The sequence below is a fragment of the Diadema setosum genome, chromosome 9, assembly GCF_964275005.1.
Source record: "Diadema setosum chromosome 9, eeDiaSeto1, whole genome shotgun sequence".
NCBI lineage: Eukaryota > Metazoa > Echinodermata > Echinoidea > Diadematoida > Diadematidae > Diadema > Diadema setosum.
The window spans coordinates 9,646,830-9,718,918 of NC_092693.1; the positions used below are offsets into that span (position 1 = coordinate 9,646,830).

The window sequence follows — 72,089 nt, forward strand, 5'->3', positions numbered from 1 at the left end:
ATTGTGGAGACAAAATTACCGCTCCTTCATTCTGCCTTGAAAAGAGGCAAGTGCATGAAGAATGATGCTGATTTGATATTAAATGGATTCTCGGGCCAACTCTATAAAAAAAAAAAAAATAAGAAAGGAAAGAGTAAAAACAAAATAGATGCAAGCACCAGTGTTTTGGCAGAATAATTCCTCGTGTAATAGTTGATCCGCTTACTCTATCGTTGCTGACTGACTTCTCTGGTCTGCCTTTCATCACAGAGCAAACGGGAATCTTTCTTCTACTTCTTCACCGAGGCAAACCCCAAGTACGGTGTCTACGCAATCAGATACAGGCAGTACAAAGCCCACTACTACACGCAGGGACAGATCAATTCGGACGACAAGAACCACGATGAAGACTGCAGGCCCTCCCACAAACGGACCTTCCACGACCCTCCGCTGCTCTTCGACCTGGACCAGGACCCCAGCGAGAACTACAACCTCTCGTCGACGGACTACGAGGACGTCCTTGCGCAGATACAGGAGATCAAGACAGAGTACGAGCGCACCCTGGTGTGGGGTGAGTCTCAAACCAACAGAGCGGAGAGCACGTCGGTGGAGCCGTGCTGCAAGCAGGGTTGCTCTCCCTTTCCCGACTGCTGCCAGTGTCACAGACTTCTTTTCTGGGAGAAGGCCCTCCCCAGATCTCACTGGACCAGGAACTCTAGTCTCCCATAGAGCCAGGTATATCCCACTCATGTGTAGACTACTTTTTTTAGGGGGTCTCAGGCGGAAATACGCTCAACAAAGTTTCTAATACTTCATCATCGCCTTTAAATACAGCCAAGATAAGGAATATGTAATTTGTAGACCTTTTATGATGTCACTATCAGGATTGTTGTTGGTTTTTTTTTTTCTCTCTCATTCATGTGACACAACAAGTTTGCCAGCATTCTAAGGGAATATATGCAACATTAGAAAGCACTCTATTGTCCCCCTTGCCTGATTTAAAAATCAGTATTGGTCTACACTCTTGCAGCTGTTGCTTTGTTGGTACCCTTTTAGGAATTCCTGGAGATCCAAGCTTGTGGGAGGGCGGCAGTCGTACAAGGGAGAGGCTTAAACAGGAGGTATATTCATGGCATTCCATCCCACATCACATGCCACACACTTATCTATGTTTTATCCACTCAGGATCACTGTGTTGATATGCTATTGCCATTCTTTTTAATACACACAAATATTGCTGTTAGCAGTGGTGAAGTTAAGTAAAACTTGAAGTAAAACTTGATGGACTATTAAAAAGGAATAGCTAAAAGTGGTAATGGTCTTCCAGAGAATGTGCAATAATTCTGTGTTCCAGCATGAACTTGCAAAAGTGTGTTTTGTAAGTGCATGTGATGTCAGCGTCTATACAATCTCCTTGGTGTTATTATATAAAGTTATAATGGTGGAGTGTACCAAAAACAAGTGTTTTTTTTTTTCAAAGTAGTGAAAATTATATGAAATGTGTGCCATGCGTGGAATGTCGTATTTGTGAATACAGTAGATAATCTGTATCATTTTCACATATGTCATTAACTCTCTCTTCATCGATCACTTTCTCTAACTGCTGCATAGATAGATCCAAACTATCTTAGTTTGATTTTTATATGCCTACGCATTTTATGTTAACTTGCCAAGCTTTTTCATCAGCATTCAGTAACCCATCCAAACCTGAAATAGTTGGAAAGTTAGCAAGCACACTCAGGAGCAGCGATGTGCCTAAGCTCAGTCCAACAGGAAGGCCGTGGTGACACAATAGGGATTAGGGGGATTAGATAATCTCTATTTATTGACAGTTAGTTTCCAGACATCTGTGCCAATCTGCAGAGAAAGGACTCCAGTTCGCTCGCTGATCAGTGCCCAAAGCACTGTTTACAAGTAGTGAATGGTCAGGAGTGCGATGTTACAAGATTTCGCGCGAGGTGAAATATAGAGGCACTCTATTCAACGAGACGAAGACGAGTTGAATAATGTGCCTCATCTTTCACCGAGTGCGAAATCTTGTTCCATTGCATGAGTATAAGACCAGACACTATTTGTTTTATACACCACCTCGGATGTCAACTGATGTAGTTTTCTTTAAATATTGCCCAGATTTCCAGGGACTTCCAAAATAAGAAAACTGTGAAATGCTGTCAGGGGGATGATGGTCAGCACACACCAACAGCAAACAGAGTATAGCCGTGCTGTTACCAGTGTTGATTAACTATTTGTAAACTCTACTTTATTCACTTGATTGTACGAATCAATTGTATACCTGGCATGGAAAAGGCTGAAATCGTTTGCAGCCCTTCACAGTGCAGTGCATGTAGATTTGACCTGTAGGATTAGAGAAAACATGTTTGGTTTTACAGTGAAAATGAGACTATGCAAAAGCCACTGTTTTTGTTTTTGTTTTTTTCCTTTTTTTTGTGTGTGTCCTGCTCCTTCACAAATGTGTACATCCCCATAAAGCAATGAAACAAAACAAAACAAGGCATTGTTCAACAGAAGGCAAAGATAGTCCCATCCCAAAGTTATTTGATTTCCCATGAATTTTATAGAGACAACAGGAATTATTATTATATTCTTTTAAAGATTTGAATAAATTTCCTGTACAGTAGAATAGCATGTGCTCATTATTGGAATTCCTATGACATACTCAGTTGTCTGAAAACAAGGTTTATGTACATACCACAAGAAAGCATTGTAGCCTGAGAATTCTCTATGTAGATTTCAAGTGTTTACTCCATGCAATGTTTTACTCGCCTTTAAGCATTAGATATGATTCTTTTCATTAACAGTACTAATGAAGTGTAAGTGTGTGAGTGTTACTTGTAGCCATTTCTAAGTTCTAACTCATTACTTCAAAACACATACTAACCAGAGCACCAGACAGATCAAACGAGCATTTACCAGGATCATCGAATGACTCCATCAATCCTAGGGCTACCTGAAACATCATTTTAGAATACTGTGTATGATTCAGCTAGAAATATAAATAAGAACAGATATTCTACTGAATACTGATAAAAACAAAATACAAAAACCAGAACCAAGAATCAGCGTGTGATTGTCCTATCACACCAAAAGGCATGACCAAAAACAAACAAACAAACAACATATAAAAATAAAGGAAAGGGAAAAAGGCACAAACTATTTAAATACTACCTCACTTGAATGTTCTTACAATGAGAGATGTTTGAAGTTTTAATATGCATATACAGTATGTGTATGTGTGTGCATCTATCAAGGAGTCATAGAGAGCAATTGTCAGTTTTGCTGTATTTTTTTTTTCTGAAACCTTACATTGGCCATTTTGTAAGACTTCTGATTGCTTTAACTTGTAGCATGATATATTTGAAACTTTTAGGGAAAAGCGTGTGTACACTGTGTATTAGTGAGCATTGACCAACCAGCTTGAGTGGCTTACTTGCGCTGGCCTGGTCAGTCATTAATCACTAATATGGCATTATTGGTTTTTTTTTTTTTTTTTTTTGTATAACATTTCCAGTATTTTGAACAAGTCAAGCAATGAAGTCAACGACTGTGAATATGTCAGATCAAAACTCTCTCTCATATCATGTGATCCTTCAGATTTTTGTCTGTAAGTTAATAAGCTTCTGTCTCAGTTGCATTACATGAAGCATTATATATATCTAATAAAAAATAATGTGTTTGTCTGCATATTATAATTCTGCATGATCATCAACTCACCATTAAATAATTTATGTTAACTTACAACAGATCAACTCCAGAGATTTCCATTTCGTTGCTCATGGTACAACATGATTTTTTTTTTTTTTTTTTTTTTAAGATATAGCAGTAGGCAGTGGAGGAAGGGGGATGTATACCAAAACTTTCTGATATCTTGGGAGAATAAAAACCTCACAGTTGATGCTAACTTGTGAATGCTGGGCTCAGTCATATTCTTGTCATATTCTTGATTTTTAAGGCAATGATTCATCCAAGAAAGAGTTTCCTGTGCCTATTGATCTCCAAACTTTCTGTGATCTTTATTTTTTTTTTTCAAGAAAACTTGTAGAAACATGAAAAAAAAAAAAAGGTGAAGGTCATTGTATAGATCATTTTAAAATCTAACGTTGCAACGTTCAAGAACTGAGTCTTGTGTGCAGTGAAAGTGAAGCAGAAAATGTACTCGAGGTGTATTCTGTAGATTGTATGTGTGAAGAATTATTTTGGGAAATTTGTGTGATATTGTCGTGTTGTGATGGATACTAAAATATGTTTTGTAAAGGCCATGGAGCATTTGATCTGTGTGTGCAGGCAATGTTACTGTGCAGTGGTGAACATGTACAGAAAAAAGTTTATTATATTTTGAAAATTATATATTCATTCTCTTCATGCTTTCATATGTAAATTGAAATCATTTTCATGAAACAGTCACTCATAGAAACTAATCATACAGATTCTGTGGTGTCATATTACTGTATCTTTATACTACATGTAGATTTTTTAGGATGTATAATATGAGTAAAATCACTACCGTACACTACTACAGTGGACTCCCATTATAACGAAGTCCTCGATACCGGTGAAATTCTTTCGTTATATCGAAATTTTGTTATAACCGAACAAATAAACAATAGAAATACATAAAGTAGATGAACTTGCGGCCTGAATTTTTACTTCGTTGTAAGCGGAATTTTGTTATAACCGTGTTCGTTATAATGGGAGTGCACTGTACTGCTATATCGTTGTTCTGCTTCAGTACAGAAATCACCCCAGGTTTGTTTTCTTTTGTTGATACATGTATTTGTTTTAATCTCTATTGAATTAATTCCTATCTCCATATTGATGCTAAAAACTCATATTTCCCTGGAAACCTGCAATTCCTGTAAGCTTTACCTTTTTGTAGGTTTGCATATATTTCACTCTCTCTCTCTCTCTCTCTCTCTCTCTCTCTCTCTCTCTGGTCTTTTACATCTGCTATACATGTATCACTGTAATGACAATTATGTAAAATTCATACAGTATATTTTTTGTGAGACTTGGAAAGAGGTCCTTTTGTGCATGTATCATGTACGTATTTGTGATAACGCAATGTACTGTTTATTTTTTGAGAAAAATATACAAAAATAAAACTAAACTGAAATGGTATTTGTTACTTCTCTCATAATATGGTGTATGGTACAAGTGTATATAGATATTGCCACTTGTAAGTTAACACTTGACATTCCTGGGGAGTTATATCTTTCCAAAGAGATTATATTTTCCCAAACTTTACAGTACAAAGTGAAGAGGGAAAATAGTCTCGAGGGAAAAATTAGCTCCAAAAGAGACTGTCAAGTATTATACTACAGTGATAGAGGGGGCAATATTTGCTTTATTACATGATCAATATGAATACACATCATTTTGTTCTAGCCCCGTTTGGAGCCAATGAAATTCTAGAATTATATCACCTGACATGACATCACCACTCACTTGCAATATAACTACTTCTATCCTCACTGCATCAGTCACGTGATTGCATCATGACCAATCACTGACCAGTATCTATGATCATGTAGTTATTGTAGACTACAGGAAATTTGGTGGATCCTATAAAAAGTCATGGGTTTCAGAATCTTGAAATGAATGGGTCAGATGCAAAATGTTGTGAAATCAATCAATAAAAAAATTATTCATATAATGTTTAGCATTTTCCAAAATATAATGTGGATAATAGAACCTATACATGGATGATCCCCGATAAAAAAAAAAAAAAAATATATATATATATATATTTTTTTTTTTTTTTTTTTTTTTTGGGGGGGGAGGGGTCATTCATGTATATATACAACTGTAGTTGTATCAATGAACTAGAAATGTCGCTATGGTGACTGATGCCTCCGCCATAATGCATGATTCTCCCAATAGGTGTATGGTACAATGTCTTCACAATGTGTTATGACAGTTTCACAAAACTGACAAAATATTGAAATGACAGGTTTGTCAGAAATATCTTGAATGTTCACTTTCCTTGAACTAGGTTTGCTATAATTGTCTAAGAGTGCAGGTACCTGTATTTGGGGAATTGAGAATTTTTACTTGATTTCTGACCTACCCTTTTATAAGTTTATGCATTGAGTAATTTTCAAGGTATGAAGAAAGAGTGTAATTACAGTATAATATATATATATATATATATATATATATATATATATATTTGCATTTAAACCTGACCTTTGACCCTTAACCTTTGACCTTCTGGCTGGAAATTTCTCAGAGAATCTCCATTAGGGAATACATGTATATATCAAGTTTTAGTTTTAAAAACAATAATGTAAGCATTGCATATAATAGTATATGAGGGAAATAGTAAAATTTTGAGGAGTTGACCTTGACCTTTGACCCCCTGACTAGTGACCCATGACCCTACATTCCCTAGAAAATCCCTGCCAGTCAGTACATGTGTATGTACCAAGTTCCATGAAGATACATTGAACCATTTGCAAGAAAAGTGAAATTGTAACATATTCATCTAACCTTTGACCTTTTAACCTTTAACCTTATGACATGAAACTCTCTCTGGAGAATCTTTATGCAGGTAGTACATGTCTACACTAAGTTTCAAGATAATACCTTCGGGCATTGCATGGATATGGGGGAAATAGCAATGTTTTTAGCATTTGACCTTGACCTTATGACCTCTGACCTCTTGCCAATGTCACTAAAATCTACTCAACTAATTGCCCCATCATACATCATCCTTGGACCAAGTTTGGTGAAAGCTGCTTCATCCAGTTTTGAGTTATCACGTAAACAGATAAATTTTAGGATATTAATTTGACCTTGATCTTTGACCTTTGTCCAATTTCACTCAAAAACTAATCAAGTAATTGTCCCATCATACATCATCCTCAGACAAATTTTGGTGAAATTTGCTGAATCCAGTCTTGAGTTATCGCGTAAACAGATACAATTTAATGATTTGACCTTGATCTTTGGCCGATTTCACCCAAAATCTAATCAATGAATTGCCCCATCATACTTTATACTTGGACCAAGTTTGGTAAAATTCCAGTCAATATTACTCGAGTTATCGCGTAAACGAATGCGGACGAACGTACGGACAGACAACCCGAAACATGCTGCCTCCCGCACCACTTCGTGGCGGAGGCATATAAATCCTGAAAGCAGTCATACTGAAAATTGTTTGCAGACTTGTATTTTTCCACCTTATGGCAGTACATAGTGTATATACCTATGTATTCTCTGTTCAAAGTATACAAAGCACTGAAAGACTTTTTTTTCTACTTAATGATATCATGACTCTTACTGTACATTACGGAATACTGAGAAATTAAGCAGGACACATAGATTACATTTAGTGATTCTCTTTTTTTTTTTCTTGCATTTGATGCACCGATTTTAATCAAAGCTTTTCCGTAAAAATAGTATTTATACATAAATAGCAAAATCCTTGATATCAAACGTGCATACAACCGCTGAGAGTCAACATAAAAATACATGTGGGACTAAGGGCAGATTGCAAACTCGGGTGCACTAGGGGATGGTCAGAACATGCCTGTTATGTTTCCATCGGCAAAAAAAAAAAATGTGATAAAATGGTGGGAAAAAGACTCCCCTACACCGTGATGTGTGGTGTGTGCAACATTATTTGCAGTGAAATCTGGCTGAAAAGAAGCTAAACTCTCCACACAAAAATAACCCATCAAATTTGCTGCTGTGTAGGACTACGAAGTGCTTATTTCTTGTGCTTATTTTATTATATGACAATACATGCATGACTACAACTATTTTACCTAGCTCCCCTATGAAAACAAACTTCTTTTCTTCTTGAAGCCCGCTGAGAGAAAATTTCATGTTAACTTCCAGCTCCTGTGACAGTTTACATTTAGAACCATTATACAATTTGTATGTGTACAGATTGTCTCATTCCCAAACTAAAAGGAAAATGATGTAAAAATCAAGTAATATGAATGAGTCAAGAGAGTTGTACCTCCATGATACCTGTACCTCCTGAAACATTTGATTGATTGACAGCTTTAACGAGTCTTGCTGGCAGTTACAATGTTGGTGTACACATCTCTACACTCTGATGCGATGGATGGTCACCTTGAAAAGCGGGACGGCTCGTACAGACAGAAAATGTACTGTAAGCCATGGGTCTCGGCCATCCTCACAAAAATGATACTAAATTTCAGATTTTTCTAATACGTTGTTTCCCTTCCTTAGCCTAGCACATGAGTTGATTCCACACTTTTATCCCAGTTGTGGAATGATGTCCTATCCAAAATTATGGAAGTTTGGCACATACTGCATAATGGCTCAGGGAAGAACAATAAAACATTCCATGCATCAGGACTTTGGACTATTAATACAATGTAACTGCTATTAGTCATTTGAGAAGTTCCTGATGCCAGGACTACAACATGGAAATTATCACATTTCAAAACAATTACGCTCATAGTAAAAGAAGGCATGTAGGGAACTAGTACAGGTAATAAAACAAGAAGGTACACAACACATGACATTCTGCACAACGCAGTATGCATTTTTACAATTAAATTAACCAAACTGTACATTTTCATTTTCCCAACAATTTATTAATTCATTGACTTTTGGGAATGAATTTGAAAACAATATTCATATATCTGTACTTTTTCCCACATTCTATTTTCCCTCTGCATCAATTTGAGTACTAGTATTCCACACTTGATTCATCCTCAGTTTTCATGATGTAAAAAAAAAAAAAACACAAGAAAATAAATCTAAAGCTAACTGTCATAATTCATCAGAGATATCATTCACAAATCTGTCCAGCCCCTCTGCAGAATAGGTCCAAAGGAGCCAAGTTCAATGAGAGCTAAACCAGGCATGAAATCCACAATTAATCTCTCTGTAAAGACACATCAATAAACCTTCTTATGATAAGATAATTGTTCACATATCTGCCAACATTCTGACACTCTACTATCTACCTCTAATAGTAAAAGTGCACCATGAAAGACCATAGATGTTTTGAATGCCCTAGTAGAGTATTTCATAATTTACTTGCCGATAGATGGCCATGAAAATAATCAAAAACCTAGAAGATCTCATTACATTTGATATGTTACGTGACCTTTAACACCAGCAGTCACTGGTTTATGTTGCTTTTGACAGCATCAAGATCAATTTGAATGCAAGGACTTTTATTCAATTTGTAGCCAACACTTTGTATGTTCGATAGAACATGGGCACAGTACGTAGTAGAAATGTGTTAGTACCCTGCACAATGACTAAATGTCTCAAGAATAGGCCAACAGAGTTTATCATTAACCACTACGCATCACATACACATAGGCCTACTGGTAATGCATAATTCCTTCGCTTATCAAGATGCGGCTTTACAAGCAATGCACATAAGCTGACCTGTATAGCATAAACTTCAATTTCAACTAAAAACGTTGATCTTCATCACAAAGATTGAAAACAGCTGTTAGGGAACACAAGAATCCTTTTTTGTCTACATTCCTACATGACAATCTTACTTTCTTAAATCTTTGTATCTCGCTCTCTAAACAAGTCCAGAGACAACCATCCCACTGCAAAATGCTATACCTGTCCCAAGAAAGCTTTCATTAATGATGATTGCCAGTTTCTACTCAGAGGACTTTCACATTTCTGCCCTTCAAAGTATTTTTCACATCACTGCAATTGTTCCTTTTCAATCATGTTTTGTGTTCAGACTCCTTATACACCAGACAATCTGGCAATCAGTGAGAGTTGCATGTATAATAAACTCACGCAAAATTCCTTCTGTGCTTAAAAAACTTATTACTCAGCATAATGACATTTCATCGACAATGCATGTCACGCCACAATGGCAAACATAGAAACCAAATCAACAACCCATGGCAGTGAAAGGCTTTGATTACTAATTGACAATGAGCTTGTAATAAACAGGAAGGGGTTGCACAGTACACCTACAGTGCTGCTCTATGGATGCAGGTATTGAGAGACCCTGCTCATGCCATCGAGTTGCCTTAGAAGTGATTGAGGTCAGCGGGTGCTCTTCCTTCAAGAATGTATTCTCAATAAAACACAGTGTTGAGTTAGCCACTAAACCCTCCCTGCTTATTACAAGCCACATTAATGATTGTGGGTGACATCACATATGACATACAATTGTGCCATTAATAAAGGAAAAGCAAAGAGATAACATCAACGACATAAATCAACAGTATACAACTCCAAGCCATGAAGAGACATTCAGTCCAACGCTGATGGCAGTGCCTGGGCCACAAAATACGTGGGAAATTAAAGACGTGCATATAACAAATACGATGGGAATAGCCGTTTCAGCATTAAGATCAGAAAATAATCAAATAACCTCATTTGACAAATTTGTTCTGTCAGTCCCACAGAACCTTGTCATTTGTTTTGGCTCCTGATATAACAAAACTTCTGGCCCTGAGCACTAAATCATTACCTTATTTCATAAGTGAACATCTGGCCTCGTCTCTGTAACCAAGGACAGCAGCCAATGCAAACATGATGTGACTCAGAGTACTTAATTTTCAATGTTCCCACATGAGACTAGCCTGAGGCTGTTCTGTCTGTCTGTGGACTGTGTTGTCACACCAACATTTTCTCAAATTCAAGACAGCGTGAGGTCCACTGCACTGTTACTCGTCAAGTTTGTGGCTGAAAGCCAATTTACTGACTAGGGGATACAACATGCCTGTACATCAGCTGGAAATGAGTAGGCGGAACACGACTCTTGCCATTTTGAGTTCCACTCCAGTCCATTTTCAGAAACGACATCCATGACTTTAAAACAAGACAATAAATGTGACTTAGACACACATACAAACTGTCCTCGCCTTCATCATGTAATAACTGGATGACCAAAGTGAACACAAGTTTACCAGTTATAAAGTGAACCTCTGTAAGTGGTTGAATAATTTTGCAATACAGTACATATATTAAGAAGAAAAACAAACAAAGGGGAAATCAGAGTCTGACATAGAATGACAGACTTCCCAGTGCAATAGTGTAAAATGGAATATGTCAGGGAAAGGGATAAAACCATTTGATTCTGAATCAAAGCATAAAGCATTAGAAGAGTTGGAGTAACATTTCATTGTCAACATGCGAGTCAAGCATCAAATATGATTGTCAATGCTAAATTCATGCCACAGTTCCATAACATGTTGAAATTAACAAGATGAGATGCATGAAAGTTTGGAACAATAATATCAACAGAAAATATGTGACAATAATCATACACTTCCAACTAAAGGTACAAACAGTTCTCTCGAAAAGTTTAATGCATGAAATCATGAGAATAAGGGTTAATTACACTGCCCATTCCTCCCCCCCCCCAAAAAAAAAATACAACAAAAAAATGATAAAAAAAAAACTGTGAAAGAAAATAAACATCCTGTTTTGGTTTGTTCTTATGGGGGGAGCTGAATATCACATACAGAGCAATTTGACAAACAATTTAAATGCACCACTGTCACAAGGCATCAACTACACACATTAAACTACAACATTCACAAAGAAATCCAATATAGAGCTGTTCTTTGCAAAAGGCCACATCATCCTGTACGCCTAGACCGCAGCCTAGATCAGGCAGAGAAAAAGTTGTCAGCAAGAACATGTTATCAGAGACAAATACACATGTATCGTTGGATATTTCAAACAGTTCCTCATTTCATTTTCTTTCTAACCATACAACACAAGACAGACAAAAACCTTCAAGATGTTATCTCACAGAAAAAAAAATAGCAAAAACTGATGAAATATATATCTCTAAATTTTTTTCATCTTACATTTATCAATTTTGATACAATCTATTCAGCATATATGATCCCTGCTTATAAACAAAATATATCCGGTATTTCTTTTGGCTCGATTTTTAATAGCTACAAATTACCAATGGACACACTCACTTTCTGCTGCCTGTTTTCGATATGCTTTTAAATTGAGTCACAACAACGAACAAGCAGACAATACTTCCAGCATAGTGTAGCAAAAATAAATTTAAGTACAAAGTATGAAACCATGCAGCCACCCGTAATGAACCTCACACAGGATACTCCAGTTATACGCCAGACTCTGTGAGTGTGACTGTGTGCATTTGCAACCAAGCAAATTTGGCAACTTGTAACGCTCATCAGAGGATCGCTAATAAATTGTGTTCACATGCAACTGCACAAGGAGGCGCTACAGAAATCTCTTGTTGGGGATTGGCTGGTTGGCTAGAGGTCAAATGATGTCATTTCTCCTGTTGCAGCATCTACCTCTGCAGGACTGTACCTCTGCATCTGTACACACTAGCCGAGATGTAAACTTGACCACCTCGACGCAAATTGCTAAATTTTAGTTGACACAAAATGTTTTAGACACCCTTTTATTTCATCTACCATTTCTGGTTATACAAGGATAACTTCACTTAATAACTGCTCCTTCATATTTTGCTTGTTTGTTTGTTTGTCAGAGAGGGTTGCACTTCACTAACAAGCGACAGAGGGCCCAAGTTGTCATCACAACAAATAAGATTATAGCGCCCCCAGTGGTGGTATATGTACAGCTACTTGCAATCCCCTACATTAACGATAGAGCTGACTCAATGAAATTTCCCCTTCTCCCTCATTGCTGCTGTACAGTGTTACTATGATTCAAAATAATCAACACTTTGAGAGGAGGTAATCAACTCCAAATAACTCAAGTTGAGAGTAATTCCCAGGACAGATAGTAATGAAGCCAGTGTAACGATGCACACTTTGTGTTTTTGTTCTTGTTTTTCTTCTTTTTTTTTTTTGTGGGAGGAGGTGCTTGTTTTTTTTTTTTTTTTTTTTTTTTTTGGGGGGGGGGGGGGGTTATTGTTGTTGTTTTTTTAACAGAGAACACACACATCATTCTGAATCTGCTTCTCCTCTTGCACAATTTCAGATAAGAGGGACAGAATTAATACATGTCTTTCTTATTTCAACATTACACATAACATAACGACTTCCACAAATGGGTTTTTATTTCTTTTTTCCAGATATCTGGAATAATGAACTGCTCTTAGCATATCATCTCTCAAAGTACAGGCTTTTTTTCTGAAACAACAGAAACATCAGTGTATCTTCCATTATTTTCGCATTTTTATCTGTACAAGAACAATCCATTTCTATTATGTACATATTTACATATATATTGCATCTAAATCAACATCTGCCATACACTATACAAAAAAAAAAAAACCCAAACAAACAATAAATTGGCACACATGCAACCTTACGTGAAATTCTGCTTTCACCCACAGCTGTCCATGAATATCTTCCATCCACATCTCTTTGCTCGGAGCAGCTATTTCCTCAAGTGACATGAAATGACTTGCTTTTTTATAATTTCATTGTGGCAGGACTTTACAACCAATCCCTGAATGAAAATTCTGAGGAAAAAAAAAATTAGGTATATATATATATATATATATATATATATATATATATATATATACATATATATATATATATATATATATATATATATATATATATATATATATATATATATATATATATATATAATACCACCTGATATTGATATCATTGTATGATTAATGTAAAGTTTCATGATTACAATTTTTTGAAAACAGAATTGTTGCTTAAGCTTTGATGAGATTTCTGTTCTCTTTCCTATCTTTCCTAAAAGAAACTACCCCCCCCCCCAAAAAAAAAAGAATAAAGAAGCAAACCAAAGAAACAGACATTTTCCAATCATTACCATGCTGCTGCACCCTTCACACATTCAAACTCATGCATCATTTTGTACTGTAAAATATACCTACTGCTCTACACGCTACATTTCATGCTACGGCTGGACAAAATTAGAATAATAATGATGATGACAACACAGCTTTTTCGGTCTTTCGGTTGTGGTACACTTATCAAATCTCACCTTCTCATAACATACCCATCCCTACCAAAAAAAAAAAAAGAACAAACAAAACACACAACCTTGTTGCTGTGTAAGTTTTTTGTTTTGTTTTTTGTTGTCCCATGCAAATCTTCCCCTCCCCTAACTCAACCACAACTTTCAAACCATGTGACGATAACTCAAAACATTTTCTTGACAATTGTTATGGAGGAATGGCGCACTGTCAAACCATGTGACCTCAACTTCATAACAAATTCTTAAACGCTATTACAGAGCAATAATCCAAAAATGGGCCCTGCTGATTGTAGAAAAAAAAAAGAAGAAGAAAGAAAAACAAAAGAATATGTAGTGCTAATGACTCCCAATGAACACAACTACCATGGTGGCCACTTGTAGGATTTACAAATTTTTGCCATGGTAACTACAAGTAATGGACGTATATTTCATAAGTTTTTTTGTTTGTTTTTTTCCTAAGTAACTGGCTAAAATCTGTAACCTTGCAGACAGTTTCTTAATGCCCGTTTTAAGACCTATCCTCCTTGGAGTCTCTACAGCCAAAATGGGCAAAAGACCCAGGAAAATATCAGGCGTATCGGGTAAGTACTTCGTGCCTGTTCATCTGAACAATACTGCATCAAATGAAAAAAACAGGATGACTGCTATTCATTCTAGCTTCCTGGTTACTGCTGTGTTTGAGTGCAGATGACATCAGTCCCATTTTCAACACCACGCCAGTTACAGGAACATGTTTCCACAAGAACATGCACTACAGTCAATTTCCGTTGTCAATTACAAAATATAATTCCTGTATTGCTTTTGGCATCATATTGCATTCCCCCCTTAGATGTAATTTTTACCAGAAAATCAATTATATTTGATTTCCTAATAATAGGGGAACAGTGCATTTGTCCTATCTTATGGGCAAACAGGGAAGTAAACATGTTGAACAATTCCGAAACTTTACTTTATAAAAGGTGGTTGAAATTTTGTCCCCAGTTTACATGATTTCTGAGTGTGCTTGAATGCCTGGACATAAATTAGGACCTTCTTGTCTTGCTAATGTTTTGTATTGATTTTGTTGCAGGATGCTGCACCATTACCATCATTTCACATCATTTCACCATTTGCAAATAAATTGCACCAAGATGTCTTTTCTAGCACACTGATTGAAGCAACGATGTAGTAGCAAACTATCACTATCATTATCTCAGTTATGTTCAGCCAACATTACAGAAATGTTTTCTGCTGTAGCATGTGAAATGCTTCCCAAATACCTTTTATGAACTATGATAGATTTATGTAATTACACTTAGCTCCTTCAAACTTTATATCCTAACTATATTGTCAGATTTTCAGTTAAGAATAGATTTATGTCATTTGTTTATTAATCTGTTTGTTTTTCTTTTATTTGATTAGATATTATAATGTTAAGCGCAGTTGAGTGCCTATTCTTATAGAAACTGTGCAATATAAACCACAATTCACAATTATCATTAGCATTATTTCATGAGAAAGGACACTATCTCCAAAGAGATGCATTTAAGATTAGACAAAGCTAGACATGATATTCAGTGATTATTTGCACAAACACCTATGTCATTATATGGCTTCATCTAGGTCTGATGAAAAGTATTGGTGGTTTCACCTTACCTGTGGACTGCCATGGATAGACCAACTGGCAAAGTCATGGGATCAGAAAGTTTGTTTGTTTGTTGTTGTTTTTTTTTTGGAGATTGTGTGTGCTTGTTATCAAAGAGTGAGTCTAGAGAATTTTGTCCCCACAGTCATCAGTAAAATATCAGAGTACGGTCCGACCTTGGTTATCTGGGGACATCACTTTTACGGATCTCTCTATCATATGGACATGGATGGGCACAAGATTGTCTTTGCGTCTTCAGTGCAAAATATTGTTGCTAGAAGAAGCAAAGCCAAGAGGAATGTGTATCATTTTCCATTCACATTTCATTTCCACATTTTTTTAATTACGAAGCAAGCAAATATCATGTAAATCACCTTAGTAATCAACAATGCATTACGTAAGCAAGCATATGTATACCCCAACATAACTTGCGTAATAGTGGTTGTGCTTGCGCATATCTCGCTTATCTGGCAATATCACTTGTAAAATGTAATATTGCATGGGCTCCCGTCCCGACATAGCTGGATAACTGATGAGGTTGGACTATGTCAGTATGCATTCGTGAAGGCAATGCATAAATTTCCCTATGATGGTGGAGAAACATTCTCAGTAACACTGCCAAAAAAATTCATTCACTGTTTCCAGAAAACAAGCTTCTGGTATTCCAGTATCAGTCCATATATATTCACTAGTTTTAAAGCTCTGACATGTAAGCAATTTCATTACACCAAAATAAGTTAGTTTCGCATGACTACATTCAGCCAATCAGGAACATTATTTCAGACTAGCCCTGCCTTATTTCTGAAAGCATGTATCTAGGCCAATAATGAAGAAGTCTACATGAATGACATCACTGAGCAAATGAATATTGAATGACTCTTCAAAAATTCTTTTCAAAAAAGACAGTAAACCCAGTATGATTTGTATGAAGGTAAGTGCACAGAAATCATACACAATAAACTACTAGTATATTCAGAAAAAAAAGAGAAGATTTCTAAGGTCATAGGATATTGAAAACCCATGGTCTTTTGCTTCATCATCATTTGTAATGTAATTACTTTTTTTTTTTTCTTTTTAAGGCAAGCAGCCTTAAAAATCTGTGTATGGGTCAGCAGTTTCAGCTATTCCTTTAATCACTTGACTGAAAATGGTTACCTTGCCAGGCCTGGCACAATCACACAAATACCCTGGTACCGTAAAACATATTTTCTCAGCATGAAGTTTTCCACGAACTGGAGCTGACAGTCTTTTTCACAGCACGACATTTTCGCAAAGTGCCTCTGGCATTCAATACATATAGAGTACAAAAGAACTTCCGTGCAAATTTCAATTTTGCGATTTCTTGGCTCTCGCAAATTCGCAAAATTAAAATGCATGCGAAGATTCCTTGTTTTCCATTAGTTTACTCACACATCAAGTCTAGGTAAGTCATTACATCTACCATAATTTAAATCATATCTATTTTGTCCCTTAACCCACACCCCCCACTCTCTCTCTCTCTCTCTCCTCTTCTATCCATCTATCTGTCTCTTCTTTTTCTTAACATAACACTTACATAACAAGCATAACACTGACCTTGATTCAAATAAAGACTTGACCCGCAGAGAAAAAAGAAAAGAAAAGAAAAGAACACAGACGATGTCAAAAGCACAGAAAATGACGAAGCCCACACGTTCATCAGTCTTGCTGGTCAAAGTATACCATTTCAGTCTCTGCTTCCTGCCTGGTCTCGCCCTCCTCCTTCTTGCTCATGTCTCCCCCCTGGCTCTGGGAGTCCCCCTGCTGGGCCGCCCGCTCCCTCTCCTCCTGCTCCTTGCGCAGTCGGATGTTGTAGGCGTTGCGGGGCAGCGGGTAGATGAAGCCCTCGTGCGGGTCCTGGTTTTCCTTGCGGTATTTCTCCAGGAGCTCCTGCATCTTCTGGCTGTCCTCCTCCGGCGAGTATTCGGGATACTTGAGTTTTATCTCTTGCTTGAACTGATGGTTGAAAGCATGAAGGGGATGAATCACAGTAAGCTCAGAAATTCATCAGCTATAAAAGATTATTGGATAAAAGGATTTTGATCCAATATATCCACTTTAGATTTTACTTTTAAGTTGGCTATTCTGTATGAAATCGGTGAGTGCAAACTTGGAGATAAAGAGTATGTAATGATTAGTGTATAAACAGTAACATTTGTTGTTGCACATATTGCCTTTGCACAGCATTATGGTGCCAAAAACAGTTCTCAATATACATTTACTCTGATTAATCGGAATCAAAGCCACACCTGCAACGCACTCAGTCCATTCTCTGGAGCTAAGTACAGCGAGGTAGTCACTTCATGGTGCAGACACACTAAATCTGACCACATCAATGCCCTACTTCCCACCAGGGTGGTGCCCATTTATGTATACTACGCAGCGAGGAGCATTGTTGATAAAATGTCTTGACCAAGTATGCAAGTGTCATAGCAGGGCTCAATCTACAAACTACCTCTTGGACATGCAATGTGCAATGAACATCTGCCCACTTTAATTGTCATCATATAGATTAGTTTATCAGTAGATATAGTGTCAAAGAGGATTTGGGGAGCCATTCTGATATTCACACCAGAGTTTTGATTTTACATGCTCCACGAGCAGAAATGGTGGAAACACTATTACCATTTGTCACGCAAGCCTTACTAAAATCTCACTGACTTATCGCTGACTTATCTAAAATGACTGAACTCCTTCACATTAAATCACCTGAGACTTTGAAACTGATTAAATTGCTCGTTTGCAGGTGAGACAAAATGATTCCTTGTCTGTTGCCTATCAGTCACGATTTGTGTCGCATCAGCAATGAAGTACTGGAAATCCAATCAGACTCACCTCTGCTAACCTAGAATACTCGTACTCTTGCAGCTGTCGCTGAAAGCCAAAGTTGGGGTGGGCCACTGAACGCGAGATCTTGACCGCTCTGAGACAGTCTTCCCACTTGTAGTCGGTGACGGTCATCATGTAAGCCACGGTCAGCGTCACGCTCCTGGACACTCCTGCAAGGCTAGTGTGTGAAATGACCAGAAATAAGTCCCTAAAAGACATCATATGTCTTACACGATACCACATTAAAAAAAACCCCATGACATACAGTATGTGTATAATATGTAACACACAACCCTACTGACTTCATTTGGAACAATGCGTTTGTTAAAGTCCACAACAACCAAGATGAACTATGGTAGGATTGAATCAAAGAAAAATCAGGAGAATGGCTACAATCAATTATAATAATGAGATGCCTAAATTCAATGACTTTTAAGAAATCTCTGTTTTGTAACAAGTGACTAGCCTTGGAATTTTCTTGAATCCAAAATGCTAAAAAAACACAACTGGGGCTCAAAAGTGATGTGCAAAAATAATGCAGTCACTCCTGAACTTCAACTTTGTGACTGGCTATGTCTGTCTATGACCAAAATGATGAAAATTTGTGATAACTCTGTAATTCACTCAAGTTCTCCCTCTTCCTCACAGCAATGTGCTTAGTACTGAGATTTCTCAATCTTTGTTGGTGCTAGAAACAATGCTTACCAGTGTATGAGGACCCTTCCTCCGCTCAGTCTACATTCATGAATGAACTGGTTGCTCTCGGCAAAGAATTGGATTCTGAAATACAAAGGCAGAAACTATCAATTACCAACAGCATAATTACTGTTGAAAATAGTCATACTACTTTTATCCTGTACAATGTTAATGGAATTGCAGAGAATTGATTGTACTTGTGAAGAAAGTGGCATACTGAGAATAAATCAAATCAAATCAAATCAAATCAAATCAAATCAAATCAAATCAAATCAAATCAAATTTAAAGCACACCATCTGATATTGTCTCGCAAATGAAGGGATTGTCTTCTCCATATCACAAACACAAGCATACTGAATATGATGCTCATGACACTGATATACTCCAATGCCAATGACATTTTAAGAGACATGCATATATTCGGCTAATCATGTTTTCTTTATCTGCATTTATGACAAAACATGGCCATCTTTTCACAATATATGATACATTTGACAAGAATGTTCACTTACAAATTTTGTCCTGGTGCATCATCAGCACAAAAGCACAGATATTTCTTGTCCTGTGAAATGAAGAAAGATGACTGTCAGAGATTGCCCTTTTCATGATTGTTGCCTTAATTGCTAATTTCCAAATTCTCTTCAGTCAATCAAGGATGTGAGATTTAATAGGTTTACTTCCTGCACCTGCTGTCACAACAACATGTCTGAAATACACTGATTGTCAGTAAGTCAATATTGCATAATAATGATTGCTTCTTTTGGGCTTCTTGTTATAGATGAGTGCCCACCCAAACTTGTACCAACATCTCTCTCAGATGTTTCATAGACATGGAACAAGTTTATTCACAATCTAAACATAAATATGCACTGATACCATTGCTGGTAATGTCATTTACCAACTTAACATTATTCATTCTTCTTCTTCATGATAACATCACAGTGAAATAATGCTCCATATTAAAATATTTACAGGTACTAGTAGTCTAACAGTGTTTCCTTTAATATTAACCCACTGAGGACGAGTCCCGAGTATACTGGGGCAGGTGTCTATGGGAAATGTGTGTTATAGCAATATCAGTCTGTCCTCAGTGGGTTAAGAGAGAACTACTGATGTGATTTGTAGTGTAATGTACAAAAGTTACCATCCTTTCTTTCTTTCTTCAGTGCAGAAAATACATGAGACTGAAAAGGGCCATTGTACCAGGTATTCAAGTTGATTACTTTATCATTACCAAAATTATTCACTTGCTCTATTCAAATTTCCACAACATGATTTTTTTTTTTCACTGTAGATGTAATTTAGACATTCATATTAAAAACATCACATTAAATTGATAAAATAAATTAAATCGATAAGCATTAGAACAGCTCATACATATTGAATTACAAAAAACTTTCTCAATATGATGGACATAGCCTCTGAAACATTATCCAGTAGTAAATAATTTCTGAAAGTATTCCTTATCTTGTAGCTAATGAGGGCAAAGGACATAAGTACAGACAGGTATTTGTTCAATAATAAACAAACAAGTGAAAAAGCTTTATTTGTATACTCACAGGCCTGAGTGGCTTGGCATTGTCATGAATAGAAATAATATGAGTGATTTTGTTGTTATCCAGCTGGGTGTCATCTTTAGAATCTGGCAAACAAGAAAACACACACAAAAAGGAGTCACAATGTGCAATGTAATTACACACTTTACTGATATGCCTTCACATACACATTCACAGAAACAATCATTGTATTAGCTATGGCTAAACTGAGCTGTACCATTTTGGCTTAAGTGAGCGTTTCTTGGTATGGGCTCAACATGACTTAAAAAAAAAAAAAGTTACGAGCCAATTTGATGTTTTATATACATGTGGATGAGAGAAAATCTTTTTTTTTTTTTTTTTTTGCACTGATTTCATTTTAGAATTTCATAAGCATTTCTTTTTAGACACCACATTATCCTTGTACATGCATCTCACCTCACTGAATTTGTTATATAGTCATTCTGGAGCCAACTCACTGAGATTTTAGTATTTTTTTTTTTATGATTGACAATTATGAAAGCAAATTGATTCATTGTAAAAAAAAAAACTGTATACTGTTCGCCTAAGTATAACTATGTGATCTTTGACCTTTGGTAGTATGAATCAAGATCTAATCAGTATACCTGCCTGCAGTAATAAGCCAGAAATCTGCATTTTAAATATTGCCAAAACAAGAACCTTATACATGTATGCAATGTCTCACCTCTAAAGTTTCCAACAAAGATACCACTCAACACCTGTATGAAAAAAACATAAATAACAATGAAAACAGCTTATCACTATAAGTAATATTTTCTCTAAGTATACAATGTCTGCAGCATGGAATCCGAAGCTGTCAAAATAGAGGATATGACAACTGATAATAAAGAAGAGTGTCACAACATCCAACTGATGCACAACCAAAAGCAGACCCTCTATTATGGGAGATTAAAGTGACTATTACTTGCTGGGTCAACAAAACAGAGAAAGAGCAGAACATAATGTTGAAGTAATTCATGTCAAATTTTCTCATCTATACATCAGCTTCATGAATAATAACATACACATCTTACAAAAAGAAACTAAAAATGTCGCTATGGCTACTGGCAGATATGGCTCCATTATATCACATTTATTCCTCCAAAATAGGTCTACTTTATATAGAGTACACCTTGCAAACTTGAGATGACAGTTTCTTATGATTGTCAAATAATGACCTGTTAAATACATGAGTACTGATTTATAGACCCTACATTCAGCAATATTCAATACAGTACTAGAGTAGTGAACCCAGTTTGCAGCAGGTTAAGGCTTTTTCAATGGTATTTTGCAGTATTCTGGTAAAACGGGCAACAGAAATCATTCTTTTTTTTTTTTATTGGAAGAGGTACCAAAGGCCTCTTGACACTGCATCACAATTTTGTATGGTGGACAATTACCCTAGTCGTAATAATCAATTTTTATGCAGAAAATTTGCAACCACTAAGAGGACCCGGTTTGCGGCAGGGGGGTCCAATTTGCGGCACCCCAAACAAAAATGTCCCCTGATATCTTCAAACATTAAAATTTTGCAAAAACTAAATATTTTTTGTTAGTCCAACTAGTTTTCAGCTTGTTAGAACACTATATGTGGATTCATTATCTTGATCATTCATGATTTTATAGTTTTTCAAGACTGTATGAATTTCATCAATTTTCACCCATTGTGACATGTTAAATAGCGCTATAATGTGTAAATCCCATAGGGGTGCTGCAAACTGGACCCATCCCTGACATTTTGGTCACTGTTGCAATCCTCAAAACTGACAAAGGAAATGAATTTAACACAGTCACAGAAGGAATCCTTACCATGCAAGGCCTCTTTTGATAAGATTTTATATGAAGATGAAAACATGGGATGATGGTGGTTACCTAGCAACAGAACAAAATCTTCATGTTTCGTTAAGAAAGTCATACTTTTTTAAAAACAGAGCGGCACAGACGGTTTAAATTAGAATCATGAAGGCCATCATCTGAGTTATTTCACAATTTCGGTATCAAAAGAAAGCTCCTCAATTGCTGTTGAAATAAAACAATTTAGAAAAAAAATACCCTTCTACTTTTGAAGATATGGTGAGATATTTCTAGGGGTGCCGCAAACTGGAGCCCTGCAGCAAATTGGTGCCCCTTCTCTATATGAGCCAATTTCAAAATATGGAAAATATAGGCCCTATTACAATTTTAGCATTTTACTTCTAGATCTATACAGTTTATGACCCAATGGCCCAAATCTTTGTCTACTGTTCAAATCACTGTGTGGTAAGACATGTATTGTATTCTGTAACAGCTACATTGTAACTACAACATTCATTCCAGTCACTACACTTTTACTCAATTAAATCCCATAATTTTAATACACTCAAATGCAGAAGCAATTTATATCATTTTATATATTAATTATTATCAACCAGTAGGACTCCTTTTCTTGAATCTTACATATTAAACAAGGAGACCCTTTAGAGCTAGGCTGGATAAACGGTAAATAACATCATACGCCATTCATTTCAACACATCTGTGTTTTACATTATTCACGTGCACTATGTTTATGATACAAGTGACAACCCGTGCATAAAGATCCTCTCGCTCGGTCTCTGTTCTCCAATTCACTCGCAAAGCAAGCACGATATTCCGCTGCACACACATTATAACGAGTGGGACTGCGCTGCGAATGACAGAATGTTGACGACAATATACTTGGACAGGAGGTTATAAATTGACAGTGACTCATTCTGCAAAGTGGACACAAAATTCCACGCTGATTTCATCGCACATAATTGTATGAATTTCATGCCAGAACAATACATGAACATATCATTACCTCGCTCATTCCATTCCCCATGTCGGATCTACAGCCTTCAGGCTAGGCCTCGGTTGACAAGATCTGTCGAAAGGCTATGCTAGAGGGTACAGGCGCAGCTAGCTGTTGTTAGTGTTTTTGCTCGGTTGCGTCTGCAGTGTACTTCGGTTCGGATACGATCGTGCGACGCGACGCGACGTAATCAAAACCAGAGAGGTTTAGTGCGCTCTTTGATCAAAATGGAGTATATTGGTGATCCGGCATCACAAAACCAGCAAAAGTCGCCAGATATGGATTTTTCGCTAAGAACAGATTCGGAAAGAGCAGATATAAGCTTTAAAATGATGTAGGCCTATAAATAAATTCAGATGGACTCCCTTAAAAATTTAAAGAAAACAAGGCTAAACGTTATACTCTATAATAGCTGGAAAACTAGTGTTTACTATAGAATTATACAAGAGGATCTATTAAAAGTATAAGGTCTATATTCAAGCCGTGCTAACTGTACAATGAAAGGAACAATACAAAAGCAAAGCAAAATAAAAAAACCCCAAAAGACCCCCCCCCCCCGGAAAAACACACACAAAAAAAAAAACAAAAAAAAAAAAACAGGATGTGATATAGACAATAAAGTAGCAGAAACAACGAAGAGATTATCAGATATAGCTGAAATTGATCACGGTTTATTAACACATTCAATCTATGGCCAATACCAACTTTCAAAGCATTTGCATCATCCTTTCAAAAGGATGATGCTACAATCAATGTGTGCTACTGGCTTCTACTGTTGGTTTTGTGATGCACGTTCACACTGTCCTATTATGTTTCTACTTCACTTTGATCTCAAATTAACTTTAATTGCCTCTTGATGCTCAAAAATTATTAGAGCTGAAATTGAAGAGTGTTTTAATCGTTTTAAGAAATGAAAAGGGGACTCTACCACACACGGGCCTAATCAGTAATCACACTATAACGGAGCTCCAGAAAGGTGTTAGAAAAACTGCTAAAAACACAATTTCCAATTTGTTGTTGTGATGCCAAAATCTTACCATCTATGTAGAGGAAGGCTTATTTTCAGAAATACGAAAAAGAAAAACTTAACTTGACCGTTATTAGGTTGCTCCATCTCACCTATTTTGAGTCCTGACACAAAATCAGTGTGTGCGACTTTTTGTTGGTTTTGTGATGCACGGTCTCACTATCCTATTTGTGTCTATATACTTCTCTTGATCGCAAAATAAGATTTCAATATTGCCTCGATTTAAACGATCTGCGCTGCATAATTCTTGATCCCTCATTACATCGGGGGGGGGGGGGGTAGGCCTATATAGATCAAGTTATTTCTTGTTAGTCCTTTCACAAAGTGATTCTTGTGCATGAACGTACAGAGACAGAGATGAGACAGGGGCCGGGAGGGGGGGGGGGGGGGGAAGGGTTGTTTGGGGGAGGTAGATGATACGAGAATGGAAAATCTTCAAAACGTTGTTATCACGGTCTGTAAGATATCGACCATGTATTTCCAGCTCAGCAGACGTTTCCAAAGGGTCACATTTTAGGAAACAGGATGCAGTTCTATTGACTGAAATTAAACTTTGCAGACGGATAAACATTCAAGGCAGCAAACATTCTTGCAGATCACTCTATATCTCATCACAGCCCCCTCACTCAGACGTTCCTACAGCATGCGTTCCCCGATCGTTCGGGAAAATAGATATTTAAGTTCTGAGGGGCTCGATTCGGGGGAAAATCCCGAAAATCGGTGAAATAGGGAATCTTTTTCGTATTTTACCCCTAAATATTCTTATGAGGTGGTTTTCAAATCTTTCCCGAGTAATCCTGTAATAATAAGGTCCCCACGAAGTTAGTTCCAGGGGGTTAGTTTCAAAGTGGGGGAAGTACGTGTCGTTTCTTGATGTCAATATTGTCCCGATTCTTCCGAATATGTTTATTGGATGTTTTGTTGCAAAACTTGCCGGGCTGGCCTTCTTTTCGCAAGATATTTCGCCACACTGGACGTAGCCTAGGCCTATTTATCACGTCACGCTGCTTTAAAGGTTTAAATCCGTGATGGGGGGGGGGGGGCAATTTTGCTGGCTTCCACGTCTTCCAAACGTCCGTGATGGGAGAGTAATTTTAATTGCGTCCCTTCCAGAAGTTTGTGATAGCGGGTCAAAATCCTAATTACCAATTTTCATCCTTGAAGGGGGTATCTCTAAGAATCTTGAACAAGCATGATACATGGTTGACCACGTGGGGGGGGGGGGGGAAGGGTCCGGGGTACCATTCATGTGAAGGATTTTGCTGAAATTGTCAGAGACAACTGCATGACAACTTGTCAGCGCTGACTAAATTGATGAAACACCCCGGGTATATGACTTGCCCCGTTTTCAAGAGTCTCGAACCCTGGGAGACGACATCACTGATCGACTTTCTGTATTATGTGCGTCATGGGGTCCCCTGTTTGACATGATTGAGTTCTTAGCCATTATGATCACAATATCACGGCGCTCCTCAATTCCAATGGGTGAACATCGTCTCATCAACTCATATAGTTCACTGCATGTGCCAAAAATATAATTTTTTGTTTGCTTTTTTTTTTAAACGATATCATGCCCCGGTTTAACAGATCCAAATGTCTGACCTAATAGTATTTTGAAGTTACCATGCAACCAGGAATAATATTATCTTTTACCTTTTATCATATAACAGATTAAAAATACCTTCTTTGTTTGTCAGGGTTTCTTGAACATTGTGTGTGTGTGTGTTTTTTTTTTTTTTTTTTTTTGATCAATTGAAAATGTGAGGTGACTACTGTAGAATGTCTATAATATATTATAATCATCAGCTCACTCATTTGCAAATTTATAATTACAACAGGTGCAAAACAAACGATGAGTGATTGCATGGTTTACAGTGCTATATTCTTGAGATAACAAATAGCGCTACCACTAAACTTGATATTGACTCACAGTGAAAGTCCTGGGTCATTATTAAATGCCACTGTACAAAATTAGTAGATATAAATAGATCTGTAAACAAATAAATAGGCCTAAATGAATAAATGAACGAATGAGTAAATGACTAAGTAGATAACTAAATGAATGAATGAATGAATTAATTAATTGGTTAATGAATGAATGAATGAATGAATGAATGAATGAATGAATTAATTAATTAATTAATTTATTGCTTTGCATCAGGTATGATGCTTGACGAATGAATGAATAAATGAAAAATAGATCAACAAACAAATACCACCAATGTATGTTATTGTCAAATGCTCTGTTATGTACAGAATCAAAGCCTAAGAATCGTATTGTCTCTTTGAGGAAATGATCTCATTAGGCCTAAAAAGTTTTTTTTTTCTTTCTAAACATTTATACACAGCCTTGAAATAAGTCTAGACCTAGTACCTCTGTTGTTATTTTTGTTTTACGTACACACATACATCTTTAAAAACGGTAGGTATGGCGGAAAACACGACAGATGACAGCAAGCCCAACATCGTCAAGCTGAAGGTACGTTTGGATTCTGATATCTATTATGTATGATGTATTTCTGTAATTGGCTAATGCTGTAATCTGCGGTGTAGAGAGGCTGATTGGAGAATCAACAAGTGCAAGATGGGGATATCATGTTTATGTAGCAGTTCTAAAACCATTGCATCGCAACCGGCATCCGTAGTCCCATACATTGATAATTCACGTACGTAGCGGCACGGTACGACAATCCAACGCCAGCCAACGCCAACGCTGGCAACGGCGCAGGCTAACCAAGGCCAACGGTTCAATTTACTTCCACTAGCATCATGAGCATGACTAGACAATCTGGGCTCCGTCTTATAAAGACTTGTGATCGATTCAAATCAATCACAACTTTAAGATTGAATGCAAATCCATCTTATAAAAAATTTATGATTGAAATTAAGACGGAGAACTGCAATCAATCAATCACAGGTTGCGATTGCAGCAGCTTTCAAGAGATTTGTGATCGATTGATTTCTATCACAAGTTTTATAAGACAGGGCCCTGGTCTAGTAGTAGTACTAAAAGTACACTAGTAGGATTTAAATCCTACAAAGTTATGAAACAATGGAGCTGAAGCTTAAAAAATATCACCACGTGCGTGAACTGCATACAAAGTGTCAATAACGTGACAATAAAAAAGTGAAAAGAAAAACCCATGTGACAAAATCCACAAACAAATGAAATGTCAAAGAATGCCAAATAAATGGACAGGTCAGCTCACAGTATTCTAGTATACCGAAGGTATTTATTTATTTATTTATTTATTTTTATTTATTTTTTTTGGGGGGGGGGGGTAGTGCCAGTACTTTAAACTGGAAAAAATTCTTTTCATCATGTTCAGATGTATGCAGAGACTCCAACCCGAAGCACCTTCTGATCTGGAGATTCTCCCGCCTGAAACCCCTAGCAAACGGGAGACACCAAGTTGATGTGCGGGAAGTGCGAAGTTCCTTGTGGCCGGGGTCCAGGTTCTAGGGTTCTAGATGCTCTCTTATGCTATCTAATGCTTATTTTTCAACATACGAATATACGATGGCAATAAGTACAAAATCCTTTCCAACGGGAGACACAGAGCCAGGGCGGGAGAAATTGAATCTCAAGCGGGAGAACGGGAGATTTTGCAAAAATGGGCTTTCGGCGGGAGATCTCCCGTTGAAAGCGGGAGAGTTGGAGTCTCTGTGTATGCCATGGTCTTTGTGTTTGTGTTTATTTGTTTGTTTGTATTTTTGCACTTGTAGGAGGCAGTTAATGCCTTGTATGACTTCAGGGATCATTTCTTTGAAAGGAACTCCATTGATCGTGCTGTTCATAAAAATGAAGAGGTCAAGCAACAGCTTCAGAAAACACATGAACTCTTTGAAGAGCTGCAAGGTAATGCCAGAGCTATGATTTCTTCATCAGATTTAAGCTCATGTACTGTCAACTTAAACTTTTGTACTGGTTTTGCCTTAAACTGCACCACTTACCAATCGATAGCAGATTGATACTGATATGATAGACCTTGGTGAAGATATACTTGGATAGGAGGAGGAGTGGAAAGGAAGTGAGAAGGGAAAAAGAATTGTGTGATACCTTGTGCAGTATAGATATTGTAAAGGAAAATTATGTGATGTTTTCTTGCTATTAAATTCTCATCGTTTGTTATGCCTCCACCTATAATGATTGGTCAATGCTTTCGCGAGTGGTTAAATTTGCGATCGTGGAGTTCTGTACTGAACTGAGAAGTGTACACGCATACGTCACATTCACATCGGGATCAGAGTCAATATTTTCGTGTGTCTTTAATTTTGCGAATAGCACCTGACTCGCGAAATTCTCAAAAATAAAAACCTCGCGAAATATTCGGCGTATACAGTAAATAGTCCAAAAAGTCCATTACTTGTGACAACGTATGTTTACGTATAAGATCGCCATTTGAGGTTTCTCTGTGAGTAATTGGCATTGTTGATGCTGATGACATTTCTTACCTGGCAGATACAGTAGATTCTAGTTGCAAGGCTGAGCTGCTTTTGCTGAAGGGGAGAGCATGGAACGTCCTTCCCGACTTCAGCCCTGAAGCCCTGGAATGTCTGTCCAAAGCGGTCAAACTGGACCCAAAGCTGGTGGAGGCATGGAACAACCTTGGTGAGACGTACTGGAAGAAGAAAGACGTGAAGGCAGCCAAGAATTGCTTTGAAGGGGCGCTGAATCATGTAAGTTGCTGATCTGCATAAGGGCCAAAATATTTAAGCGTATCAAGTTTGTAACTTATTTGATTATGATTATGATGATGTTGGTGTTGAAAAATAATGGTGGTGCTGATGATAGGATTTTTTTTTTTTCAAGAGGAACAGTGTAGTGTATAGTATTATGATATCCCATGGTTTAAACTCGTGTATAGAACATTTTTTTTTTTTTCAGTCAGTGGCTGTTTAAAGGGACTGTACAGTACTGGTTGAGGTAAGGGATTCATGTTTTGAACATTTCTGAGTGAGATAATGAGAAACCTCTGATGAAATTTGAAAGAGCATGTAATTTTAAGAAGGATTCAATGTTTATTTGATGAAAATTGGTTTTGAATTGGCTGAGATATCAAAAAAAAAGTGATAATAATAAAAGGCGACAGGCCACAACTTTATTAGGATCTCTTTGTTTCACCTTGTTTTTGGATATCTCAGCCATTTCAAAACCGATTTTCATCCAATAAACTTTTGATACCCTTTAGAATTGCATGCTCTTTGACACCTCATAGAGTGGTTTCTGAATATCTCGCAAAACGTTAAAAGCTAAATCCTCACCTCGACCAGAACTGTACACACCCTTTAAAGTTGTTTTATTCATAGGCTGTTTGCGTTTCTCCAATTCTGTAGAAAAATCTGCTATACCTTCTGTCTTCCAAAGCTACTTTCTTTTCCTCACACCTCTGAGATCAAAAGTGTTAATTGTTATGGTCATAACTATGAAAGAAAAATCCTCAACAGCAACACAAGGTGGGATGTGATATGATACTGATTATTCTTTCCTCTACCCCAGCAAAATAATAAGGTGTCACTGCGAAATCTGTCCATGGTCCTCCGTCAGCTGGGATCGGATCCAACGGAGAAGGCAAAGTTTCTGCAGGAGAGTGTCGACTATGCCAAGAAAGCGGTGTCTCTGGATATGAGTGATGGCACATCTTGGTGTAAGTATATTGTTTTAAGATAAAATACTCAGGACTATTAGACAGACCTGAAAGTTTGTTAACTCTCTTTGTGTCCAAAGACATGTTTCTATCCCGAGTACGTGTAAAGCATAGCGTCTTAATGTATGTATCTAATTCAAAGCTATGTCTCCATTTGGAATACCTATGAAAACTTTGCTGCAAAATACTTTGGTGTGAATACCTAAGTTATTGGTACATTCCCATTCAAAGGCCTCCAAACATCTTGGAGTGAGTGTGTATATATGAATTAAGAGATGTCTCTTTCTAGATCCAACAACTACAATGTCTCTTGTGATTATCACATGTAACTGTGATTTTGACTTTATCAATTCAGTCATTGCAGGCAATGCCTACCTATCGATGTTCTTCATGACTGGCCAGAAGGCAGGGATGCTGAAACAATGCCTTGGAGCTTATGCACAAGCAGTAAGTCTTTGTAAAGATTCCCTCCCCTCTATTAACCCTCTATTTTCTTTATTTTCTTTTTTTTTTTAAGTCAATGTCATGCCCATTCCATCCAATGTCATGTCCAAATGATATGTCAAAGGAGTTTCAAGCTTTCATGTTACCTGTGCATTTATGTAGAAAGATTCAACCTAAAATCAGATGTATGCTGCGTTGATGCCTGAACCTCCCTTCGTATACAGTTTTAGGATTTTTTAAGGATAAACAGGACTACTTTTTTTTCAAAGGCATTCAGTGTGCTATGTTGAAGTCCATGTAGGACCATCTGTGCTAATTTGTATAACAAACACAAGGGCCATAGAACATTTTTTTTTTTTTTTTGGGGGGGGGGGGGGAGGCTGTAGGCCAATGGGGGTTAAAGGGTCAATGTACAATGTTCATAAAGAGTATGTCTCCAGAATGATTGCATGTTAACCACTGGTATGACAGAAGAGACACTTGATATTCTTCCTTCATGAGGATAAAAAGTTTGTTCATTTGTTTCTTTGTTTGTCTGTTTTCAATTATCAGGAGCGAGACTCGATAGCCAAGTGCAATCCAGACCTGCACTTCAATAAAGCAACAGTGAGTATTTGGCAGTGTCTTTTAGAACAAGGAAACAACAAGTGTGCTGTGCCATAGCAGTAACTGTCAACACAGAAACTTTGATCTTAACACAATACTTGTAAGTCATTTATCATTAAGGACACATGCCTCTTGAAGCAGAACTGCATGATGCTATTGTATTAAAAAAAAATGTTGATTTTTTGGATATGTAGCTGAACTATTCATGTGTGTAGTGTATATGTTAGATCAGATCTACATTACTAGTAGGTTTCACATGTATTTCGTCAAAATGACCCTGTTCACAGTGGCAAAATTTAGAGAATCTCCCTTACAAGAGTTCTGTAAATTGATGTAGAAAGCATGTCTGAAGCAGTTTCCTTGGACTACTTTTAAGTAATGTCTTGAAACATGCATTGGATCTTATGTGTGTTTGTTTGCTTTTATCAGATCTTCAAATTCCAGGAGGAATATGAACTCTCTCTGGATGGCTTTGCCCAGGCCAAGGCCCTTGACCCGGTGTGGGACGAACCTGCCCAGAAGAGAGCCGATCTGGTCAGCTACCTCTCCAGGGTCACAGAACTCACAAAAGCTAAGGTATCAAGGGTCAAGAACAATTTCATGTATTTGCAGAAAAGTGAAATGTAAACAATGTCTGTTTACTGATGAGGGTCATTCAGGTTGTCCAAGCGGAACAACCACCCTAAAACACAGTATTGATGGATATTTGCAGTTCTTATCATGTGACTTTTGATGAATCAATGTAATGATGTCAATTAATTTCTCACAAGGATGATTCTAGTTTATCATTAGGATTTTGAAAGTGAGACACAATAATGCCAATGGGATGCGAAAGAATTGTCTATATACACTTTTCATTCTGAACTGAAGCAACTGATTAAGTATGTGGTCCATGGCACACCAAGTCCCTTATGTGATCAATAGTCTTGTAATCACCATTAAGAAGATGTAATAATTAATTGCAGCTACAGCTGGCTAACAAAGGGGAATGGACCCAAATATCAAGGGAAAGGAAATCCTGTAGATTCATTTATATCGGGTGTTTTGCAAAGTCCTCTTTCAAAGCTTATTTGTTATAGTGAACTTAGTATGCACTCAAATTGCTAACTTCTTTTTTCATCCATACTGCCCCTTCCCATCAAGTGTACTTGCCAGTTTCCAACAATTTGCACTCTTGTTTTCTCATCGTAAACAAGTTGACTTGATGAGTTCAGGGAACTTAACATTTCATCTAAACTTTTAAGCTTTCCATAGCCATAGGACTCAAGATGACATGTTAGTAGAAGGAGATATGAAATATTTATATGCTTCCTCACAAAAGTAGAACAAATATGCAATAATCCTTTCCTTTTACCTTGCCGTCTCACCAGGGCAAGATGAAAGCCAAACGTCTGCAGCAGCTGATGTCTTCGTTCAAGGACAGCGACCTCGGGCCGTACGGGGGTGGGTCGTACACATCGCCTACTGGTCAGACGGTCAAGCTGGAAGCCGTTGTGCTGTCTAGGCTTACAGAGGGGGCAAACCAGGAGAAGGTTGTGGTGGGAAAGGTGGTCTGCAGCGTGGGCACAGACGAGCCTATCCCCTTGTGAGTCATATGATTTTGTCACAGAGGTCAAAGGTTGATTTGTCATTGACACATGCCAGCTTTGCAGGTTCAAATAACAGCGCAAGGATAGTAATGCAGCTGTCATTTGTATGACGCACCTCTTGACCCCCGGGATAGGTGCGTCAAAGTACCAATGTGCGTCATACCTTTTGGGTACCATAACGTACCCTCCGTCACAAAAAGTGACCCACCTCTATGAGACATTGACGCATTAACCAGTCAAAATGGTGACGCACCTCTTCGTGAAAATGACTGACCCTTGACGCACATGTTATTCGCAGTACGTGCCAGACTGGCAGGAATGCTGCAGAGCTCTGTGTGCGCTCACGCAATTCGCTGCCTGCGAACTGTGTACACCGAACGGAACTTCGCCCGCGTGAATCCCTGTCGCCTACGGACCCTGGATGTTTACTTCGATCGCCGTGGTACTGTATCCCCATGTTGTGGGCGGCTGGGGAGCGTTAGTATAGTAGCTTAGCTGCACACTGTAGCCAGCTGCCACTACACTCCAGTACCCTGTTTCGATTCGAATCGGGGTAGAAGCGTTCCGTTGTGCAATGTCTGCTTCTTTTTCTCTTCTTCTTCATCCGCTTGTCCCTTGCCTCCCAAGTATGAAATGATTTTTAGAGTGTTGTGTGTGTTTTTTGTAACGTTATTGCATCATTTTTCTGCAAGGAAGAGGTGAGTTTCTGTTCGTGTATTGATGTGCACTGCAGTATGTGCAGGTGAAAAGCGTTCGAACTGTCTTTCCCGAGTATCGTGGAAGCTCGATGTATTTCTCGGCCTATCAAAGGAGATCTCATACAACAGAATACTTATAACAAACTATTTTCCGGTCAAAATGAATTGATTTCCTTTGTTTTGTATCGTTTATTGACTTGATCCTAAGGATCTTGTCGCAATACCGAGTTTCCAATTTTCACCTTATTTTCGCGTAGCTTTCGGTGCTGTAAACTGTTGCTAGGGCCTAAGCCTACTACTAAACTTACCGTTCTCCACTGTCGTTTCTCACACATCGTTTGGTACGATTTCTTCCATTTTATATCACTTTATCCGTTCCCTTTATACTTTGAAGTATTTGACGTAATTCTTTCAAGTGTCTCGCACTGCTATTTTCGTAACGGCGATTTCTCCGCTTTGCTGCAATACTTTTTCGAATCGAAGCGACGAAGTTTGATACCAGCCGCTGTAGTGTGCCGTGTGTTGTCTTTTCTAAATATTTGTGTTGTTGGGAGGTGTTGATACTTTGTATTTGTTATTTATTTTTCTTAATGTTGATAGGAAAAGGCTAAAATGGTCTGAGTGATGTCTGATGGTGATGATGATAACTGCTGGTGTAAAAAGACGGCTTACTGTGAATGCTGAGCGTACGTGCCGTTCGTTCCATTTTACTTTCCCTCTTATTCTTCTTTCCCCCTTACTCTTCTTTTCCTTTCCAAGAATGATAAAAAAAAAAGAAATTACATACACCTCACAACAAAATAGAACCACGTGCTACCAACCTTCGTAAAGTTAAATCTAAATGTTCAATATCAGCAAAAAATAAGGGGAAAGCACGAATGACAAATTAGAGCGAAGAGATTGTTTTACATGCAGTCTCTTCGGCTCGAAGAAACTTGACACCCCACCCCTCTCCCCTTGTGGAAATTTCCACAAAAGCATGTGCCACACCCAGGTGCGTGCCAGACGGAAGAATGCGCGCACTGGAATAAACAGCGTGTAAATATCATGGAAATATCGATCGAAGAACCAGCTCATTAGTTGAATTAAAGGAATCATTGCAAAGATATCGTGATTCTATAGCCTTTCTTTTGGCTCATAGTAGGAAACATCAAACAGTCGAATATAATGTACTTGATCGAATATCTTATGTTCCCTGAACAATAAAAAAAAGATCGATTAATCAGTCAATTAAAAATGCAACTGAGCCAGAAATACTTAAAAGGTCTCGTATGCCCAGAGAAATTCACTACGAGTAGGTTCAATGAGATGCAGTCATCACCTGGTTAGACAACAAAATCATGACAATTAATTTCAGTTCACGCTCATGATAACTGCTTATTACTTATCAAAGTTTTGGCTATCAACATTCGTTCGTAGGTGTTTTTTGTTTGTTTTGTATGTTTTTCCTCGTGAAAGACGTAATGATTTCTTCGTATCGAACGCAGACTGCATGTTTACCGTTTATCCAAACAGTAGGCGCCTAGGCGTACTTTCTGAATATATTCAGAAATTTCTATCAACATTTTAAATATATTACAAGACTCCCAAATACCAGTTGAAAAAAAATTAAGAAATCGAATTTTTTAGATATGAACAACAACAACAACAACAACAAAAATGCGTAGGAAAAAACCACTTCAACCTCGAATGACTTTGAATTTCTCTAAACCGTTCCCTAGTTCATGGACATCCCATAGAAACGCGTGTTCTGATATACACGTTGCTATGGCAAACTATCTAGTTTCGCGAAACTACGGCCTGGCCACAGTAATTTTTTCCGTAACCTCCCGCCTCCCCTTCCCCGATTCGAAAACAGCTTGATTGAAGCCCCTGCCTATTTAAACACGAACCTTATTAAACCCAAGTTAGGTACATGGTTTATATGGCTAGTGTTTAAATAGAATTTACTATTTTAAGTTAATGCAGGTTTTAATAGACTCTCAGTAATGTTAGTTCCATAATCGTTTGTATGTGTTTTGGGGCCTGGCCTCTGCCATGCCTCGCCTTCTGTATACGTATGTACGCGTGTACTGTATGTATACATGTACCACATGGTCGACATCACGCACGTGGTTTTGCTGCAGGTTCCACGGTCGACGGTCGATGCTACACTACAGTGAATGCGATTGAAGGATAGCGAGCTTCGCGATGCCGCGGGCTGTATGTGATGATTTTAATCACAAATCGTGTTTGGTAGTGTAGTTTTGGAGCAAATTTGTACTCAAACTTTCTGAAAAGACCTTTAGTCTGACATCAGATAGAAAAAGAAGACATACGAGAATGAAGTGAGTATCAGTATGTTATAATAAAACTGATTGAAAATTGTGTCATTTTCGCGTTTCCAGGAGCCGGTGAATTCGGCCGACTCGCGATCGCGAGTTTGTTTTATTCTCTAAACGGAGGGATACCATGCCCCATGCAAGAAGCCTCGCAAAATTACATGACGGTCCCATTAACGAACCTTTTGACACACTCTGGTTAAATGACCGACTATGACGCACATAATGGGTCAGTATTGTGACAGACATTTTGCTCCCGTGACGGCACCACCCGTCATCAAATTGGTGGTACTTGACGCGACCATGACGCACATTTCCCGGGGGTCAAGAGGTGCGTCATACAAATGACAGCTGCATAAGTGATAAGCCTTGCTGCCTTCCTTTTATTCTTGTCAAGTTGGCCGTGACGTATTATGATTTGCATCAGACTTCCCACAATATTTTGTGTGGAGATGCACTGACAAGATATGAACTTTTATCTTTTAGTGATCGTGAATTCTGTAATCTCATTGGTCAATCAACCACTTGATATATCCCGTATTCCGTGATATGACGTCATGATATTCCAGGTTACACAGCAAAGACGCTTAAATGAAAAGACAGGAAAGTGCGCACAAATCCTGTACAAAACAAATGAACAGCGCGCGGTCCTGAAGCGTATTACGCACATCACCTGAGACCACGCAAAGACGCTTGATAAACAACTTCAGGTGATGTGCGACTTTGCATAGCTGCGCGTGTACGTATGCGCGCATACAGTAATCAGCTCGCGAGACGTAAGTCAACAATGGGGATGACATGGCCGACAGCCGGCTTAGCAATTACACTTAAAAAGATAAAATCGTTACCCCCTGCTTGTTCTTACGAAATACAGGAAATATCTACGGTCTGGTGCCATATTCCATTCGACCTTCGGCCTCATGGAATATGGCACCAGACCGTAGATATTTTCCCGTATTTCGTGAACAAGCAGGGGGTAACTAGAGAGAGAGAGAGAGATGTGTTGGTGTGAAAGAACTTTTAATGTAAACATTTAGGAAATCTGATGTATTTTTGAATGATTTAATGGTTGTGCAATCCTAGTATAAGAAAGCTATCATGGTTGTCGAGAATTTTTAACTGTCAGGTGCTTTTGATATATTGTTTGTATATTACTCATTGGAAGATCATAGCATATATTGCAAATAGTACATAACAGAGTTTGTGATTTTATTACTCTATGTTTTTAAGTACCAGCTTTCAATTTGATTTTTAGACTGCAGGCCATGTATCATTCTCCATCCTATGATTGTCTGGTCAGATTTTAAAATAAAATGATGAGAAAATCATGATACGATGCAAAATTCTGATAATCCTGTATAATGTATTTTTCAAGTCAATGAAGTCAAAGCTTTTTTTCTCAGAGATTGGTTTATACATGAGACCTGAGTGCTTTATATCTGTTCACCTTCTTTTTTCTTTCTTTTTTTTCTGCAGCACATTTGCCATTGTAGATTCAGAGGGGTCATGCTATGCCGTCAATGTCTTCAACATAGCCCAAGGTCAAGGGGTCATCATTGGCGATACTGTGGCCATCCCAGAGCCGTACCTTCGTAGAGTAGATTTCACCGTCGATGACAAGGTATGTGTACCTATGAACTATGCTTGCCTGACATTCAGAGAGGCAGTTCTACTCATGATGTACTTCACATACGCAGGATCAACTACCATGTACAAATTGACCTAGTCACATTTAGTGAAGCATCTTAAAAAATAGAGCTCTCATTTTTTTTTTTCTGCAGAACTCCCTTTTGTCTTTTCACAAGAGCAGCACATCAGTTTTATGTTATTCTTTCCTTTAGAACCACTGATGCACGTAGAGGTATATGAATGACAGGTGATGCCCATAGGTATGATTATTCTTGCTTGTTAAAGAGAACACCGCCATGTGGATAGAAGAAAATGTACTCCGAGTATAGAAGATGTGACATATAAAGTGTATTGTGTCTCTCATTTCATACCAGAACAAGAGAGTGACACAATCAAAATGTTGGTGCAATCTGTAATGAATCCAAAGGCTATATGTAGTTGAATTTTGTGAGGGAATAAAGAATGACTTGTAAAAAAGACAAGATAAAAAAAAAAAAATTGACTGAGATGAGGCTGTCTATCTTTCATCTTCTTAACCACATTCCCTACCCTGCAGCACATCCAGTACTCCTGCCTGAGGGTCAACACCCCAGTGGCCCTGGTGGTCAATGGCAAGAAGCTGGGCATTGAGAAGCAGGCTCCGGCCACGCTGTCGGTCAGTGCTAAGAGTGACTGACACCAGTGGGGAACACCATCTCGGTTCCCCTGCCCCCCACCCCATCCCCATCCATATCCTCTGCACCACGAGGATATTTTTGTCTCGTCTTTCTGCTGCAGCTGTGCTTTCTGTGCATCACCAGGCCAAGCTTGCTCTGGATCAAAGTCCCACAAGAGTGGACTTCCTTTGTGGAATGTACGCAGTGACATGAAGGCAATGCATCCAAAGAGGAATTCACTGAATATCATTGAAAGGTGTGACTATCTGCATGTTAATTGGTTATTGAACATGTCATCCTAATGACACATCAGATAAGCCATGTGTGATATCGTTTTTCATGGGGTTTTTCCTGAAAAAAAAAAACCCAAACAATCAAACAAAACAAACAAGAAAAATAAGTGTTTGCTACATGAAAAAAATTTGTAATAATTTTCCCCTTTCTCATCCCCCTGTGCAGAAGTTCGTTCCACTAGGCGAATGTTGAGAAATTATATTTGGGTCTTTTGTGAGCAAAGAAAAGGAATAGAAATGTTTGAAATGGGCAACATAAGTCACACGACCAATTCAGCTGAATTGAGGTTGTGGTGTAAAGGTCATGTTAGATATTTGTGTGTGTCCTTCAAAAAGTTATCAAATTTTGAACTCTTTAATTAATGTGATAAGAAATTTCATTTCTACTCCTTGTTTATCGCAGCTTTCACTGAAAGCTACTTCTTGCAGGCAAATATTCTTAGTGGTAGAGAAGAAAATCTTAATTGTGTCCTAGCTTCTTTCATTTGTCAATTCTATATTACCACCTTGACTCTCTCACATTTTTCTCTTCCGGAGTGTTCTGATTTTAGAAGAGAAATGATTGAGCCTAAATTGGAAAAGTGCTATTAAATGATAATGTGCAAACATTGATTCTATTAGCTAGCTTGTCTATCAGAAAGTTACCATTTTTCATTGCCTATGTGGAGAAATCTGAGCATGTGATCTGTGTAAGTGATAAGTTATTTTAGAGGTACTGACTAATCTCAGCAGTAAAAGAGGCATGATTTTTTTTTTAATGCCAAGAAACTGATAAAGTCAAGGTGCAGCCAGTGGCCTGCATCACTACAGTATATTGTGGAAAGGCAGGTTTGCCCCCACCCCAGCAGTTATTGTGTATTTCCAAGCATGCAATGGGTTACCTGGCAGTGGTAGGGTATTAACCCGTTGAGGATGGACTGATTTTGCTACAACACACATTTCCCACAGACACCTGCCCGAGTATACTCGGGACTCATCCTCAACGAGTTAATAATGGCAGGGTCCTCATAAAGACTTATACCGACACTTTAGAGACTATCCCTATTTATCAACCATAATCATATCAGGTATTGCATATCCAACACTGATATGTGTGGACATAAATTGTATGTGTGCAGTTTTTGCTGGAATTTAGAAATGAATTGGTGTCCATTTCAAAAGAGCAGCTTGCTATGAAAATGCTGTAAAAGAACCAGCAGAGCACTGACCATATTTAGCTCTCTCTCTCCCTAGTAGTATATAGTGACTACTGTAACTGTGACTCGTATACTCCCATGCACATCATTAGATAATTTCTTTTCCATGCAGAGATATGCAGCAGCCACAAGACTTGTTTTTCTTGGAAGTTGTATAGTGTATTAGAGGTACTTCATACCGATACTGACGCACAACTGCCATATTTCTTCAAGATAGTTGGTCTCAAGAGAGCATCTTGATGTCAGAAGAACATGCGTCTGTCACTGTATTTGTATTCTATGAACAATAGCAACTAGTTATGTTCCTTTCCGTTTCCTCGAACACCAAGGGTATCTCCCTCCATGCCCTGAAAACCAGGGACTGATATTGTAAAACGCACACTTCATGAACTGCTAATTTTAGCCACCATATATGTTCACTTCTGTTTTATAACCTCCAGGGTATGGGTGCATGTTTAACCACTCCCAAATCTTTTCTAGTGTATTTTCAAGAAATTGTATCTTGAATTTCTGTGAGTTTGTTTCTTTGTTTCTTTTTTTTAATGATGTTCAGTCCTCTTATTGCTCTGCATGCTGTTTTACAAGGCTATTTTTTTTTTTCAAAAGATCAGATTTTGTATGTGCACCATTTGCCTTCTGCTGTTTTCATTCTTTTTGACTTGTTCATTCATGTTCCAAGAGTTTTCACCAAGTGGTTAAGGACCACCAAGTTATTTGTTTTATACTTTTGTAAAAACATGTAAATAAAAATTGTGTGCAATTCAATGGTCATGTTTGCTCCGTGTGTGTTTCATGGCAACTGCGTGTATAACTGCGAGTTCAAAATTTTTCCTTGTGTGAGGTACAAATGCCAACTCAGTACAAGAAACCTGACTGAACTTATTTTTCAGTGGCAAATCTGCATTGTGTGTTTCCATATTTGTTGGAATAGCTGGGAGTTCCCAGATGTATGCATGAGAAAATTTCTGCTCAGATAGATTTAGATTTAAAATTACAAAGCAACATATGCAAAAATGTTAAAACTTTCTCTGTGGGGAGCAGATGTGAGAGTGTGTGTGTGCATGTTTCTTTCTGTCTGTCTGAAAAAGCCATTTAGAAGCAGAATTTCTTGATGGTAGATGCCCTGGCTTAATGATTTGACTACATGTACATGTATGTGACTGACAATTGGGCAATTCTCTGTTCAAACCCTGGCAAGAATGCACTACTAATGTCTTCATGCGAGGCACTACTCTCCATTGCTTCTTGCAAAAATGAACTCCAGTCGACTCACCTTATGACAAAGTCCTCGGGATCAGCAGTTTTCTTTTGTTGTCATTTTACATGAGGCCTAACAATGTAAAGTAAAATGCACCATTTCAAACTTATGAAGATACCTGTATGGTCTTCAGAGCTTAGATGCATACATAAAATTTGATTATGTGTACATGTATACCATAAATCATTAATTTTCAATACCGTCACTTCTTCACTCATGTTTTTGTGGTGATGTGTGTGTGGGTGTGTGTGTGTGTGTTTTCACTCTCTCCCTTTCTCTCCAAGGAATAGTACAACACAAATGAACACAATCACCCTTCCAGTCATATCAAACATTACTACATTGGCATATTCATACATGCACAATTACTCATATGTTGGTTCATTTTGGTCTGCTTGCAGATGCCAACTTCTCAAACATGACATTCTACCAAATAGTTTATTCTTCATACTGTAGGTGTTGAGTGTCAACAGGACATACAGGGCAATTTCAAAGGAGCAAATGTAAGTGTGTTAATCTCTCTCATTTTGCACAAGAGGAAACTGTTGAGGTAACCCTTTAAATAGTGACTGTATGACAAAATTGCTGAATTTTGAACAACTTGTACATAAAAAGTTATGCCATCCCACAGGCCAGTTAAAATATAATACTGTAGCAAGTTAGTAGCATGATGTTCCTCGAATCAACACAAATTTGTTCAGTTGTAGCTTAACGAACTGGCCACAAGTCTTGAGCATTGCCGTACATTCTGCTTTAAATTACCAGCAAACAAAATTCTGAATGAGATTTCATGTGTTGTCAAAACGGAATCCCTACAGAAGAGTAAGAATTATTCATACACACTCGTAGGACAATGAAAGGTCAATTTCTTCTGATCCAAGTTACTAGCTGACCTGTGCATGAATTCTTTTAAAAATTGGCCATTCTGCAAGAAACACACAGTCATGATATTTTGAAAAAAAATCTGACAGTCATTCTGTCACATAAATTGTGAATCAGGGTTGCAAAATTGTGTCTTGTTTAGAATTCATCAGGCAGAAATATTCTCTTGCATGTCATATTTCTTGTTAAGCTCAACACAGGCATGCTAATCCACATTTGGGATGAATACAAGAGGATAATATTCATGCCTCTGTTGCCTGTGTGTACACAATAGATATGTTTTAAATGAATCACAGAATTTTAAGATACAAACACGGTTCCACAAGAGTTATTGAAGGACTGAGGTATTCGAATTTTTCTGTCATCTCAAAAAATGACAATCAGAATTAGGACAAGAATACTAATGATGCTAGCATTAGAAGCATACCAAATCTCATAAATATATCACAAGCATGTCATTCATTCATATTCTTTCCCAAGGATCTAGAAGCAAAAACATGGAACCATACATGCTCAACTGCATAATATACCAAGAAATGCGCCTCATTAAATCAATTTTCACCATGGCCACCTTTGTTGATACACAAGATGTAAGTAATCAGATTTATCAAATTCAGTGTGTCATTACTATTTGGGGTATGTATTTCCCCTTTTATTGGTACCTTTAGTACTAACTGATATTCATGCCTTCAAATCTAAGGTGGATTGGTGCTGCCCTTGTAGAAGGCATCACAAGAACTTGCAGACTACATTGATTCACCAAAGTGACCATTCAACAGTGCTAGCTGTTATGCAAGCATTTAAATGAAAATAAACACCTCACATAAAAAAAAAAAAAAAAAAAAAAAAAAAAAATCCTTGTAGTCTCGTGCATAGAAACCATATCTTTGTAGGTCATGGTGCATCTTTTGTGTTCAAGTTTTCATGATCCTCTTAAGCAAAGAGATAACATCCAGCGCATGAAGACAGCAAGATTTCATGACAAATAAACATGACTCTCCTTTCCTCTCAACGATGTAGAAAATCCATTATGAGGCCAACTGTATCAACTGAGGATACAACACAATCCTTTAATTGAGAATTTACAGAATGTCAGCTCAGAAAAATAAGGGTGTTAACTCCAGGGACATTGCACTGTATTAGAGCCCTTCCGGCTCTCCAATGATGTGATGTCACACGACAAGCCGCCACAGTACCAACTTACAAGAACTTCATTAGGAGTCCCTAAATGTCTCTGAAATAGTCCACACTGGTGCCGATGGCAAACGATCATCGCACTTTCTTCCGCACCTGCTTCGATCCCGCGTGCATCTGCTGGGCCGCGCTGGACTGCGGGCGGGTGGGATCAAAGTTGAACGTTTGCGGCACTGGCCCTGTACCGGCCTCCTTCAGCTTCTGGAGGTGCAGCTTCTGCTTCTGCTGGACGTCATAGTTGGTCTGGGCATTCTTGAAACCTGGCAACCAAGAAAATGGACAGAGATTGCAGTGTCTGTCTCTCTGATAGTCATTTATACCTACAAGTTCAAAGTATGTGTACATTAATTCATTCTTCTTTCCAACAAACTTTGTAGGGGCTGGAAGAGACAAGACAAAAGTGAGTTGCCTCTTTCTCTATCATTAACTGACACAGCTGCATGAGCGGTGCAGAACTTGTTGATGAAGCATGTAAATCAAATATACCAGTATTCAAGGGTATGATCTCTCTGAAGAGACGCTACAAAACTGCTCTATTCAAGGTTATACTTGAGAGGAAGAACTACTAATATACAAATATCAACTGCTTTGAGGGGCATGATTAAATTTCTTTGCCCAGAGGTGATTTCTCAACCGTGCACTGCCCCCTACCTTTGTCTTGGGGTATAGCACTGTCGAGAAACCACCGAGGGCAATAGTTTCAACCATGACCCAACAAGGAGCAGTCAATATTTGTTTTACATATCCCACATCCCACTCAAATTAAGATATTTATGCTAAAATCAAGGTAATGAAAAGAAGTTGTCATGCTACCGGTCAGAGAAATTACATAAAGGATAATTTTGCAATACACAAATATAGATACATGCGCAAAATACATACACATCTTGAAAACAAGGAAAAGTAGAAATTACGCGGTGCGTAATATATGTCCCCGCCGGAAGTAGCATTTTGTAACAAAATGTGCAATACAGGTAAAAAATCAAGGTCAAAGGTCAAAGGTCAACATTCTGTGTAGAAGTTTTGAAGCCCTCACCTAGTGCCATCACATAAAGCAAATGGAATCGAAATTGGGTTAGAAATGGCGAAGGAGTAGCATTTTGTAGCCAATGTACAATATAGGTCAAAAATCAAGGTCAAAGGTCAAAATTCTGTGTAGAAGTTTTGAAGCCCTCACCTAGTGCCATCACATAAAGTAAATGGAATCGAAATCGGGTTAGAAATGGCGAAGGAGTAGCATTTTGTAGCAAAATGCACAATATAGGTCAAAAATCAAGGTCAAAGGTCAAAGAAGTCAAAGGTCAAAATTCTGTGTAGAAGTTTTGAAGCCCTCAACTAGTGCCATCATATAAAGCAAACGGAATCGAAATCGGGTTAGAAATGGCGAAGGAGTAGCATTTTGTAGCAAAATGTACAATATAGGTCAAAAATCAAGGTCAAAGGTCAAAGAAGTCAAAGGTCAAAATTCTGTGTAGAAGTTTTGAAGCCCTCACCTAGTGCCATCACATAAAGCAAACGGAATCGAAATCGGGATAGAAATGGCGAAGGAGTAGCATTTTGTAGCAAAATGTACAATAAAGGTCAAAGGTCAAGGTCAAAGGTCACAACTGAAATTCTGTGTAGAAGTTTAAAGCTCCCATGTAGTGCTATCATATAAAGCAAACAGAATCAAAATTGGCTCATAAATGACAGAGAAGTAGCAAATTGAACATTTTGATCACACACGGACGCACACACGGACGGACGCACGGACGGACGCACGGACGGACGCACGGACGGACGCATGGACGCACAGACACACACACGTACAGAGCCCGTTTCATAGTCCCCTGCTCGAACTTGTTCGGCGGGGACAATAACAAATTGACTGCTGTGCAGTAGCAAAAACTAGTGACTGGACCTTTGACCAGAATTTAGAATTTATCAAATGTGGTATATAAGGACAACTACAGCCTGTCAAAGAATAATGCATATGAAATATCAAAGCACTGTCTGGATGTAAAAAGGTTACAGAGTATAGCAGGAATGTTGATGCACACCTGACTTGATGCCCTGCACAAATCCTTCCTTCTTCGGGAGGTCCTTGGGATCATGCTTCACCTTCTCCGGCATGTTCAGGGCCTGGCGGACAGCCGGAATCTTCAGGATGGCCACTTGGGCCATGGAGAAGGTGTTGGAGGTCAGCCAGTAGCAAAACACAGCCTGATCAAATTGCAGTGTTGAGAAAATATACAAGTAAGACATAAAGAAATACATAGCTGAATATTTGAAGCCAGAAGAAACATACCTGGATTAGTCTGTAGTTCTTTAAAATAGACAACATTTAAATTGATGAAGATTTTCCTTTCTTTTTTCCATAGAAGAAAATTGTACTTGTGATGTAATGATGACATTACTTTACAGGAGCAAGAATGGTACACTATTACCACTATTACATTGATATAATAAAGTTATAAAGTTATAACATCATTATCTCTATTACATAAATGACATACCCTAACAGAGATCATTTCATATCAGCATGAGATTACAGCATTCTCATCTTCTCCAGCCCATAATATCATATTAATGAAAACAACTCCTCTCTGCTTACAGACCACAATCGTAACTACCAACTTAACTATATCTTATACAAACTACAAAAGAAAAGAAAAAATGCAGCAACAAAAAAAAAACACCCCCCAAAAAAAAACAAAAACAAAAAAACAAAAACAAAAATATCAGAACAGTGGTTTACCAACTCATCTGTACTAGAAATTAATCTGAAATTGGTGTTAAACTTTTGATCTCGATACATAATATCTACATGTACCTCTGGAATTTTCAGCTGTCAACACTATAGCCTTAGTTATAATAATCGACCATCAAGTGATCAAGTCAAAGACAGGTCGTTCTGCTGATGAAGGCTGTGGTGTGGACAGCTGAAAATTCCGGAGATAAATATTTCGTTCTGAGATAAAAACTTGAACATCAAAGTGACGTATCCCAACACTTTGTCTCATATAAAGGACAGTACCTGCAGTGCAGTGACCATTATAATAGTGTACCCCAGTATACCACCTTAGGATCTTCAGCCTTTCTGTGCCAGTGAGTCAAATGCGTACAAACTTCACACACAAACCTATGGACAGATAATTAGTGTGGCACGCAGAGGGTTAATGGGATGGAAGCACGGGATGAGTCACTGACCTTTGGAAGAGAGGCGATGAGTGGGAGGATGACAAAAGGCATGACCCTGAGGACTGTTCGCATCTTCTGAGCTTGGGCGTTGCTGACACCCGCCTCACCACCGAGCTACGAGAATTACAGGTGAGAAATAAGGAAAAAGTTTACCTCTTCTACGGTCCTAATATTTGGAGATAATTCGGATGAACCAAAGACTTGATCCGCCACTTTGAAATCACGGACTGCTACTTATGGCATAGGCAAATAGTGGTCATACATAGAGTTTATACACACATTTATTCAGCCATTACAAGCGATTGATATTTTGTCATTTGAGAGCCAGGAGAGAGAAGTCAATTTGGACAGGTATTATTTGATCATATTCCATTCAATATTACATTTACTAGTACTACAAACATAATTCTACTTTGTTAAATCATCACAAATGACAGAAGAAGCACCCTTCCGTGCACAAGCATAAGGAATCCAAGCATTTAACTGCAGATGGTAATTTAATTTTTCTTCTAGACGTCAAAACACAACTCGCTAATGTAATCAAAACACAGACTTCAAGGGCTTACTTCATTCTATTACAGTTATGTTTACAATGCAATATATAAACATGATCTCACCTGCGGCAAATCACATTTTGCTACCTGGCTCCCACTTTATTTCTTTTTAGTTTTCCAAAACACAAATGTAATGGGCACTGTATTGCTAGCAAAAACAAGCACCATCAATTTGTGGTGTGAGATTTTTAAGCCATCGCTGCACAGTGCCATCTTAACTCAGCTCATACCTCCATGACTGCGAACATGGACAGGCTTGCCAGGACAGGAAGGGCATAGTAGGGGTCACTTGTCGTGAGGTCGGTGAACCACCACAGGCCCCCTGTCTGCATGCTCTCCACGGGGAGCGTCGCCATTCGCCGCAGACCGATGAAGAAAGAGATGAAGACTGGCGCCTGCATTATGGAAGCAACGTGAAAAGAGAAATAGTTTTACCATAACTCTTTATGTGCCATGGTATAAACCTCCTCTGTACTACATTATTCTGAGACACTAACATAGTTATGCTTTGGGAAAACATTTTGGCTTTCAAATCTATCTATGTAACTTTTATAAATTCCTGTTACCCTGGACAAAGTGAACAAAGTTGTAGACAAAATGCCAAGCTTTGCTTTTATGTAAATTGTATGACGAATCTATGACTGTTTTTCTTTCAAATGACCAGTAGCTACATTATTGTAGAGGCATGCCTTTTGAACACAAAACAGTGACAGAAACTTAGAATTTACTTGCAAATCCAGTCAGGAACACAGATCGGTAGTCAATCACCACATAAAATGTAAGCTACATGTGACAGGAAGGGAATTTCAAGAAACCCTTTCATTGTATCGTGGCATTTGGCGATCTATCGATCAGTTTGGGCGAGTTTATGCAATTGAGCAGAATATGTGAACTTGGCACGCCGTCGACCGAGTCGGGCATGCAAGAGAGTAAAGGGGACATCCCAACTTTGGACATCGGGTGGTTAAAATAAACGAACAAACACGGACACAGGTACTTTCATTGCGTATAAGGTGTACCCACAATATTCAATATTTTTCAGGGCAAAAAAGGTGCGCCTTATACATGAGTGTTTATGGTATACTAAACAAGTGATACCTACTCATACAGCATCATCATCACACCATCAGAACTTTTCTTACAGAATACTAAGGGAAAGGTGATTATGAATGTTGTCATTGTTGAGATGAAACTTATGGTAGAGTTTTGAAAGTAGTTCATACCTGCACTATCATGCCAGCAAAACTCTTCAGTGGGTTGACGTCATTCTTCTTCATGAACTGCTGCAATTCCATGCTCTTTCTCGTCACTAGACAGAAGGAAAAAGTGACATTTTCTGCAATTATTACAACTTACAAAACGTGATCAAAACAACATTACACAATTAAGCAACAAATGTTCCACTACAATTAAGTAATAGAATGCATTTTCATCATCTGACAAGGCCCTGATAAATGATTGTGTCTCATGATTCACATGGGACTAAGTTTTGGCCTTAATATCAATGCCATTACTGGGAATGAGATAGAATTTTAATTGTTGACTAATGTTTATTTTGAGCTGTGAAATTAAGGACAGCGGGATACAGGGAAGTAGTGTTTGAAACTTTGGCATACATGTAACCAATTTCCCCCCCCAAAAAAAAAGAAAAGCATTGCATGATTTAAAAACAAAAACAAACAAACATGCATATACAACTATGTTTAATCTTAACAGTGTGATTATCTAACCTGAATTTGGAAAACTACAAGGTGAAATTTGCATGTCACTAGCAAAAGACACAAAGAAGAGTCATGACAAACATGAAATAAAAGAATTGAAAGTCATGTTGATCACAATAATGATGAAACTGAACCTTCATTCAATTCTAGCTCTGGTAGTACCATCGCATTGGCATCCCACACAGCATAATTGCCAATGGTAATGACAGTGTTGAGCATGCAATGTAATTTGTCTGCTGTACAACAAAGAAACACATAGTGTGTGTCCGAGAGAATCAAGCTGAACAATGTTATGTATCATCAATTAATTATGCTATCCACTCTTTTCAGCAGCAAACACTATATCTGCCCCTCTGATGGGTCACAAGAGCCAAAGGTCCTTTGTGTCATGCATGTGGGAGATTCCACTTCACTTCCCCTACAGGGATGGTGCACATTTGGCAAAGTGGGCTGTTTCACAGAAACACAGACACATAGAAACTTGAGTCTGAACAAAAATGTTCCCCTTGCGTACACACACTACTGGTAACCAGCCTTAGTTGACAACCAAGGATCGCCCTGCCACAGAGTGCCATACAAAAAAAAAAAAAGAACAGAACAGAAAAAGGGTGAAAAAAACTCACTCTCAAACTGATCCCCACATGCCTTTGCATCATTCATCTCTTTGGTCAGTCTCTGGAAAGTTGGCATGCAGTTGTTCAGTCTGATGGCATACTTCTGGTTCTTCAGCATCAGAGGAAATATGCATATTCTTGCAATGATGGTTCCTGGAATACAACAAAAACTTTTGAACACAAGGCCTGAACATTTCATGAGGACCAAACACTATGAAAAAACTAGAAATGTCGCTACGGCGACTGGTGTATGCCTCCGCCATAATGCATGGTTCTCCTAATAGGTCTATAGTACAATGTCTTGACAATGTGTGATGATTTTCACACAATTGGCAAAATATTAAAATGACAGGTTTGCCACAAATGTGCTGAATGTTCACTTTCCTAGAACTAGGTTCAATTGGATGAATGATTAAAACGTCAGAGTGCAGGTATTTGGGGGAACTGATGATTTTCACTTGACTTTTGACCCTTTTACAAGTTTATGCATTGAGTAATTTTCAAGGTATTGAGAAAAAGTATAATTTCAGGATCAAATGGTAAAATAGTATTATCGAAACCTAGCCTTTGACCTTTGACCCCACAGTTCCAAAGAGAATCACTGTTAGGTAGAACATGCATAATGCATAAGTTTCATGATAATACCTTGAGTTACTTTTGAGATATGGAGGAAGAAGTGCAATTTAGCACTTTCACTTGACCTTTGACCTTTTGACCTTTGACCTTTGGGCAAGAAACTTTCCACAGAATATATATTGGGTTATACATGCATACATCAAGTTTTAAAAAAATCCTTCAGGCATTGCATAAATATAAATAGTGATATTTTGAGGAGTTGACCTTGACCTTTGATCCCTGACCTTTGACCCCCAACTTCCCTAGATAATCACTGCCCATCGGTACATGCATATACTAAGTTCCATGAAGATACCTTGAACCATTTGCGAGATATGGAGAAAAACATGAAATTTCAACCTTTTTTCCACAAAATAACCTGTGACCTTTGACCCCGTGACCCCGTGACCCTAAAATCGAAACAAAGTATTATCCCCCAGGATATACCCTCATACCAAGTTTGATGCAAAACCACCTCACGGTTCTTGAGATATCGACAAAAACAAAACGGGACGGACGGACGGACGGACGGACGGACGGACGACCTGAAAACATAATGCCTCCGGCCACTTCGTTGGCGGAGGCATAAAAATGGTATTACAATATAATAATTCTTATTCATGATTAACATTTGATAGTTGTAATAATCATATCAATCATAAAAAAGTACAAATACAACAGTTGAAAGTTAATATCATCTAACACTTTTGCATTTGCAATTGATCAATAAAGCCTCTGTCAACTTTCCATACCCTCTGTCCTATTACACTTTACACAGCAGTAAGACTTGCATAGCAGTAAGACAAAGAACATAAAAACATTTTTATACAATAAGCAGCAAAGAGTATGGACTCAGAATACTTCTCGACTTACCTGCTGCTATGGCAGCCCACCATGGTAGGCCTGCAGACACATGTAGAAATTCCAAGCTTGACTGTAGTATGCCGATGGGGGTGAAGCCACCAAGACCTAACTCAGTAAAGGGAACTTCCCCGACTGGCTGCAGGATGTCCTGAGCTGTTGTTGCAATGGATCCGACTGCTGTGGGGTCTGCCACATTCTCAATACCAGCCTGTTCCCCAAGCTGTGTTCAAAGAACAATAATATGAAAGAAAGATATTATTCAGAGGGGTGAAGGCTCAGGTTTGAGTTTCTTCAGTTTGTCTCCCTCTACAAATGAAAATAATATCTTTCTTTCATTATCCTATGCCTTGTCAGCCTTGGAATACTTAACATAACAATGTCGGAATCTCGGAGCTTGGGTATTTGTTCCATATTCATCGTGTCACTGCCGGCAACCAGGGACAGCCTGGTGGTAGTGTCGCTGCCCGGAAAGCAGTAGATGACAGGTTCGAGTCCCACTGGTTCCTTTTTTCCGACATGTTCGTTAATTTACAGATCAGCAGTTGCGATCTTAACAAATTTTCATTTGTAGAGGGAGACAAACTGAAGAAACTCAAACCTGAACAATAATATGTATTCAGTTTTGTGTGAAAGTCATCATGTAACAAGCTTTCCTTATTCTCTTCAAAGGAAACACAATGAAGATGTTGACTTGTTCAAAGTATCAAAAAAATGTCAAACAGCTGTCATAATTTAGAAGGCTTTTCAGGAGTCTCTGAATGGTCCACAGCGACCACAAATGAACGCTGAGTTTGCACTTATTGTGTGCTAGTTACACTTTGTACTTGTCCAGGGGAATTACCATGTTGTAGAATCAAAGTAAGTTCATGACATGTATTGTAAAGTATGCAGAGGCTGTATTTTTTGGACATTTACTATCATGACAAAGCTTTCCTTTAAAGGTAAGGAATCCCATTTGCATGCCTTAAATGAAGAGTTGTGTAAACACAGTGGTATGTTGAAGAGAGTATCATTTTAGAAACTCCCATAAAGTATTGAAAGTGGAAGGTAACATTTAGTACATTTTTATTGACCGTTAGATTTTGAATTGAATTTTTTTCGGGGCTCACCGTAAATTCCAGTACATTACTAGGCTACCATTGCAGACCCATGCACTGCATGTGTGTCCATCATGTATATTTTGTGAAGAAAGTTCATCAAAACTTACAAACATTTCTATATACATTCTTGCCACACACTGTATGTTATTACATCAGCTCTTATACTTTTAGAATAGATTTGTATTCATAGATTAAAAAAATACAGAAGACTGCAACAAAAAGGCTTAAGTGTGGCTGACACACAGAACTACTGAGTAGTTGAGTTTTGTGCATTATTCAAATTGTAGATAACTGTTGACTTCCAAATTTCTCAGCAGTGGCCTAAACAAGTCCCCTGAGGTTCATGTTTAATGTTTTGCTGCATTTTGGGAGTTCTGTAAAAGGTATCCCCTACCTTTAACACTTCTGTATGTATGTCCAACTAGAAAATATACCACAGATTCACATTGGTTCAACAATGCTACAAAGTCTCTCATTTCATATAACAAGATGGGTGATGACTGTTTAATACACTGTTGAGTGTTGTACCTGAGTAATCGGCTCAGCAACGGTGGATTCTGTGCTGTTCCATCTTCTTGATGATGCCTGCTCTGCGAGAGAGACTATCCCCAATCTCTGTCTTGATACCAGGGAAGGGAGTGCAGGGCTGCAGCTGGGAAGTGCCCTCAATCTGTGGGCAGTGTGTCTGCAGTTGTGGGTACTGTACAGCTTCACCTTCTGCAATCGCTGAAAATATATCATGGAGGAAATTGCAAGGAATTAAACTTGATCATCGATGTTTCCTTGTGCGCCATACGCCTGTAGCACAGCTGTAGGCCTAGAGCTCATCTAATGCAAGCTGCCCATAATTTGACCACAACACGTCCAATATTGGACCACCTGCCTGATACATGTAGAAACATCTACGAGACTATGCTTTCACACTGTCGAACCTTGGCACACACATGCACGGCCCGGGAGGTTGAACCTTGGTGCGAGTGCCGATCATCCTAGTAAGTAGCCTAGTCATTATAGAAAACTCATTTTAATTAATTTTTATGAAAATATTTGTTTCAATTATATCGATATGACGGTATGCTCATGTATTCTCATGAAATGTTAATGACTGACCACAATTTACGACTGCGCAAATAATTTGCACAGCCCCAAACACAAAAGCCCCAAAATAAAATTGCATGTGCATGTCCTAATTATCGAATTACCCGAGACCATTTCGTTTTATATGACCAGGGCCCCGTTGCTAGAAACTTTGCGTTTAAACGCAACTTGCAACTGATTGTCACTGGCCAATCAAAATCATTGTTGCATGCATGTCTTCTTAATAGGGCAGACCCTGAGCCAATCAGAATGGTCAGTGACAATCAGTTGCAAGTTGCGTTTAAACGCAAAGTTTCTAGCAACGGGGCCCTGGACAATCATAATAGTTAGATCATTCCAATCAGTAACCCCGTCGCGGGGCGCTGTAACACAGTAACCGTATTTGTCCGTATGGGGTCGCTGCTGCGGTTATCCAATCAGTAAACTTCATAGACACTAGTTATACTATCAGAGAATATCTTGGAAACGTGTTAACCTCAATAAGCCTCAATTACATGTACGAAAACAAACGCTACGAGCCAAATTGTGAGGTTGACGAAACTTTTCTGGGCTTCTAAATTACAGCGTTACACAATATCCTGTAGTCCCACATACTGCAAATCACGTACAGAATCTACTTTAGACTCGTCAAGTAGGGGGTAAAATTATTTGGGCTGAACGATTCCGAGTCCGATTAATTCATCGGATCAGATAATATCTCCAAAAAAAAAATATATATAGACCTCTTGGCAGTGCCTCGACCTCTCTGATCCTCAGTCAAGAGATTTGTCTCGACAGAGTGAAAGAACTTACCCATTCTTGTCGACGAGTGCAACATAAGAACAACTGACGAGCCGCATGTGGACTACGCACGAACGCCGACATCTTGACTAGCGGTCATACCCGTACCCATACCCACACCGACACAGAACTCCTTCTGTGGTCGACCATATACCTTGATCGATCGGCGAGTGATACGTACGTGAGGAGCGAGGTGGGGGGGGGGGGGGGGGGGGGGGATCGGGATCGGGATCGCGGACGAGTGGATCCGGGTGGATCCTCCAATTTTTGATGAATAATATTTTGTTATACGTGTATATTTATGTAATCATATACATTATATATATTAGGAAAAGTGAATTAAATTGAAATAAAATTAATTGCCTTACTTTTCCAGCACGGGAACTAATGACTAATGTTTGTTTGTTGTTACATTACTTGCATGCTGTTATAAGTAATTGTTGTGTTGTTGTTGTTTACTCACTGCCAAGCAAGCAAATAGTGGTCTTGTGATGACCGATACTGTATATATATATATATATATATATATATATATATATATAAAATGTAACTATCTCTCTCTATATATATACAATGTACAATATATCTATATAATTATATATTATATATATCAAGAAATTGAAATAGGAAGGAAATAAAGAAATACAATGAACATTTATAAGCGTATATTATATACATTTTGTTTATATATATATATATATATATATATATATATATACATACATATATACAGTATATATAAACAAAAGACAAATGTATATAATATACGCTTACAAATGTTCATTTCTTTATTTCCTTCCTATTTCAATTTCTCTTTTTTTTTACTTGGGGTGATTTTTTTTTTGTGTGTGTAAGGGAGAAGTCCGTCCTGCTGCATTTCTTGGAGGAACAGAGAATTTTTTTTTTAATCTTATGTACTTATCTTACCACTATTTTAATTATGCCAACAATGATGGACAAGGATAGTCTTCATAAGATTAAGGAACAGATACCTCTGTTAAAACATCACTTTTTGTGCTCACCTGGGTAAGATGAACTTCATGGTTTAATTCCACAGAATCAAAATATCAATAACATTCCATATAATGAGGAAAAAATTGTGTGCCTTTTATTTTCACACTACTTTAATGTCACACTATCAACTGACAAGTAACCAGTCAACTAAAGCCCTTCATGAAAGGGTAACATTATGTGTACTAATGTTCATACATATCAATTAGACTACATAGGTACATTCTCTTTCTCACATATCAACTGTATTTCTTTTCTGACTACATACACCAATATCATGGAAGTTAATAAACACAAACATAATACGCAGATCCAAATTTTCTCATATTTGTTCAGTACTACAAGAAAACATCTGTATTTGACCACCAGATGACTGCTAGTCAGGGGATAGGTATTTACAAAACATTTTCTCTTCAATTTGAGACTTTGATTTGAAACATTTTACTTGACAGAGAAAAATGAGTAACACCATCTCACAAATTAATTTGAATTCTAGACACATACAGTGTGCAGATGAACAAAGGTAAAATATCCAATAAATGCAGGAACAGGTTATCACAATATCAGGCCAAATAAATGCTTGAAAATCTACAGAGATATTACAAAATATAAAAGGCATTCACATATCTGCAGCTTGGTCTGAATTCAACAATACTAACAGGTGAACATATCTGGCAAAGTCTGTTAATATTGGGCTAAATATTTTGGCATTTCAATGAGTTTGAATAAGAATGTATTTCTCCTCTTTTACCTCCAGACTTCGATCTACTCCACACTGTAAAAGGCATGGGCAGTAAGAGCAGAGACAAAGTTTCTTTCACTACACATTGATCTGGTCAATGGATTTTATTATTGTGAGATGGAGGTTGGAATGTTAATACTTATACCTTTTTCTGTTATGTAATCTGGTAGACAGACATTCATTATAACACACACCAAAAAATCTGACACAGCTGTAAGGAAACTTAAATAATTGTGATGAATGTGGATAGCCGCTGGGAATTAGGATATCATAATGGTATAATAAAAACAAGTTTCACACAACACTCATGACCTCCTTCATAGCTCTTGTACATTTTTGATTTTGTTGATATTGTATACAGTGGAAACTCGGTATATAACAAGATCCTTGTAAATTGTATGCACTGCGCACATCAAAAGGACACAAATATACACAAAGAATAATCATTCATTCTCATTTTTCAAGATATGACATTTTTGGCATTTTTGATCCATTGCACTCATAAAAGTTGAGGTACACGTATGTAATAAAAAACCTTCGGTTAATCAAATAATCTGCAAATCTACGGAAAAGTACAGAAGCATATGTGGGAATGCTCTAAGTAATATGTGCAGTACCCAGTATTTCAATCCTTCACCCAATAATTTTGTCAGTTACAATTCATACACTTTAGAGGTTACAGAACATACACTATACATGTATAGCAATGGTGCCCATGACATCAACAGAATGTTTTCACCCACTGACAAATACAGCAAGCACTGTGTAATTGTTCTGATTACTTTTCAAATTGGGAAAAGCAGGTACAAATGTATTTCCTGATTTGTTTTCTTTTCTAAGAAAGCATTCAGCCACTAAATACATGTATGCTCAACTTGGTGAGTTCCAGATGGTTTATCCCTGTTCTTCACATGTAGAGAAGATGCCCATCAAGACTGGTGAAAAAGCCCTGCTGGTCTATATGTCTTCCAAGAAAAGCATTTAGCTGGCAAATGTTCTCATCTTGCTTCCATTCTGCATGACATATTCTTTGTCCCCCCCCCCCCCCCCCACCGAAAGATGACACTAAAAATTGAGTTGCCTATCCCTTGCTGTCCGAAATACCACCTGCTGACACTGAGAAGAGACCAAAGAATGGAGACATCAGGCCTCACGCCAGCTAACCCTTCTCAAGAGCAGTCCTCTATGGGTCCAACTAGGTGAAAAATAAAAAGTGAGAAGAGCAAGATGTATCAATAAGTTGCACAATACCCGTTGTGTGGATTCCCTAGGAACACTACATACAATGAGGCAATCCAAGCTGAGATGGGTTTTGTTGTTGTTGTTGTTGTTTTTTTTTTGGTGGGGGGGGGGGGGGAGATGAAGTCATTTTGTCAGCTCCCATGATGCACCTCATTCTGTCCAAGTGTGCAGGCCAACAAAAAAAAAATAAGAAAGGAAAAAGGAAAAACAACTTATTTATATTTTTCAGTGCACTATCAAAAAATTTTCCCCGCAACCCTCTCATTAATGAGCAAAAAGATGGCATCATCTGTATCAAAGTAATCCATCTTTTTTGTCACTTTGGGGTGTTTTCACTGTTTGTTTACTTGTACTTCTATGCTGTCAGTGGCTAAGACCAGAGGGGCATTAGCCCTGGAGAACAACATTCTGTTTATCTGCCCACAATGTGTGATATAAAGGTAAACCTACTTAGATGATGACACGTTGTGCTGGATAGCGTCATCACATGACAACAGAGGGCAGCTTCTTGCCTTCACAGATCAGCAACTGTCAGGAGACTGGATCAGCCACGGTGCACACTATTCAACTCTTGAGAGAACAAAGAAAAAATGGAACAAAATACATGTAGTCAAAAAAAAATGTGATGTGTTCACAGGTAATTCTCTAAAAATTACAGATGAGTATGATGAAAGCACTATCATTAGTAATTTCATTAATACTATCACTATTATCATTATCATCATTATTATCACTATCATCTCTATTATTGTCTATACAGCATTATTATCATTATCATTATTACTACTGATATGAAATCTAATATCATTATTTCTGAATATGATTTGTCCTACACACCAAATAAGAGTGAATCTAACCATACTGCAACTACAAAACAAAATTCATAATTGTAGTAAAGTTTAAAAAAAGACCAGGATGCTCATCCATTGCAACATCTTTACATGGTTTTTATTTGAAAGATATGAATTTGAATAAAATCATTGCATTAAAATTTCTACAAATATTCCTAAGCTGCATCTTCATTTTTTTCACCTGGCATTCAGTAATTAATCTCTAGTGGGCATAGAGGCTGCATCTCTTTCTTTTTTTTTTTAATAGGAGAAAGAAAGAGATTACCTAAAATGTGTCTCACCTATCCTCATCTTACAGTTTGGTTGCATCCAGAGTAGATCCAATCTTTAGCACTGGCACAATGGCATCCATCTTGAGGAGTTCAATAACAGTCTCGATAACACTGCACCACAGAAAGTACCTTATCATTGTCGGCTCCCACACCCCTCTCTCTCCTAGGGCGCTCAGCTGACCTGCCTTGCCTTCGATCCCCAGCCCTCGAGAAGCATCGCCAAAATACTGCTCCAAGATCTTCACAAAGGAGTGACTGTCCCTGGAGCCGTGAGCAAAGGAGTTCTGGTGGAGTGTCCTAGGTATGCACAGCAGTGCGTTGGCAACAATTTTCTCTGCCAGAGATTGATACTGGTTGTCACGGTGACCGAGATACTGTTGGTATAGAAGTCTACTTGCAAGAAGTTCTGCTGATCCTCCACCAGGGATTAGCAAACCATGCTTCTCATCTAATCTTTGCTCACAGGAGCCAGATGCGGTACCAGCTAGCTCCCCACTAAAACCATGTCCAGTTCTGTGTACAGTTAGCTCACAATCCATCAAGGCATGTGAATTTGAACGTTTCTGCACCGCATCTGTAGGAGTCTCTAGGGGTTTTGAAGAACCAGTTGTGATATCACTGCACTGATTGAAGTCCTCTTGGCTGGAAGCAAGCCACGCATTGATTACCTTGACTGAGTTTAGTGCAGACTGGGCAAGTACTTTGCACATACCTTCAGTTGGTGCACACAGGAGGAGATGACACACACCTGGAGAAGTGTGGAGGAGAACTTTTGTGCACCTACGGGAACCAACTGGCACCTGCTTGACGTCAAGGGCAGAAAAAATCATTGTAGACTGTAATTCAGTGGGGACTTCATACAAAAGTTGCGCATTTACAACATGGCCGAGTCTGAGGAGTTCCTCGAGAGGGATGGTATGAACAACAGTGATGGATGCCCTGTGAAGAAGCGACAGTGATGTTGCTGAAAGACATTCAGAGCACAACACCACCCTGACATTATTCTCCACTAGCAAATCCACAAACTTCACAGCCTGCACACGGGCATACTGCATGGTGTGAACGAGGCCCGATACAGTTCTTGCTGACAAAGTGGAGACTGAAGCCGGAACTGCTTTGAAGGGATCACACCCCCAGATCATAACAATGCACGGAGCATCCCCTTCTCTTCTTTGTAAATGATTGACTGCATCCCTGCTCAATATCACTCCATTCTCTATATGTGAAGACTCAATAGGCAACCCTGCTGCTTCCATGACAGCCACATCAAAATTGTCAACTATATTTTGGGTGGCCTCTTGCAATGCTGAAATGCTGCCATTGGTGGCATTACGTGTTACAAAATTCCACAACATGGAAGAGAAGAACTTACTCTGCTTTGGACTTAGTTTTCCAGCAAGATGCGTGTGTATCACATTTTCTCCAAGGTTGTGGAAGTCTGCCAAAGTTACTTGTGAAGCATCAAACGATTCCTGGAGCAGAGATGGGAGAATCTGTTTTGGCAAACATCCATGCAACATGTCTGACAGTGCACTTCTTAGATCATGCATCTCCTCCCTGCTAACATGATGGCTTCTCCTATCCATGTTTTTGCTCACTGAGCCGAATTCCTGGCAAATTCCTTCCAGAACCTCCCTGATGAGAAAGATGTAAGACTTGGCACAGTCGCCAACTTGTGAGTGGAAGCTCACAACCCTACTGATCAGCCAGCATCCGACAGGATGAGCAACATTCGTAGCCCTGAGGATCGTGCTGCCATCACTGGTGATCAGGACCTTTCCGGTGGAGGTGGTGTAGAGTATCTGCAAGGCATTGGGGCCGAATGACTTCCCAAGAAGATTGGTCAGTGAATCACATATTGCCAGGGATGACTGCACATTTATGACCACTTCCTTGGCCATTCTGATGAGAGCAGCAAACTACAAAAGAAAAGAATTGTTAAAAGAGTATATTATACAATATGCATGGTAAATTATCTGGACACTAAAATACTGAAATAATCACAAAAATGAGTGTTGGGAGAAAGAATATTACAGGAATAACAATGGATGATTCAGATTGTTGTTTGTCAACATAAAGAAATTAACGATAACTTCCGTCCTCCCACAAGGCTCTAGCTCTGCTATCCAGCACAGCTAAACTCCCATCTAAGTTCTATATTAATATACAGCCAGGTTAAGATGAACAGATGAGCTTGATTTTGGTGATTGTATTTATCATCTTCTTTTCTCCTAATCTCCCTTTCCTTTTTACATAGTACAGTTATACCGCACTCACTTTAAAGTATCAGACTAAATTCATCTTGGTAGGAATTATGGAGTACCAAGTACTGTATGCCTATAATAGGTTGACCGAAAAATCGGTCTGTATCTGGTCGTTGGGGATATGTTCTGCGGAGACTGCGTCTGGCTCAACAGATTCCCTCCTATGTCTACAGAGGAGAGTTATAACGTCAATAAAAATAAAAGACTCCTCCGGAGACGGATCTTTCTGTCTACCCTATTGGCACCTCTAGAGCATCTAGAATCTACATCTTGATCATGATTCACAGATAGTTCTTTATGTACACCCCCCCCCCCCCCCCATTTAAAAAAAAAAAAAAAAAAAGGAAAAAAAAAAAAAACAGTTTGTGATGGGGTGGGGATAGACTGTTTACAGATCAGAGATTGGGGTTAGGCCGTAGTGCGTAGGGTTAGAAATTTAGAATTTAGGTTAGGCTCAGGGAAATTGTCTTGGGCAACTGTCCAGAGGGTAAGTGGTAATTTGCCTAACGTTAGATCTAATTCTTGTAACACACAAAAAACAGGAAATGCAACAAACATGTAGGACGCCTACCCACCACTGGCACTGCACCACACAGGACAGTATTGCAGCTGCTAGCTGCTGGCTCGATTTCATAAAAAGTCGAGGCTGCAAATATAGACAGGCAGATCTAACGCTAGAACTCCTGTAAAACACGAACCCAGATGCTTGGCAGTCTTGCCTGCGAGTTCATCAGCGAGCCTTCCACCAGCTAGCCAAGTATCCACTGTAACAATTGTTGGGCATCAAGCTCAAAGCTCCCACTGAGTTGATCTCTCTGCGAGCAGCACCGCGAAGTGTCCCCGGCTGCGGCGGCGGTGGTGCGTGGTGGCCGGCGCCCGACCACCCGTACCGGGCCCGCGTGTGTACGTGTGTGTATCATGTTGCTAGCTAGCCAGGCCTGGCTTATGGCAGCTAGCTGGAACCAGTGGCTGGAACGGGCAGCTACTACTGTATTGGCATTGCACTGCAACTACTGCTCTGACTGCTCTGGTACTTTCAAGCCGAAGAACTTCACCACTTGAAGAGCCATGGATATCACAGATTTATTGGCTTTCCAGGTAACAGATTCATTGCATGTTTCTGTGCCTTTTGGTAAATCCGGCGTCATTTAAGTTGGACGTAACTTGAAGCATTTCAATAACAATCCTTGTCATGGCATGAATGTCTATTGCTCGGGTGCATTGTCTTCAGTCCCACGTATAACAGATTGGTGTGGTAGACAGGTCTTCATATTATTATAGGCATGTGTGTGTGCACGTACGTGTGTGGTCTATTAACATGATTAAGGTATTATGAGGTTTATCTACATGACCTGGCCTTACCAGCTGGTTAGAGCCTACCACATATTTTAGACAGTCCTACCAGCACATGACCACCAGCTACCTAACTGTTACAGGGAGGTTGAAAGAGAGTGAGAGACTCTAGATCTAGAGCGACCACTTAAAAATCGCAGCCCCCAAGAGAAAAGCCATGTTGTAAAGACCCACATTGTCGTTGGTAATGGTAAATTTAAAAGTTTAAGTTTACTGTTGAAAAAAAAAGTTACTAAAACGTGATTTAGTTTATGCGGCATGAAATTTTCGCGAATTGGAGCTGACAGCCTTTTTTGCGGCACAAAATTTTCGTGAATTGCTACTATCATTCAATGCATATTATATGCATATTTTATATATAGATCTAGTGTAGACAAGAACTTTCGTGTGCATTTCAATTTCGTGAATCTTGGCGCTCACGAAATTAAATGCACACAAACATTCCTTGTTTTACAGGATTTTCCACTAACCAGCCCCGGGGCGCTCCTAATAATTACACAGTTTTACTGTGGGAGCTACGCTGTATGCATTTGGGCTGGTCACAGTTATGTGGCCACCTGTCTAATGTGGCTAGCAGCCTCCAATTTTGTCTCCCTTGCCTTGGCAGATTTATGTTATTGGCGCCTACAGACAGCTCAGCCTCAGACCTGTACGGAGAGGCAGCCAAAGCCAGAATCAGCATGTTATTCAGATTTGCACTCATGCTGGTCACTCAAGTCATGGCAAATGGTTAATGACAAACGGGCAGAATAAAGCAAAAATGCCAAGGTTCGGCCTCCCCATGCCAAAATTCAACCCCACACAACACAAACGCATCTAGGTTTTACATGTAGCAGGTGGTTGAATTTTGGACAGCGTCATAGTCGAATCATGGGCAGCTTGCTTTACTCGTCTAAAAATTATCTTGTATAGAGCTATACTGTCTTATTGAAGACAGAGACCAATGGTAGGCTGATTTATCTGTGGGCACTGATGCACTTTTGTTTTTTTGTGTAGATCTCTCAAATTCCACTTTACCACTTTGCACCAGCATCACAGGAAATAACCGTTCTCTAACTTATAACAATTATTGTAAATTTGAACCAAATCAGATGGTGAGAAGCATTGACATAACTTTGCTGTTGCTGCTCACTAGTAGAAACCATGAACTCATTCTTTGTTTTACCCTGTTAAGCTTCTTGTTACTTGAAAGATACTTATCTTCGTGTTTGCATAAAATTAGATAGCAAACTCAGTTCAGATTATGTAAAGCAGTGTGTGCAAAAGAGTGAGTTTATATGTGACCCTGCATCACAAAACCAACAAAAAGTTGCTAGACATGCATTTTTAGTCAAGAGGAGATTCTGAAAGAGCAGACTTTAAGCTTTAAAATGATGTATAACTTAATCAAATGGACTCTCCTAACCTATCCTAATATTGGAAAGAAAGCACACACTATGGAAAATGTGAACTGAGAATAGAGGCTCTGAAGTACGGGTCTATTCAAGCGCGTACAATTTTTACAAAGCCACGCTAGCTGTGCTGTGAATGGAGCAAAAACAGGATGTAAACCTCCGGAGCAACAACAATGAAGGGATTATCAGATTAAGCTGAAATCAGGCGTGCTTTATTAACATATTCTGTAGATGAATAATCCCAACTTTCAAGGCAGTAGATTCATCCTTTCCAAAGTTATTAGAGTTGAAAGTGAAGAGTATGGACAGGGTTTTTATGCCTCCGCCACAAAGTGTCGCCGGAGGCATTATGTTTTCGGGTTGTTCGTCCTTCCGTCCGTAATCAATTTTGTGGACAGCGTATCTAAAAAACTGTTAGAGGTATCTTAATGAAACTTGGCATGTATATGTATGAGTGGGCGAAGTTGTGCCTATCAACTTTTGGGCGCACATGCTCAAGGTCAAAGGTCAAAAGGTCAAGGTCAAAATTTCACTATTTCTCCTATATCTATGCAATGCCTGGAGGTATTTTCTTGAAACTTGATACATGAACTACCAAATAAATCCTCAAATCCCCAAATACCTGCATTCTTAGACAGTGTAGCCATTCATCCAAAAAAACCTAGTTCAAGGAAAGTGAACACTCAATGCATTTGTGACAAACCTGTTATTTTAATATTTTGCCAGTTACGTGAAACTGTCATCACACATTGTCAAGACATTGTGCTATAGACCTATTCGGAGAACCATGCAGTATGGCGGAGGCATACCAGTCGCCATAGCGACATTTCTAGTTAAGAAATGAAAAGGGGACTCTGTAAGACACCTAATCATGCTGTTCTACCAAAAGTTGTAGTGGCTGGTTTTAATGTCATTGCAAAACTGATAAAAATTTTTACACCATTCTGACTTTGCTGGCATACTTTGCAATCACCAAACCTGCTGTAGCCTGACAAGCCATCTCTGAAGCGCTCCCGAGATGACAGACTGCAGGAGGAAGTGGTGGAGCCTCCAAAGATGAAAAAGAATAAGTCTGGAGGCGGAAGAGGAGGAAGGGAAGAGGAAGAAGATGAGACTCAGCTCCCGAGTGGAATAAGCGAAGAAGAGAGAGAGCGCATCATGAAGATGATGGAGGAAGAACCAGAGGTAAGAAAAGAACCCTAGACCTTCAAATTTTGTTCCTCTCCCTTTTTGTGTGTGTGCTGCTGGAATATTTTGCTCCAGAGATTGCAAATACTCCTGTTCATCATACATGAGAAGAAGTGAGTTTTTATTGAGAAGATGGTTTACTGGCTCCACAGTGTAGTTCTATTCATTTGCGAACATACATGCATGAGATTGTAAACGTAACTTTTCTATTCTTCATCATTATTCTGCATCCTCTAGGTTCCATCGCTGGATGATACAAGTCTGCGCAAACTCATCTTGTCATTTGAGAAAAAGGTTTACAGGAATCAGGAGCTGAGAATAAAGTTTCCTGACCTGCCAGAAAAGTAAGTAATATTTCAGCTGTCATTCATTCAATGAGGGCATTATTTTCAGTGTTACAAGTCAATCATTTGGGGGCTGACTTACAAGTGACTTTGCAGGTTTCTTCCATGTGATGTATGTGACAAATGTATAGATAATAAATTTGATGAGGTTGTGAAGTAAAAGGTATCAAATCAAAGTCTACCAAGATTCACCCCCTTAAGAGTTATTGTTGTTGTTGTTTAAGTAAATTATTTAATCGTATCCCAGAGATTTATATTATGGTGTGAGCTGTGTTTATAATCTAGCAAATGCATTTATATAAGTACATGTGAAGTTCTGTTTCAAGTCAGAGCAACAGTGTAATTTTGGAAGGGTGTGGGAATTTTCAATCTGCACAGTCAAGTGAGAGTCACAGCTGATAAATCATCATGATCAAGTTTATGATTCTGATGTTCCAGCAGAGTGTTATGTTTGAAGGCCATTTGAAATTTAGATGATGATACAGAATGTATATGTCTCTTTGCCGATCTAGCTTCGCTCAGATCTTTCTCAGATGTATTTCCTTTATTTCCCTCATAGCTTTTAACAGAAACACATTTGTGAATGGTATATTCTAGAATTGTCAACAACATGTAACATTCAAGGGTTCCCTTAAATTCATTAAGACAATCATGTGGAACAAGGAGCTGTATTTACTCTGTTGTTACAGATAAATGTACATCAGTCAAGTTTTCTAAGGGCCTATACATTGAGACAAATGGATGACTTCACTTTAGTCACATAACCTTCCTTTTTTCTTGTCACCACTGCAAAGGTTCATGGAATCAGAGATTGAGTTGAATGACGTCATCCAAGAACTTCACGTCATCGCCACAGTCCCGGACATGTACCACCATCTCAAGGAGCTCAACGCCACAAAGTCGCTGCTGCAGCTGATTGGCCATGAAAACACAGACATCTCCATCGCAGTCATCAACCTCCTGCAGGAGATGACAGACGTGGATACCCTCACAGAGAGTGAGGATGGGGCGACAGTGCTCATCGATGCCCTGGTGAGATCTCTGTTAAACTCTCAAGAGATAATCTATGGGAGCTGATCAGATCTGATCAAAATCTGAGACAAGAAAATGCTGTAGTATTCAATTTGAAAAGTCCTGTCAAAGATTTGTGTTCAGTGGATCAATTCGAATTTTTCGTGAATTAAATCATGCATGTGTGGACCAATTGTTGTAGTGCAGCAAAGCATTTTCATATTCATGCTTGTGCAGTGCTGTTGCATTTAGTGCATGATGACACTCATTATTCATGTGTAAGAAATGAAGTAAAGTGAAATGTTCAAGCATATTTTTGCATGCTAGTTCCTTGCTGTCTCAAGTGTTCAAATAAGTAGCATAATGATTATTTTAAGTAGCTCTTCCAAACTAAGATGTACATTACTTTATGAAAAGATCTTCAAAGAAAGTCAATTCTGATTTGCGTGTAATTTTTCCACAGAATATAATGCATTATATCTGATGCAGTTTCCATAGTAGGGGTTGATTACCCACCAAAACTGGATGCTGTCAATAAAATATCGTATTTGATGTCAGGATTTTGATGAAATTCTTGGTTTATGTTGTCCAAATATTCATTTCTTAGTCTGCAATTATTTCCTTCTTTACACCTCAGAAAGTATGGTGATATATACTTTTTGTCCCAAAACTTTGAGAGGTCTATGACAACTGATTGATATGTGCAAATCATGCAACCAAGTTTCTTCTAGGTTGCTCTGTCCTACAATACACCCCACAATGCAGTTTATTTCAGCATGTTTTTCAGCAATAATAGCTCTGAGTCCACTGAATTTTACACCATAGATAGCTAAATTACGTGTCTTGTCACTTAATGCGTTGTCCCCCTGTATACCTCATCATACATCTCATATGACTAGCTGGAGGAGCAGGTGTGTGCAACCTTGGTCCAGAATCTGGACAGACTTGATGACACAGTGAAAGAAGAGGCCGAAGGCATCCATAACACCCTAGGTAAGTTCTGTCTCCTTCAGTGAAAGTACCCAGGGCCCTGTTTCATAAAGCTGTTCATAAAGTTATGCACGACTTAAATATGGCAAGTGAAGTGGGTATCCTAATCACTGTTGATTTCAATACGTAAAGTTGAAATTTGCAGATGATGATGATTATTCTTACATGTGAACACATGTTTTCAGTTGAAAGTGTATTTTTGCCCCAATGTAGATGAAATATTGACATACAGTTGTACTTTTTTAAAACGTAAGGGAAAAAAATTGACACACATATTCCAGTCGTTCGTAAAGTCATGCGCAACTTTACGAACAGCTTTATGAAACAGGGCCCTGTATATCTAGGTTGATGACCATCAGGTGCCCATTACATGTAGGCATATGCAACGTTTGAAAGTGGCTATAATTGCTGTAACCATAGTAAAGTCTCCAACTCGCACATTTCATTGGTTGCTCTGTGGCTGCTTCCATAGAAACTGTGATTACTCTAACTTACAATTGTTGGAAAAAAAGTTTTATGAAATGATCCCCAGAAGGCTGCGAATTCCATACACTGTGAAGAATATTAACACCTATCTGACACTCAACAAGTGACAATTCTCTTTGCACCTGACAGTAGATTGCATCTTCTGGCATTTGTCTAGTTATTTTTGAAATTGAATTATTGAAGTGTCAGAAGTATTTTGTCAGTCATTGCACTTCAGCTCTGTATACCTTTAATGGTTTATATTGTTTTTGTTACACCAAACGACATTATTTGGGAAGTACACCAAAGGCCCAACAGCATTGGGAGAGTAGGTTGGCCAAAAATAACTGATCTTCATTCGTTGCTCACTGGGGAACATTTGACAACTGTGAATATTGCAGACCTCCTAGAATAGAATTGCTCATCAGCAAACATATGTAGAGAAGCATACGCTCATTGGCAGCATTCAACTCTAGTCAAGATTCTTTAGCTGTGCGTGTACTTACATATATATGATGACATAAATGGTATCCCGGCGTACCAAATAAAAATCAACCATTTTGTTGTATTAGTTATTTTTTTAAACGGTTGTACCCTGGGTGCCAAAAAGAGGGAATTATTTTGGTGCTGGAGCTAGCGCGCGCTAGCCGCTGCACTGCACTGCACTGAAGCACACGCTAGTGGTAGCACAGCGTGCCATGCACGCATAGTATAACATGCTGTGGCATGGGAATGACTATGTACATGCACACACAGTGCATGCATTTTTCTCTGGCTGTCCTCGAGCGGACATGAGGTGGCGCTAAACAACGCGGTAATCCGCGGTACTACGGTACCCCGGGGTAATGCGTGATGCATCATATTGAGATCAGTGACAAAGCTGAACTCAATTTGTCATGAGGATTCCTGAATGTACCAAGTTGGGCCAGCCTTCCTGTTGCTATCTCTAACGCTACCAGGTCCCTATTTACCTGCTGTTTTCCTCGACATCAGGTGAATCAAATCATGACCGAAGTTTGAAAGATCAGAATGCTTGCAGCAAGAGTGATCTGTGTAATTGTAATGCTTTGAAATTGCAAGTGAATGCAGCTCATTGGAAAGCAAATAATAACATTTCCATTTGAATGTATGTAAATTTCTGTGAAGTTAAGGAGAAACTTTGATAAAAAGAGAGCAATCTCATATTTATGGCATGTATCAGTACAGGAGCATGGAGACACCGAGTTATAAGTGTCAAGTATAAGCAGTAATGTCTTCCCTCTGTCATGACCAGGTATCATAGAGAACATGGCGGAATTCCGGCCAGAGATGTGTCCAGATGCTGCCCAGCAGGGCTTGATGCAGTGGCTGCTCCGGAAACTCAAACCCAAAGTTCCCTTCGACGCCAACAAACTGTACTGCAGCGAAATCCTTGCAATCTTGCTCCAAGACACTGAGAGTAAGTGTACATTCTCATGACATTTTTTTTTTCCCAGCATGTGTGTCTGTCTTCAAGTTTTTAATAGGTAGGCTTACTATGTACTACCTCTGGTATTTGTGAAGTTCTGGTAATGTATTCTAATGTATAAATATACCCCTAAGAACTAGAATGAACAATTCAAATGAACTGTACATGATAAAAGTGCATTTCAATACTTGGCACAAAGCTCGACATACACTAAGAGTATAATATGACACTCAATTATTCAAGACAGTCCTACAGCACCTGAGGAGTCTACATGTAGCTGTTTTGTTGTTATATTTAAATGGAAATACATGTCTGTCTGGGATAAGAGAAGCATTCCATAATGATATCTAATAATAATCACAAGCACCAGATAATTTCATGAGCTTGACTTGAGTTCTTTCATTGCGGATATTTGTTGTACCTGCTGATCAAAGGAATTTCCAAATGATTTTTAAATGATCTACATCTAACTACATATTTTGTTATCAGAGCAATACTCAGTAGAAGTGGAGAACACTCTGGTTGAAATTTGATAAGGTCAAGATGCTATCAGTTCAGAGCGACGAGATTTTATGTGGACGTACTAAAATCAGAGCAATCTTGCTGGCATTGTATATATAATTTCATTGTACTTGTTCAGTCACATAGGACTGTCAAGATGTTTTGTCGCACTTTTTTTTTTCAGGAAACAGGATATTGCTTGGAGAGCTTGATGGCATTGACGCATTGTTGCAGCAACTTGCAGTAAGTAAAACACCTTGGTACACTCCGTAAATTACCTCTACCAAAAATGTTTTGTCTCCACTAGCATCAGTTTGTTGGTTTGTATTTTATTAGGGATTTCATACAGAAGCAATGTTAGCTGTAGATGCTATGTTTTTGTGAGACTTTAAAACGTCAAAGTCGTAGTACATGTAAAGAAAGAAATGTGTGAGAATGTCAATCCCAGGCCCATTTGGAATTTAAACAAGATTTATTTAGATTTCCTTATTTCATGTGACTTCAAAGGGAGGAAACTTAATTTGTTGCATCATTCCACATTTCTTACGATTTAGCAATAATGACTTTTGTGGGAAGAGAGTTGTAGTTTCTGAATCATCACCCTCCCCCCCCCCCCCAAAAAAAAAGACAGTTAAATATTCTTTATTTACATAATCCACAATTTATCTGTATTTGAGTTTGTGATTACCAATAATACTACAGTACTGTTATATAAGAACTTTTGAAACTGTTATTCCCATAACTTTCTTACATTTTTTATGCTTAAAATGAAACTGTCACTGGCGAATTCAGTTAACTCAAACCACTACATTTATTTACTGCAAATAGGTTAAACATTGAGTGAACTCACTTTCATCTGGAGAGTGATATTAACTAGAAATTGATAATTATATGGTCTTTCAAATGCTCTCTTTTGTCTTTTATATGGATAATTGCTGAATTCATAAGCTTTTGCTGGAATTTTGACAGTAAGGAATTGCACAATTTACTGATTTATCTGGAATTATTGATTTCCTGTTTGATGCCCATGCGATTTCCAGCACTGCATCGACACCATCGATGTTTTATTACCAATGTGCTAGCCTAATACAGAATCATGGCTCATTTTCATAAATGCCATCACCCGGTTATTCCCCTTTGCAGTACTTCAAGAAGCACGATCCCACCAACGGCGAGGAGCTTGAGATGATGGAGAACCTCTTTAACTGCCTGTGTTCCTCCCTCATGCTGCCAGCCAACAAGATGGCCTTCCTCCGGGGAGAGGGGCTCCAGCTCATGAACCTCATGCTCAGGTTGGTTTATTGGGGCCCGTTTCATAAAACTTGTCATCAGTGACAAGTTGTCATAGATGTGACAAGCTACTGAAATCCTTGCATCTGATTGGCTGAGAGCAAATTTGTCATAGAAATGTGGCAGTTGTCACTGATGACAAGTTTTATGAAACGGGACCCCGGTTGCACTGTGATGGAGAGTGGGTGGATATTAATGACAACACTTCTCACATCCAGTTAAATTCGCAGTAGTAATTCCACATAAGTTGCGGGTCACACTTTGCAGAACTAAGCATAGTTTCACTACCTGGAATTTTGCTAGCGACCGCAAACTTCTCGAGAAGCTTCCTGCAAAACTTCTGCATACACTTCGGAAGTTTCTCAGCTCTGGGTAAACAATGCATAGTTTTAGTGCACAGTTTTGTTTAGCGTTAATGTGGCTGTAGTATACTTTTAGATAAATGCACATAGGAAGGGCACCATTTTCATCACCTCGTAGTACCACAAAGTTGATACGTCTTCCAGTTAAAGTCTATGTCTGATTATTGAACAAGCACATTTTATTGATGTGATTGTTATTTTTGTGGTATTGCTCTTGGCTCAATTCATGAATAGTTTGCAGTGCTTTGACATGGTACTGCATACCTGACCAGAACTCTTTCTCATGTTTCTTCAGGGAGAAGAAACAGTCGAGGCACAGTGCGCTGAAGGTGCTCAACCATGCTATGACCGGCGCAGAGGCAGGGGACAATTGCACAAAGTTCATTGACATCCTGGGTCTGAGGAGTCTGTTTCCACTTTTCATGAAGACCCCCAAGAGGGTCAAGAAAGGACCGGGGGACTCTGAGCACGAAGGTATGGTGGGGACACTTCCGGAGATTGTTACTCAAAATTGAGGTTAAGCAATTAACAACTCGATATCCTTGTTGCATTGGTATATTATGTCTGCAAATTCTATTAATCTCTGATACGGTAATGACAATCATCTACTTCACCAGGTTTGCGTGTATGTCATCGACATCGGTGTTTATTAGACGTCTCTTCACATCGTGACTTTTACATGACGATCTCCATAGGCAATGCCTATAGGCAATCTCCCCATAATATAGGTGATCACATTACACACCTGCCACAAGGTGGCGCTATGTCACTTTCATGACTAGCTGTACCAAATCATCACATCATTACATCCCCCTTTTCATAAAAGCAACTTACATTGCAAAACCAATACATATACAATAGTGTTAGCAATGTAATTGTGTATCTGGTCAAATAACCTTATTTATGAGTCAGTGTGTTTTGTTTTGAATAAAAGTTCCAGTTCAATGCGATACATTGTTACATGTTGAGAGTTTCATTCTGGTGCAGTCTTTCATCCAAATATCCAAAGCTGTCTCATTTCCATAGCTTTCTTAACTACTTTCTATTCCTGATAACTTCACAAAGTTATTGTTACAAATAGAATAACAAATAATATAAACAAATGAGTAACAGGGTGGACTATCTGTTACTCTAATAACTGCACTAGAGGATTATTCTGCCTCTGTAATAGTACAGTCATCCTACTGGTACATACTCTTATAACTTTGGCAAACATCAACTATTCTAAGAAACAACAACAACCATATAACAAATAAGGGTGAAGGGGTGGACTACCCAACACTCTTAACTGTACAAAGGGGATTATTCTGCCCCTATACCTTGCACAGTTACTATATGTACAAATTTAGCCTGTTTGGACGTCTTCGCTGTCTCAGTGGATAACGACGTTCGCGTTGAATCACTGGTTTGTCGTCACCTGAACTTTCCTGAGATGACGCGATGTTAGTTGCCTTCTCAGACGAGCCGTCGCTCTCCTCAAGGTCATCATAGTATCGACTTTGTTGCTGTCCTTGTCTCTTTTGGAGATGGCGTCTATTTCGTCGATACCGTACTCCTCCTTCTCCCTCTATGATGTAAGAGCGTGGTGATTCACCTTTCTTGATGACAACAGCTCGTCGCCACACTTTGCCGTCCTGATACGCCACGCTGTCACCAGGTTTGAGCACAGACAAGTCTTTCGCGCCCTTGTCGTAGAACTGCTTTTGACGTCTTTGCAGCTCTATTCTCCTTTTCATGATGTCATCTCGGCTGACAGGGTTAGGCTGCAAGAGTTTGCTGGTTGTGGGAAGAGTTGTGTTCGTCCTTCTGCCCATCAGCATCTGTGCAGGCGAAGGTAGGCCATCTCCTGGCGTATTTCTGTATGCCAGAAGAGCTAGATGAACATCTTCACCATCCTCTGCCGACTTCTTCAACAGATTCTTGGCTATCTGCACAGCCTTTTCCGATTTCCCATTGGACTGTGGG

At 38.6% G+C, this 72,089-nt stretch overlaps 6 protein-coding genes across 6 annotated transcripts in view; 3 read left to right on the forward strand and 3 right to left on the reverse strand.

Annotated features, from left to right (window-relative positions):
* LOC140232939 (arylsulfatase A-like) overlaps positions 1–1,243 on the forward strand; it is a 7,269-nt gene extending 6,026 nt beyond the window's left edge. The window contains exon 4 of the mRNA XM_072313047.1: positions 250–1,243. Coding sequence (XP_072169148.1) covers positions 250–708 — 459 coding nt within the window. The 3' untranslated portion in view covers positions 709–1,243. The remainder of the gene's footprint in view (positions 1–249) is intronic.
* A 15,954-nt stretch (positions 1,244–17,197) lies between these two features.
* On the reverse strand, positions 17,198–23,494 carry LOC140233465 (dual specificity protein phosphatase 22-like). The gene is made up of 7 exons (XM_072313585.1): positions 23,440–23,494; positions 21,306–21,339; positions 20,624–20,706; positions 19,577–19,626; positions 19,073–19,147; positions 18,374–18,545; positions 17,198–17,494 (listed from the first exon to the last, which is right to left on the reverse strand). The coding sequence occupies exons 1-7, from the start codon at positions 23,458–23,460 to the stop codon at positions 17,198–17,200; spliced, it is 732 nt and encodes a 243-aa protein (XP_072169686.1). The 5' UTR covers positions 23,461–23,494.
* Positions 23,495–26,885: 3,391 nt separating this feature from the next.
* LOC140232826 (tetratricopeptide repeat protein 5-like) lies at positions 26,886–40,302 on the forward strand. The gene is made up of 10 exons (XM_072312941.1): positions 26,886–26,936; positions 28,184–28,316; positions 28,920–29,137; positions 29,958–30,105; positions 30,461–30,552; positions 31,102–31,155; positions 31,585–31,731; positions 32,526–32,740; positions 37,240–37,384; positions 37,949–40,302. Exons 1-10 carry the CDS (start codon positions 26,886–26,888, stop codon positions 38,066–38,068), a joined length of 1,323 nt encoding a protein of 440 aa, XP_072169042.1. The 3' UTR covers positions 38,069–40,302.
* A 912-nt stretch (positions 40,303–41,214) lies between these two features.
* Positions 41,215–53,528, reverse strand: LOC140232729 (mitochondrial inner membrane protein OXA1L-like). Its single transcript, XM_072312846.1, has 9 exons — positions 53,410–53,528; positions 52,048–52,245; positions 50,429–50,639; positions 48,950–49,093; positions 47,829–47,914; positions 46,836–47,000; positions 46,061–46,165; positions 44,911–45,073; positions 41,215–43,131 (listed from the first exon to the last, which is right to left on the reverse strand). The coding sequence occupies exons 1-9, from the start codon at positions 53,479–53,481 to the stop codon at positions 42,947–42,949; spliced, it is 1,329 nt and encodes a 442-aa protein (XP_072168947.1). The 5' UTR covers positions 53,482–53,528; the 3' UTR covers positions 41,215–42,946.
* Positions 53,529–56,328: 2,800 nt separating this feature from the next.
* Positions 56,329–60,482, reverse strand: LOC140232514 (uncharacterized). The gene is made up of 4 exons (XM_072312609.1): positions 60,478–60,482; positions 57,525–59,434; positions 56,843–56,962; positions 56,329–56,345 (listed from the first exon to the last, which is right to left on the reverse strand). Exon 2 carries the CDS (start codon positions 59,414–59,416, stop codon positions 57,536–57,538), a length of 1,881 nt encoding a protein of 626 aa, XP_072168710.1. The 5' UTR covers positions 59,417–59,434; positions 60,478–60,482; the 3' UTR covers positions 56,329–56,345; positions 56,843–56,962; positions 57,525–57,535.
* A 318-nt stretch (positions 60,483–60,800) lies between these two features.
* Positions 60,801–72,089, forward strand: part of LOC140232597 (beta-catenin-like protein 1) — a 17,625-nt gene continuing 6,336 nt past the window's right edge. The window contains exons 1-9 of the mRNA XM_072312695.1: positions 60,801–60,877; positions 63,514–63,711; positions 63,952–64,058; positions 64,853–65,090; positions 65,969–66,062; positions 67,798–67,962; positions 68,657–68,715; positions 69,616–69,764; positions 70,420–70,598. Of these exons, the coding sequence (XP_072168796.1) occupies positions 60,848–60,877; positions 63,514–63,711; positions 63,952–64,058; positions 64,853–65,090; positions 65,969–66,062; positions 67,798–67,962; positions 68,657–68,715; positions 69,616–69,764; positions 70,420–70,598 (1,219 nt within the window). The 5' untranslated portion in view covers positions 60,801–60,847. The remainder of the gene's footprint in view (positions 60,878–63,513; positions 63,712–63,951; positions 64,059–64,852; positions 65,091–65,968; positions 66,063–67,797; positions 67,963–68,656; positions 68,716–69,615; positions 69,765–70,419; positions 70,599–72,089) is intronic.

Bases quoted from the DNA above. Each gene is read 5' to 3' on its own strand.
- LOC140233465 (XM_072313585.1), bottom strand. From the start codon at position 23,460: ATGGGGAATGGAATGAGCGAG. The intron at 19,627-20,623 runs GTGAGTATACAA...TTCATTTCACAG, and splicing joins ATGCCAAGCCACTCAGGCCT to GACAAGAAATATCTGTGCTT. The intron at 17,495-18,373 runs GTGAGTCTGATT...TTCAACCATCAG, and splicing joins AGTATTCTAGGTTAGCAGAG to TTCAAGCAAGAGATAAAACT.
- LOC140232826 (XM_072312941.1), top strand. From the start codon at position 26,886: ATGGCGGAAAACACGACAGATGACAGCAAGCCCAACATCGTCAAGCTG. The intron at 26,937-28,183 runs GTACGTTTGGAT...TTGCACTTGTAG, and splicing joins CCAACATCGTCAAGCTGAAG to GAGGCAGTTAATGCCTTGTA. The intron at 28,317-28,919 runs GTAATGCCAGAG...CTTACCTGGCAG, and splicing joins ACTCTTTGAAGAGCTGCAAG to ATACAGTAGATTCTAGTTGC.
- LOC140232729 (XM_072312846.1), bottom strand. From the start codon at position 53,481: ATGTCGGCGTTCGTGCGTAGTCCACATGCGGCTCGTCAGTTGTTCTTA. The intron at 52,246-53,409 runs GTAAGTTCTTTC...ATATATTTTCAG, and splicing joins GCACTCGTCGACAAGAATGG to CGATTGCAGAAGGTGAAGCT. The intron at 46,166-46,835 runs GTATGAGCTGAG...TAATTCTCGTAG, and splicing joins CCATGTTCGCAGTCATGGAG to CTCGGTGGTGAGGCGGGTGT.
- LOC140232514 (XM_072312609.1), bottom strand. From the start codon at position 59,416: ATGGCCAAGGAAGTGGTCATAAATGTGCAGTCATCCCTGGCAATATGT.